Source organism: Manacus candei, unplaced genomic scaffold (assembly GCF_025592945.1).
Source record: "Manacus candei isolate 608988 ecotype Guabito, Panama unplaced genomic scaffold, ASM2559294v1 h1tg000009l, whole genome shotgun sequence".
Lineage (NCBI taxonomy): Eukaryota > Metazoa > Chordata > Aves > Passeriformes > Pipridae > Manacus > Manacus candei.
Genome location: NW_026138057.1, coordinates 1 through 64060, shown reverse-complemented (window position 1 = coordinate 64060; position 64060 = coordinate 1). Strand labels below are relative to the sequence as shown.

Here is a 64060-nt window from a genome sequence, read left to right as displayed (position 1 = left end):
TGGTGAGTTTCTGACCATGTTTTTGGGGAGATTTTGGTGAGTTTCTGTCCATGTTTTTGGCGAGATTTGGGTGAGTTTCTGACCATGTTTTTGGGGAGATTTGGGTGAGTTTCTGGCCATTTTTTGGGGAGATTTTGGTGAGTTTCAGACCATGTTTTTGGGGAGATTTGGGTGACTTTCTGGCCAATTTTGGGGGGAGATTTGGGTGAGTTTCTGGCTATTTTTTTGGGGAGATTTTGGTGAGTTTCTGTCCATGTTTTTGGGGAGATTTGGGTGACTTTCTGGCCATGTTTTTGGGGAGATTTGGGTGAGTTTCTGGCCATGTTTTTGGGGAGATTTGGGTGAGTTTCTGGCCATGTTTTTGGAGAGATTTGGGTGAGTTTCTGGCCATTTTTTGGGCAGATTTGGGTGAGTTTCTGTCCATGTTTTTGGGGAGATTTGGGTGAGTTTCTGGCCATTTTTGGGGGGAGATTTTGGTGAGTTTCTGTCCATGTTTTTGGGGAGATTTGGGTGAGTTTCTGTCCATGTTTTTGGGGAGATTTTGGTGAGATTCTGACTATGTTTTTGGAGAGATTTGGGTGAGTTTCTGGCCATGTTTTTGGGGAGATTTGGATGAGTTTCTGGCCATTTTTTTGGGGAGATTTGGGTGAGATTCTGGCCATTTTTTCGGGAGATTTTTGTGAGTTTCTGGCCATGTTTTTGGGGAGATTTTGGTGAGTTTCTGTCCAGGTTTTTGGGGAGATTTGGGTGAGTTTCTGACCATGTTTTTGGGGAGATTTGGGTGAGTTTCTGGCCATATTTGGGGGGAGATTTGGGTGAGTTTCTGGCCATGTTTTTGGGGAGATTTGGGGGAGTTTCTGACCTTTTTTTGGGGAGATTTTGGTGAGTTTCTGGCCATGTTTTTGGGGAGATTTGGGTGAGTTTCTGGCCATTTTTGGGGGGAGATTTGGGTGAGTTTCTGACCATGTTTTTGGGGAGATTTGGATGAGTTTCTGACCATTTTTTTGGGGAGATTTGGGTGAGTTTCTGGCTATTTTTTTGGGGAGATTTTGGGTGAGTTTCTGGCTATTTTTTGGGGGAGATTTGGGTGAGTTTCTGGCTATATTTTTGGGGGAGATTTGGGTGAGTTTCTGGCTACATTTTTGGGGAGATTTGGGTGAGTTTCTGGCAATTTTTTTGGGGAGATTTGGGTGAGTTTCTGGCCATGTTTTTGGGGAAATTTGGATGAGTTTCTGACTATTATTTTGGGGAGATTTGGGTGAGTTTCTGGCCATGTTTTTGGGGAGATTTGGGTGAGTTTCTGGCCATTTTTTGGGGAGATTTGGGTGAGTTTCTGGCCATGTTTTTGGGGAGATTTGGGTGAGTTTCTGGCCATTTTTGGGGGGAGATTTTGGTGAGTTTCTGGCCATGTTTTTGGGGAGATTTGGGTGAGTTTCTGGCCATGTTTTTGGGGAGATTTTGGTGAGATTCTGACTATGTTTTTGGGGAAATTTGGGTGAGTTTCTGGCCATGTTTTTGGGGAGATTTGGGTGAGTTTCTGACCATTTTTGGGGGGAGATTTGGGTTAGTTTCTGGCCATTTTTTGGGGAGATTTTGGAGAGTTTCTGGCCATGTTTTTGGGGAGATTTGGGTGAGTTTCTGTCCAGGTTTTTGGGGAGATTTTGGTGAGTTTCTGACCATGTTTTTGGGGAGATTTGGGTGAGTTTCTGGCCATATTTGGGGGGAGATTTGGGTGAGTTTCTGACCTTTTTTTGGGGAGATTTGGGTGAGTTTCTGACCATTTTTGGGGGGAGATTTGGGTGAGTTTCTGACCTTTTTTTGGAGATTTGGGTGAGTTTCTGGCTATTTTTTTGGGGAGATTTGGATGAGTTTCTGACCATGTTTTTGGGGAGCTTTGGGTGAGTTTCTCACCATTTTTTTCAGGAGATTTTGGTGAGTTTCTGACCATGTTATTGGGGAGATTTGGGTGAGTTTCTGTCCATGTTTTTGGGGAGATTTGGGTGAGTTTCTGGCAATTTTTTTGGGGAGATTTTGGTGAGTTTCTGGCTATTTTTTGGGGAGATTTGGGTGAGTTTCTGGCTATATTTTTGGGGAGATTTGGGTGAGTTTCTGGCTACATTTTTGGGGAGATTTGGGTGAGTTTCTGGCCATGTTTTTGGGGAAATTTGGGTGAGTTTCTGACCATTTTTGGGGGGAGATTTGGGTGAGTTTCTGGCCATGTTTTTGGGGAGCTTTGGGTGAGTTTCTGACCATTTTTGGGGGGAGATTTGGGTGAGTTTCTGACCATTTTTTTGGGGAGCTTTGGGTGAGTTTCTGGCCATTTTTTTGGATAGATTTGGGTGAGTTTCTGGCCATTTTTTGGGGAGATTTGGGTGAGTTTCTGGCAATTTTTTGGGGAGATTTGGGTGAGTTTCTGACCTTTTTTTGGGGGAGATTTGGGTGAGTTTCTGGCCATGTTTTTGGGGAGATTTGGGTGAGTTTCTGACCATTTTTGGGGGTGATTTGGGTGAGTTTCTGTCCATGTTTTTGGGGAGATTTGGGTGAGATTCTGGCCATTTTTTCGGGAGACTTGGGTGAGTTTCTGTCCATGTTTTTGGGGAGATTTTGGTGAGTTTCTGGCTATTTTTTTGGGGAGATTTTGGTGAGTTTCTGTCCATTTTTTTGGGGAGATTTTGGTGAGATTCTGATTATGTTTTTGGGGAGATTTGGGTGAGTTTCTGGCCATTTTTTTGGGGAGATTTGGGTGAGTTTCTGGCCATGTTTTTGGGGAGATTTTGGTGAGTTTCTGTCCAGGTTTTTGGGGAGATTTTGGTGAGTTTCTGACCATGTTTTTGGGGAGATTTGGGTGAGTTTCTGACCTTTTTTTTGGGGAGATTTGGGTGAGTTTCTGGCTATATTTTTGGGGGAGATTTGGGTGAGTTTCTGACCATTTTTTTGGAGATTTGGGTGAGTTACTTGCTATTTTTTGGGGGAGATTTGGGTGAGTTTCTGTCCATGTTTTTGGGGAGATTTTGGTGAGTTTCTGACCATGTTTTTGGGGAGATTTGGGTGAGTTTCTGACCATTTTTGGGGGGAGATTTGGGTGAGTTTCTGGCTATTTTTTAGGGGAGACTTTGGTGAGTTTCTGTCCATGTTTTTGGGGAGATTTTGGTGAGTTTCTGACCATTTTTGTGGGGAGATTTGGGAGAGTTTCTGGCCATGTTTTTGGGGAGATTTGGATTAGTCTCTGACCATTTTTTTGGGGAGATTTGGGTGAGTTTCTGGCTATTTTTTTGGGGAGATTTGGGTGAGTTTCTGGCCATGTTTTTGGGGAGATTTGGGTGAGTTTCTGACCATTTTTGGGGGGAGATTTGGGTGAGTTTCTGACCATTTTTTTGGGGAGATTTGGGTGACTTTCTGGCTATATTTTTGGGGAGATTTGGGTGAGTTTCTGGCTATTTTTTTAGGGAGATTTGGGTGAGTTTCTGGCTATATTTTTGGGGGAGATTTTGGTGAGTTTCTGTCCATGTTTTTGGGGAGATTTGGGTGAGGTTCTGGCCATGTTTTTGGAGAGATTTGGGTGAGTTTCTGGCCATGTTTTTTGGGAGATTTGGGTGAGTTTCTGGCCATTTTTGGGGGTGATTTGGGTGAGTTTCTGGGGAGATTTGGGAGAATTTCTGGCCAATTTTGGGGCGAGATTTGGGTGAGTTTCTGACCATTTTTGGGGGGAGTTTTGGGTGAGTTTCTGGCTGTTTTTGGGGGAGATTTGGGTGAGTTTCTGGCCATGTTTTTGGTGAGATTTGGGTGAGTTTCTGACCATTTTTGGGGGGAGATTTGGGTGAGTTTCTGACCATGTTTTTGGAGAGATTTGGGTGAGTTTCTGGCCATATTTTTGGGGAGATTTGGGTGAGTTTCTGACTATGTTTTTTGGGAGATTTTGGTGATTTTCTGACCATGTTTTTGGGGAGATTTGGGTGAGTTTCTGGCCATTTTTTGGGGGAGATTTGGGTGAGTTTCTGTCCATGTTTTTGGGGAGATTTGGGTGAGTTTCTGACCATTTTTTTGGGGAGATTTGGGTGAGTTTCAGACCATGTTTTTGGGGAGATTTGGGTGAGTTTCTGACCATTTTTTTGGGGAGATTTGGGTGAGTTTCTGACCATTTTTTTGGGGAGATTTGGGTGAGTTTCTTGCCATGTTTTCTGGGAGATTTGGGAGAGTTTCTGGCTGTTTTTGGGGGAGATTTGGGTGAGTTTCTGACCATTTTTTGGGGAGAGATTTGGGTGAGTTTCTGGCCATGTTTTTGGGGAGATTTGGGTGAGTTTCTGGCTATATTTTTGGGGAGATTTGGGTGAGTTTCTGACCATTTTTGGGGGGAGATTTGGGTGAGTTTCTGGCCATGTTTTTGGGGAGATTTGGGTGATTTTCTGACCATGTTTTTGGGGAGATTTGGGTGAGTTTCTGACCATTTTTGGGGAGAATTTGGTGAGTTTCTGACCATTTTTGGGGGGAGATTTGGGTGAGTTTCTGGCAATTTTTTTTGGGAGATTTTGTTGAGATTCTGGCTATATTTTTGGGGAGATTTGGTTGATTTTCTAACCATTTTTTTGGGGAGATTTGGGTGAGTTTCTGGCCATGTTTTTGGGGAGATTTGGGTGAGTTTCTGGCCATGTTTTGGGGGAGATTTGGGTGAGTTTCTTGCCAATTTTTTAGGGGAGATTTGGGAGAGTTTCTGGCCATTTTTTGGGGGAGATTTGGGTGAGTTTCTGGCTATATTTTTGGGGAGATTTGGGTGAGTTTCTGACCATTTTTGGGGGGAGATTTGGGTGAGTTTCTGACCATTTTTTTGGAGATTTGGGTGAGTTTCTGGCTATTTTTTTGGGGAGATTTGGGTGAGTTTCTGGCCATGTTTTTGGGGAGTTTTTTGTGAGTTTCTCTCCATGTTTTTGGGGAGATTTGGGTGAGTTTCTGACCATTTTTTTGGGGAGATTTTGGTGAGTTTCTGGCCATTTTTGGGGGGAGATTTGGGTGAGTTTCTGACCATGTTTTTGGGGAGATTTGGGTGAGTTTCTGACCATTTTTGGGGGGAGATTTGGGTGAGTTTCTGACCATGTTTTTGGGGAGATTTGGGTGAGTTTCTGGCTATATTTTTGGGGTGATTTGGGTGAGTTTCTGACCATTTTTGGGGGGAGCTTTGGGTGAATTTCTGACCATGTTTTTGGGGAGATTTGGGTGAGTTTCTGGCTATTTTTTTGGGGAGATTTTGGTGAGTTTCTGGCCATGTTTTTGGGGAGACTTGGGTGAGTTTCTGGCCATGTTTTTGGGGAGATTTGGGTGAGTTTCTGGCCATTTTTTGGGGAGATTTGGGTGAGTTTCTGATCATTTTTTGGGGAGATTTGGTTGAGTTTCTGGCAATGTTTTTGGGGAGATTTGGGTGAGTTTCTGGCCATTTTTGGGGGGAGATTTTGGTGAGTTTCTGGCCATGTTTTTGGGGAGATTTGGGTGAGTTTCTGTCCAGGTTTTTGGGGAGATTTGGGTGAGATTCTGACCATGTTTTTGGGGAGATTTGGGTGAGTTTCTGGCCATATTTGGGGGGTGATTTTGGTGAGTTTCTGACCATGTTTTTGGGGAGATTTGGGTGAGTTTCTGTCCATGTTTTTGGGGAGATTTTGGTGAGATTCTGACTATGTTTTTGGGGAGATTTGGGAGAGTTTCTGGCCATGTTTTTGGGGAGATTTGGGTGAGTTTCTGACCATTTTTGGGGGGAGATTTGGGTGAGTTTCTGGCCTTTTTTTTGGGGAGATTTGGGTGATATTCTGGCCGTTTTTTCGGGAGATTTGGGTGAGTTTCTGTCCATGTTTTTGGGGAGATTTTGGTGAGTTTCTGTCCAGGTTTTTGGGGAGATTTGGGTGAGATTCTGACCATGTTTTTGGGGAGATTTGGGTGAGTTTCTGGCCATATTTGGGGGGTGATTTGGGTGAGTTTCTGGCCATGTTTTTGGGGAGATTTGGGTGAGTTTCTGTCCAGGTTTTTGGGGAGATTTGGGTGAGTTTCTGGCCATGATTTTGGGGAGATTTGGGTGAGTTTCAGACCATGTTTTTGGGGAGATTTGGGTGAGTTTCTGGCCATGTTTTTGGGGAGATTTGGGTTAGTTTCTGGCTATTTTTTTGGGGAGATTTTGGTGAGTTTCTGTCCATTTTTTTGGGGAGATTTTGGTGAGATTCTGATTATGTTTTTGGGGAGATTTGGGTGAGTTTCTGACCTTTTTTTGGGGGAGATTTGGGTGAGTTTCTGGCTATATTTTTGGGGGAGATTTGGGTGAGTTTCTGACCATTTTTGGGGGGAGATTTGGGTGAGTTTCTGACCATTTTTTTGTAGATTTGGGTGAGTTACTTGCTATTTTTTGGGGGAGATTTGGGTGAGTTTCTGTCCATGTTTTTGGGGAGATTTTGGTGACTTTCTGACCATGTTTTTGGGGAGATTTGGGTGAGTTTCTGACCATTTTTGGGGGGAGATTTGGGTGAGTTTCTGGCCATGTTTTTGGGGAGATTTGGATTAGTCTCTGACCATTTTTTTGGGGAGATTTGGGTGAGTTTCTGACTATTTTTTTGGGGAGATTTGGGTGAGTTTCTGGCCATGTTTTTGGGGAGATTTGGGTGAGTTTCTGACCATTTTTGGGGGGAGATTTGGGTGAGTTTCTGTCCATTTTTTTGGGGAGATTTGGGTGAGTTTCTGGCTATTTTTTTGGGGAGATTTGGGTGAGTTTCTGGCTATTTTTTTAGGGAGATTTGGGTGAGTTTCTGGCTATATTTTTGGGGGAGATTTTGGTGAGTTTCTGTCCATGTTTTTGGGGAGATTTTGGTGAGATTCTGACTATGTTTTTGGGGAGATTTGGGTGTGGTTCTGACCATGTTTTTGGAGAGATTTGGGTGAGTTTCTGGCCATGTTTTTTGGGAGATTTGGGTGAGTTTCTGGCCATTTTTGGGGGTGATTTGGGTGAGTTTCTGGCCATGTTTTTGGGGAGATTTGGGTGAGTTTCTGGGGAGATTTGGGAGAATTTCTGGCCAATTTTGGGGCGAGATTTGGGTGAGTTTCTGACCATTTTTGGGGGAGTTTTGGGTGAGTTTCTGGCTGTTTTTGGGGGAGATTTGGGTGAGTTTCTGGCCATGTTTTTGGGGAGATTTGGGTGAGTTTCTGACCATTTTTGGGGGGAGATTTGGGTGAGTTTCTGACCATGTTTTTGGGGAGATTTGGGTGAGTTTCTGTCCAGGTTTTTGGGGAGATTTGGGTGATTTTCTGACCATATTTTTGGGGAGATTTGGGTGAGTTTCTGACCATGTTTTTGGGGAGATTTGGGTGAGTTTCTGTCCATGTTTTTGGGGAGATTTGGGTGAGTTTCTGACCATTTTTTTGGGGAGATTTGGGTGAGTTTATGGCCATTTTTTTGGGGAGATTTTTGTGAGTTTCTGACCATTTTTTTGGGGAGATTTGGGTGAGTTTCTGGCCATGTTTTTGGGGAGATTTGGGTGAGTTTCTGACCATTTTTTTGGGGAGATTTGGGTGAGTTTCTTGCCATGTTTTCTGGGAGATTTGGGAGAGTTTCTGGCTGTTTTTGGGGGAGATTTGGGTGAGTTTCTGACCATTTTTTGGGGAGAGATTTGGGTGAGTTTCTGGCCATTTTTTTGGGGAGATTTGGGTGAGTTTCTGGCTATATTTTTGGGGAGATTTGGGTGAGTTTCTGACCATTTTTGGGGGGAGATTTGGGTGAGTTTCTGACCATGTTTTTGGGGAGATTTGGGTGATTTTCTGACCATGTTTTTGGGGAGATTTGGGTGAGTTTCTGACCATTTTTGGGGAGAATTTGGTGAGTTTCTGACCATTTTTGGGGGGAGATTTGGGTGAGTTTCTGGCCATTTTTTTTGGGAGATTTTGTTGAGTTTCTGGCTATATTTTTGGGGAGATTTGGTTGATTTTCTGACCATTTTTTTGGGGAGATTTGGGTGAGTTTCTGGCCATGTTTTTGGGGAGATTTGGGTGAGTTTCTGGCCATTTTTTGGGGGAGATTTGGGTGAGTTTCTGACTATATTTTTGGGGAGATTTGGGTGATATTCTGGCCAGTTTTGGGGGGAGATTTAGGTTAGTTTCTTGCCATTTTTGTGGGGAGATTTGGGTGAGTTTCTGACCATTTTTTTGGGGAGATTTGGGTGAGTTTCTGGCCATTTTTAGGGGGAGATTTGGGTGAGTTTCTGACCATTTTTTTGGGGAGATTTGGGTGAGTTTCTGGCCATTTTTTTGGGGAGATTTGGGTGAGTTTCTGGCCATTTTTGGGGGGAGATTTGGGTGAGTTTCTGGCCATGTTTTTGGGGAGATTTGGGAGAGTTTCTGGCCATTTTTGGCTGATTTTGTATCATTTTTGGGTCAGTTTTGGGGGGGGTTTTTTGCATTTTTAGGTCAGGTTTTGGGCCAATTTGGAGTTAGTTTTTGAGGTGATTTGGGCCAGTTTTGTGTCAGTTCTGGATCAATTTTTGGAGTGAATTGGATCAGTTTCTGGTCAGTTTTTGGGGAGATTTGGGTGAGTTCTGGGTCATTTTTGGTGAGATTTGAATCAGTTTCTGGTAGTTTTTGGGGAGGCTTGGGTGAGTTCTGGGTCTCTCCTGATTGTAATTTTTTCAGGTTCGTCTCCTGTTTTTAATTTTATTAGTCCCCTCTCCTGATTTTAATTTTTTAGGCTCCTCTCCTGATTTTTATTTTGTTAGTCCCCTGTCCTGATTGTAATTTTTTTAGGCTCCTCTCCTGATTTTAATTTTTTCAGGCTCCCCTCCTGATTGTAATTTTTTTAGGCTCCTCTCCTGATTTTAATTTTTTAAGGCTCCTCTCCTGGTTTTTATTGTATTAGTCCCCTGTCCTGATTTTAATTTTTTCAGGCTCCTCTCCTGATTTTAATTTTTTCAGGCTCCTCTTCTGATTGTAATTTTATCAGGCTCCTATCCTGATTTTAATTTTTTTAAGGCTCTTGTCCTGATTTTAATTTTTTTAAGGCTCTTGTCCTGATTTTAATTTTTTGAAGGCTCTTGTCCTGATTTTAATTTTTTGAAGGCTCTTGTTCTGATTTTAATTTTTTGAAGGCTCTTGTCCTGATTGTAATTTTTTGAAGGCTCTTCTCCTGATTTTAATTCTCTTGGTCTCTTGTCCTGATTTTAATTTTTTTAAGGCTCTTCTCCTAAATTTAATTTTTTAAATGCTCTTGTCCTGATTTTAATATTTTGAAGGCTCTTGTCCTGATTTGAATTCTCTTGGGCTCTTCTCCTGATCTAATTTTTTAAAGGCTCTTGTCCTGATTTTAATTCTCTTAGGTTCTTCTCCTGATTTTAATTCTCTTGGGCTCTCCTCCTGATTTTTATATTTTTAGGCTCTTCTCCTGATTTTCATTTTTTTAGGCTCTTCCCCTGATTTTCATTTTTTTTTTAGGCTCTTCTCCTGATTTTAATTCTCTTAGGAGAAGAGCCTAGAGAATTAAAACCAGGAGAAGAGCCTAATTACACAAGTAAATTTTCAAACCACCAGCAATCACAAGCCAATTATCCGATTTCCCAAAAGAACTACACGAACAAATACGGTTATAAAACAAAAAAAAAATGCCATAAGTAAAAAATCGCATAGCAACAGTGCCCCCTGGTGACAGAGAAAAGGAATTGCACATAAATTTGAGATGAAATACTGCCACCTGCTGACGGAAAACAGGAACTGCATTGAAAAAATTTTGAACAGCGCATGCGCAGTCGTTGGCAAAACGCCGGCGATCACGTGGTAAGTAAGGGCAGGCAGGAGAGGGACCGGCGACGCATGCGCAGTGGCTCTCGTGCCGGTGCAGCGCTCCCTGCTCGAGTTAAGGGCCGGTTCCGGCGGCAGGGCGGGACTCGCGGTCTCCCGTCTGTCCCGGGGTGTGCGGGGGGGGAATAACGTGAAGATTTCTTGGGGTGAAAGCGCAGAAATTAGCGAGGAGGGACGCTAATTTGGGTAAACTCGGTCACCAGAAGTAGTGAGCGACCGGAAGTCCTCCAAGGCCCCGGCCCGGAAGTCCGCCAAGCCCATAGTAAAGATGGCGCCGCCAGGACCGGAACGACCACACTAAAGATGGCGGCCCCGGCCCGGAAGTTCGCCAAGCCCACAGTAAAGATGGCGCCGCCAGGACCGGAACGACCACACTAAAGATGGCGGCCCCGGCCCGGAAGTTCGCCAAGCCCACAGTAAAGATGGCGCCGCCAGGACCGGAACGACCACACTAAAGATGGCGGCCCCGGCCCGGAAGTTCGCCAAGCCCACAGTAAAGATGGCGCCGCCAGGACCGGAACGACCACACTAAAGATGGCGGCGAGAGGCTTCCGCCGCGACCCGGACCCCCACCCCGCGCCCGCAGCGCCGTCTCGCCGCGCTGCTTCCCGCTGCGGGGACAGGGCGGGGCGCTCGGCGGCGCCGGGCGCGGGCGGCAGGTTCGTGGGCGGCGGCAGGCACCGGCGCCGGCAGCCCCCGTCTCGGGGCCGCGGCGCGCGAGGACCGCATGGCGCGCACGTCGCGCCGCCCTCTCGCCCCGCTCCGCTCCCGCTCCCGCCCCTGCCCCCGCTTCTGCCCCGCTCGCTCCCGCCGTGCCCTGGAGATGCTATCGGGGCTGCGCCGCCGCCTTCCCCCCCCGGAAGCGACCCACGGCGGCAGATTCGACGGAGATCGACCCCGGGGTAAGCTGGGCGCGTCCAAAGGCGCCGCGGGTCTCGCCAAGGAGGGGAGGGGGGGGGGGGAGGCGCGCGGCTGCAGTACCGCTCCCGGCCGTGTCCGCCAGGCGGCGACTGTGAGGCAGGGCCCGGCGCTCGGCGGCGCTCTTGCAAGCGACGCCCCTGGCAAAGCGGCGCTGCTTGGGCACTGCCGGCCTTCCCCCGGAGTGCCCGGGCTGGCCCAGCACCTGGCCGAACCTCTTAGGGAAGAGGCAAGGAACAACTGCGCTTCTTCTGCCCTTTCTTTAGCCCGGGACTGGAACACAGACAAAATCAAGGGGCTCTTGGACCTGGGCAGGCTCCGAGCAGTTTTCAGCCTTCCTTAGCAGGGCATTCTCACCCTCCGAAAAGCTGAAAGGCTTTAACAGCTGGACACGCGCCTGCAGCTGTGCAGATTAATGTAGTTTCTTTTAGGAAATGAAGGGGAAGTTTTCCTGTTGGGAGCCTAAATACCGAGTCTACTCTGCTTTTTCAATCAGGTGACGAAGCTTAGGGAAGAAAAGACCAAAGGCCTCGAGGTGAGTACATTCTACCGAGTTCTGCTTTTCTGGCATCGGTTTGGGAAAATCACGTGAAATTCTAAAAAGCTTCTCTCCGTGTTTTCTAGTTGTTTTTTCAGCCTTGCTCTAAGTTTCATGTAGAAAAGGGCATAGAATTATTAGAACAGACAAACTAGACTTCCTCGGGAGAGATGGAAGAAAAGTCTGCTGATTCCAGTTCTGCTTTTCTTGTCTTCCCTTCGACTGTCGTTTTCTCTCCCCTGCTGTTCAAATAGGCTGCAGTTAATTGCTCTGCTGAAGAGTTTGCTGTCCTAAGTGTCTGTCAAATTGATGCCTTCAACTCAAGACAGCACCTGCTCCTTAGTTACAAAAAGTTCCTCACAGGAAATTTTCAGGCGTGCCCATAAATCTCCTCGCTGTTTGTTTGGGAGAACAGGCTTTTCTCGTCTGTAACAGAACAGTCGTGTCATCTGCTCTGGAATGCTGGTGGCAATCTAGTCAGAAGAGGACCCCGTGCTTCACTAATTTTCCCTTTTTGTTGTTGGGGGTGACTTCTTCCCAGGCATGTTATTCTTGACCCCCCGGGGCAAACGGAGGTGTCAGCGTCAGGAGCCATCCTAACTGAGGCCCTGGGAGGTCAGTGCTTTTTGTGGGACTGGACGGTGAAGCTGTCTGTGGGAATGACCTGGCTATGGCTCAGTGTAGTCCTAATTAAGGTGTCTTTTACTCCGTGTTCCCAGGCTGCCTCTTTCCCTTCGGTCGCCGTGGGTGTGCCGGACGCCTCTGGCAGGACTAACCCTGTGGCTTTTATGTCCAGCGTGCTGTGCTGTGTGTGCCTGCAGGTAAGAAAAGCTGGGAGTGCAGTCCCTCTGCTTTGGTTGCTGTGTCTCTTTGGGAGTGATTTTGGAGGGGAATCCCAGAGCGATTTGGTTTGAAGGGGACCTTCAAAGGCCAGCCTGTCTTCCGTGGGCAGGGACACCTTCCACTGTCCCCGGTTGCTGCGAGTCCCGTCCAGCCTGGCCTGGAACACTTGCAGGGATCCAGGGGCAGCCTCGGGTTCCCTGTGCAGTGTGCTCTAATAGCTCTCCACTGGCATCGTGAAAAATGTTGTCAGCGTGTTTTGTTGGACGACGGTAAGCAGGACCTGGGTGAAAAGGACATTCTCTGAGGTGCTGGGAGAAGGAGGACTCGTGCGGGCACCTGCAGAGACAGCGGGAACGGGAGCGTGCTGCGGAGGAGGGAAATTCCAGGGGGTGGGTGCCGAGAAATTTGTCCTTCCCTCGCCCTGTGCTCTGCACTTAGCAGTGGGTCAAGTGCAGAAGTTTCCTGGGGACCCTGGGAAATGATGCCGGGTCTGCCAAGAAAAGTGGGGCCAAAGGAGCAGGACCTGGGTCTGCCAGCGTGGGAGAAACAAGGGACGGGTCATCCTCTGCCTCCAGGAGGGAGGGCAGCAGGAAAGGCCACGGACTAAAGCACTGAAGTGCCGTTCCCCAGGGAGCCCCTGCCCAGACCTGAACTTGCTTCTGCACTTGCTGTCCCTTTCCCAGCGGAGCCGAAGCGTCGGGTGCGGCTGCCGGGGGGATGGAGCTGCCAAGGACAAGCTGGGAGGGTGTTTGCCAGGGAAGGGGGTAGAAGGAGCTCTTGATGTGCTTTTTTTACTTCTTCATCCCACAGAATTGCCACGAGAGGAAATACTTCAGAGGGGCTTCCCTCCAGATAAGGCCTGAAGATGCCAGGAGGTTTCAGCCGGGAGGAAAGGAGCTGTGGAAGAAAAGCAGCCTAAAAACAGCCAGTGGGGATCATCAGGTTTTCCAGCCAAGAAGAACAAGGAGAGAGATGAGGGAATCGGGTTCCAATTCCTAATGCTTTGGTGGGTGCAGGAATGATTTCTGTGTGTTTTCCAGTCCCTTTGGATTCCTGAGATGATTTTAAAATGATGGCTTTAGCAATCAACTAAATCGCAGATGTTGTTTTTGAGAGGAAATGATGCCAAAGAAATGCAGAGTTTTGGGTCAGTTTTGGGGATGATTTGGGTCAGTTTTTGGGGTCAGTTTGGGGTCATTGTTTGGGGTGATTTGGGTCAGCTTTTGGGATGATTGGGGTCAGTTTTGGGTCAGCTTTTGGGATGATTGGGGTCAGGTTTTGGGGTCAGTTTTGGGTCAGCTTTTGGGGTGATTTGGGTCGGTTTTGGGTCAATTTTTGGGGAGCACTGGGTGTTACTGGGGTGTACTGGGGAGCACTGGGTGTTACTGAGGGTTGTTGGGGAGCACTGGGTGTTACTGGGGAGCACTGGGAGAGAAAATGAAAAATAAAGAGAATAAAAAATAAACGAAGTAAAGAAGGAAATATAAAAAAGAAAATTTAAAAAAAAGGCAAAAAAACTAAAAAGGAAATAAAATGAAAATGAAATAAAAGAGAGAAAAAAAAAAAAGAAACCCCTTCTTGGGCACCCCGTTTCCTCTCCTCCCCCCCCCCGAACCGTAAATTGCGGGGTCATCACCCCTAAAATGTGAGAAGGGGACCCCGAAATGTGGGTGAGGGAACCCCAGGGAGCCGGAAAAGTGGAGGGGGAGCCGCAGTAAGAAAGCGAAGCCGGGCGGTCGGGCGGCGGGGTGGGGGGGGGGGCGCATGCGCAGTCGTTGGCAAGACGCCGGCGATCACGTGGTAAGTAAGGGCAGGCAGGAGAGGGACCGGCGACGCATGCGCAGTGGCTCTCGTGCCGGTGCAGCGCGCCCTGCTCGAGTTAAGGGCCGGTTCCGGCGGCAGGGCGGGACTCGCGGCCTCCCGTCTGTCCCGGGGTGTGTGTGGGGGAATAACGTGAATTTCTCCTGATTTTAATTCTCTTGGGCTCTTGTCCTCATTTTAATTTTTTTAAGGCTCTTGTCCTGATTTTAATATTTTTAAGGCTCTTCTCCTAAATTTAATTTTTTTAAGGCTCTTGTCCTGATTTTAATATTTTGAAGGCTCTTGTCCTGATTTTAATTCTCTTGGTTCAAACCATTTCCTAATAAGTCAGTTTTAATGAAGTGTTAAAAGGAGAACTTAAATAAGGGTAATTTCTGATGGAGAATAATGGGAAGAAGTGGTTTAAGTTAACTAAACATGTTTTATATCAGTCCATGGTTATTTAATTGAGCATTGTTTGGAATTTTTCTTTTTGCATTGTTCCTGGTGTGCTTTTCTCTATCTAAGGGATGTTTGGAGGTCATTTTGGTTGGTTGAAGGTTTTTAATGTCAGTGCTGGATTGGGGTGGACAGTCATTGTAACATGATTTAGAGTTGGATGCATTTTATTCTGTGTGCCCTCTTTGATGTCTCGTGTTCAGCGAGTGACTGGTCAGAGTTTGGCCCAAGCCTTTGTTTTTCAGGTGAAAAAGCCGAAGGGGGAATTGTAGTTGCAGCTTTGCCCTTGAGCTGCAGCTGGAGCCTGGCCAAAGAACAAGGCAAAGCTCCCTGGGGAAGGAAGGGGGAGCCAGAGAAGAAAAGCAGCTGCAGCCAGAAAGGTGGGTTTGGGCGGGAGAAGAGGGGCTGTGACCCAGCAAGGGGCTCTGGAGGGCTCTGGGGTCCCTGTAATGGCTCTGGGGTCCCTGTAATGGCTCTGGGGTCCCTGTAATGGCTCTGGGGTCTCTATAGGGGCTCTGGGGTCTCTATAGGGGCTCTGGAGGGCTCTGGGGTCCCTATAATGGCTCTGGGGTCTCTGTAGGGACTCTGGGGTTTCTATCGTGGCTCTGGGGTCTCTGTAGGGGCTCTGGGGTCTCTGTAGGGGCTCTGGGGTCCCTATAATGGCTCTGGGGTCCCTGTAATGGCTCTGTGGTCCCTCTCCTGGTTCTGGGGTCCCTCTCCTGGCTCGGGGTCCCTCTCCTGGCTCGGGGTCCCTCTCCCTGCCGGCACAGGAGCTGCTGCCGCCCCAGCAAGAGGCAGAGGAGTCGCTGCCCAGAAGCAAGAACTCACTGAGAGCTGAACTGGGGCCGTGTGGGCAGGGCCAGAGGGGAGCAAAGGAAGGGATTTGTTGCTAAGAAAAGAAATAAAGTTTGGGTCATTTGTTGGGGAGATTTGTGTCAGTTTCTGATCATTTTTGGGGGTGATTGGGCTGACTTGGGTCATTTTTTGGGGATATTTGGGTGAGTCTTGGTGTCAGTGTTTTGGGGTTTTGGGGTCAGTTTCTGGTCATATCTGGGGCTGATTTTGTATCATTTTGGGTCAGTTTTGGGGGGGGGGGTTTGCATTTTTAGGTCAGGTTTTGGGCCAATTTGGAGTTAGTTTTTGAGGTGATTTGGGCCAGTTTTGGGTCAGTTCTGGATCAATTTTTGAGGTGAATTGGATCAGTTTTTGTGTCTTTTTTGGGGAGATTTGAATCAGTTTCTAGTCATTTTTTGGGGAGATTTGGGTGAGTTCTGGGTCATTTTTGGGGAGATTTGAATCAGTTTCTGGTAGTTTTTTGGGGAGACTTGGGTGAGTTCTGGGTCTCTCCTGATTTTAATTTTTTCAGGCTCCCCTCCTGATTTTAATTTTTTCAGGCTCCCCTCCTGATTTTAATTTTTTCAGGCTCCCCTCCTGATTTTAATTTTTTCAGGCTCCCCTCCTGTTTTTAATTTTTTTAAGCTCCTCTCCTGATTTTTATTGTATTAGTCCCCTGTCCTGATTTTAATTTTTTCAGGCTCCTCTTCTGATTTTAATTTTTTCAGGCTCTTTTCCTGTTTTTAATATTTTTAGGCTCCTCTTCTGATTGTAATTCTTTTAGGCTCGTCTCCTGATTTTTAGATTTTTAGTCTCCTCTCCTGATTTTTATTCTCCCACCCACCCTTCCCCGGCCCCAGCAGCGCTGTCAGTTGTTGTCACTGAGGAGTCAAACTATGCTTTAAATAATGAGCCCCTGGCCTGATGGCCCAGTGTCAAGGCAAAAGGTGGAATGCTCTCTGAGTGTTGAGATGTAACAAGGGCTAATCCTTTTTGCAGTGGGATGGAGCCTGGAAAGTGCACAGAGCTGAGCCCAGGGATTGAAAGGGACCAAGCAAGGGAGGTGAAGAAAGAAGGAAGAAGGGAAGTGAGGCAGCAGGCAAGCAGCACCAAGTTGCTGTGTAAGCAGGTGAGTTGTGTTGAGGTTCCTCAGGCAGGCACTGAGGACTTGGAGGGCTCCAGACAGAGCAGACCTGGGAAGGCCCTCGGTGAAGCCCCTCAGAAACCTGAAGCCCCTGGGCCTTTTGGGGAGCCTGAGCTATTGCAGCCCTGGGGATGGCTTTGCTTTCCTTCTCTCCTCAGAGTAAAACTCTGTGGGGGAGTCTGTGATCTCCCTGACTTTTGTGTCATAACTGAAACTTGGAAGGAAGTTGACCTTGTGTAGTTTCCCAACTGACTTGGCCGGGTTGAACCAGCAGTGCCAGATTGTTGTAGTGTGCAGGGTGTTGTTTGTGTCTGAGCAGTTTGGGGTTGATTTGCCAAGGGAGGCCGTGGAATGTTATGGTGTTTTTGTCCCAATATTTGGAGGCAGTGCCCTGGATGAGTTGATTTCTGCCTCACTCCCTGATATCTGAGTTAGGAGATGTACCAAGAACTGGGAGTTTTTGCAGTGGGATGTTCCCTAGAAAGTGCATGGAGCTGAGCCAAGGAACTTAAAGGGACTAAGCAAGCAAAGTCAAGAAAGAATGAAGAGGGGAACTGAGGCAGCAGCCAAGCAGCATCAGGCTCCTCTACAACCAGGTGAGTTGTCTTGAAGTTGATAAGGTGGTCACTGAGAACTTTGGGGGCTGCAGGCACAGGTGACCACCAGAGACCCCCGATGGAGCCCCTCAGAGACCTTATAAGGGTTTGTGTAGATGGGAACAGGTGTTGGGAGTGTCCTGAATGTGCAACAGGAATGCAGGGAAGGAAAATGAGCCCTCCTGTAATGCTGACCCCTCCCATCAGCTGCAGTGGAGACCCCTCCGTGTGCCCTTTGGGAGCGGATTGCCAGGACCCCCGTGGGGCTGGGATCATGGCAGGGTGTTGTAAGCAAGGAATGCCTGGCTTCTAAAAGTCACCAGCTGAGTCTTAAAGGCTCCTTTGAAGAGCTGAGTTCAGGCAGGCAAATTGCCCCCCAGGAGGGACTCTGTGCCTGCTCTCCCGTGGCTCCAAGGGATCTCTGGCCCTTCACGCCGGCACCGAGATTTTCTCGGGAAGGGCCTCAGATCCCCGGACCAGTCTGGGACACAGGCAAGATCCCCCTGCAGTTTAGGACCAAATTGGCCCCCTGGAGGGACAGTGCTGTTGGTGCCCCCCGGGTTGGGGCACTGTAGCAAGGAACTTGCCATACACAGTATGGAAAAAGTCCTGTCAGAGATGGACTGGTGAGGAAAACAGCTCAAACCCTATGGAAACAGAAGCTTTTACTGTAGTTTGAACATGTCTCAACATGTTTGTGTATTTTCTGCAGTGTCACTGTCTCCCTCTTCCCAACACCCCCCTGTGAAGCTATTGTCTTCCACACAAGGTGTCCCATTGGTTCCCTGTTAACCCCTTCCTATTGGCTGTTGACCCCTTACCTGATGGTTTCTTTTGTGTGACCCTGAACTTGTGATTGGTCCCCTTTGACCCTCCTAAAAGCCTTATAAACCCCAACCCCACAATAAACTCTCTCTTTCGTCCGTCCCTCCCAGGTGGTCTGTGTGTGCTCCTTGCGGGGTCACCGGGCCACGTGCAGGGGTGGGAGGAAGGGCATTCACCTCGCAGGTAATGGGGCAAGCAGCATAAGGCCTGGAGGTTTCCCCCAATATCCCCAATCCGCCGTAATTGGTGCACCGTGGTGAGGCCAAGATTGTTTGAACTCTTCTGTGAAGATTATAGCAGTCCTAACGCACAAACGGGAGTAGTTTGTGTAGCAACGGCGGATCCGGAGTCTAAGCAGCAAAAGTACTAGCAGGCTGCATCACCACAAGAGAGCATCCTGTTTTGAGTACTTCAACCTTCCTGACGACATTCAGGTAAGGAGCAGACCCGGCATATTCCCTTATATAAAGAAACAAACAAAAAGAAAAAAAAAAAACAAAAATGGGAGCATCCCTCACTAAGACAGAAAAAGAGAACTATAAGCATTTGAAACATTTATTAAGTTGTAACAAAAAATCCTTAAAAAGCCTTTCCAAAGTTATGGTTAAAACTGACTTTAAACTTCCTTTCTGTCTGACGACTAAAGACTGGGAATTACTAGGCAGACAGATTTGGATAGCTGCAAATTCCAACGATAAAGCAGCAATACATGCCAACATAGCTTGGACTCATATCGTAACTATTCTTGAAATGCAAGAAAAAGATTCTGAGTCCCAACGAGAAAGCAGCACAGCTTCCCTCCGTGGTCTAAGAGAGGGTGGGAGATCGAAATCGCCGCGGGAAGCAGGGGAGGAGGGAAACGGAGATCACGACCGACAGCCCTGGGCAGGCACCCCCTCTTACCCCCCCCCATCGCGGTCAGCACATGGCGGAGCCGCGCCCCCGGTCCCTGATACAGCAGGAGGCTTTGGAACTGGCCAGCCTCAGCCCCCTGCGCAGATGGGACCCGGAGCGGCAACCCCCATCCCGGGCATTAACATCGGGGCGGCCCCTGCCCCGTCCCGGGCTCCTCCGCCGTGGCCGCCGGTGCAGCAAGGGGAGGAGAAGCCGCCCGCGGTTAGCTCCAACGGGATCCCTCCTCGCCCCCCTCCCCCTCTCCCTCCGAGAGCAAGCGAAACCATCCCGCCGCTCCCAAACCCCGACTTCCCTCAGCCGCAACCCCCGACAACTATCACCGCATGGTCAAACAAAGGAGGCGGAGAGTTCCCAACTTTCAACCACGCCGGACCAGCAGCGAGATTTCCTGCCTTCCCTACGGATGCCCAGCAGGACAGGATGACGTCATCGGGACCTCGTCCGTGCCCGGCCCCGGGGACGAGACAACCCCTGCCCTGCAGCTCCAACTCTGCTCCGCTTCTTCCCACATCATGCTGCAACATGCAAAGAAACCCGCAACTAACAGACAGTGTTTCCCCCACTTCTTACAGCGTGAATCCAGCGGTGATAGACTCAGCAACACTGAACTCACAATCCTTAAAAGCATTTAACCAATTTTCTCCCAATAATCCATTTTCAAATATGTCAAATAATTTTAACAATTCTGTTTTCCCTTCTAACCCTTTTGTTTCTTCCACAGGAACCGACCAGACCAATGATTGTAATGATATAGATGATGTTGATACACCTGTTAATGATGTAAATTTATTGCAGGCATATCCAGTGTTCTATAATCCAGGTTCAGCCCCAGTGTGGGACCCCTTATCCATACCCCTTCTCAAGGATGCAAAAAAAGCGGTAACAACTTATGGGTTGAACTCAGCTTATGCAATGGGAATTCTGTCATCTATATTCTCTGGTTTTATACTAACCCCAAATGATTTAAAAGATATCATGAGAGCTTTACTAACTAAAGTACAAGTATCATTGGTTTTAGATGAATGGCAAGCCTTAATTAGAAAATATGCTCATGAAACTAGCTCTACTACACGTAGACCTATAAAAACTACCATACAAATGCTTTTTGGTGAAGGTCCTTATTCTGCAAATACAGATCAGGCCAGAATTCCAAAACAAGACTTAATTGCTACTAAAAATATGGCATTTTTGGCACTGCAATCAGTAGCTGAAGCTTCTGAAACAACTCCACCTTTCAATAATATAGTTCAAAGGCCTGATGAATCTTTTATTGACTTTGCAGAACGGTTAAAAGGATCTATAGAAAAACAAATAAAGGTGAAAGAAGCACAAGATGCTCTGTTCTTGAAGCTAGCTATCTCCAATTCAAATGCACAGTGTCAGCAAATACTTAGAAACCTTCGGGACCCTACCCCCATGGATATGGTAAAGGCTTGCAAAGATATTAGTCCTAATGACAAATTAGCAGATAGCCTGGTCCAAGCTCTGGCATCTGTGTCAAGCCAATTAGTTGAAGCTAATACACAATTGGGCAATCAGATTGCTGAGGCAACTCAGCAGATGGTAGAAAAAATGACCGAAGTTTTAGCAGCTGCCCTAGACCACTCCAAAATAATATGCCATAATTGCAAACGTGCAGGTCATATAAAAGCTAACTGCCCACAAGTTCAAAGCCCCAATTCTCAAAAGAAAACCATTCGTCCAGGCCTTTGCCCCAGATGTAAAAAAGAGGTACATTGGGCTGTACATTGTCGATCTCTATTTGACAAACACGGAAACCCACTATCACCCAGACCTTCTCACAAAACACAGAATTCGGGAAACGGCTTGACGAGCGCTTAGAGCAGCGCGTAGACATAAAAAGCTCTAATCCACCTCCTCCAACAATTCCTAATTGGGTAATGCTCTCTGGCGAAAATGTTTGGCTAAACCTGGCACAATCACTAAATACTGACTCTATCTGTCTCTCTACCTTAGATCCCTCTCACCCTTTTAAGACCTGTCTGGTAGGAATCCCCTGGACACCCAGCGAATGGGGTAATTTTTGAAATCAGTATATCCCCTGGTGTGATGACCACGATCAGTTCAAGAATCCATTCTTGGACTGTCTCACAAGACCAGCAAAAACTTCACATGACAGGCAGACATTTAGCTATCAGTGGCAGAGACCTGAGGAATTAGAAATCTTGGGGAGTATTGTTTCTCCTCTCTGTTTTTACTTCATTCACAACAAATATGTTGCCCCTCCTGAATTAATTAATGTCACCTCTTATGGACCTTATTCCAATTTCAGTTTCTGGTGCAAGGAAGAGGTTCCTTACCAGATACATGCCACCCCTGATTCGGTTATTCTTCCAAAAGGAGTCTTTTTAATTTGTGGACTTAGAGTCTGGAATATGATTCCCAGATTAGCTGCTGGAGGCCCCTGCACATTTGGAAAATTAACACTGTACAATCCAGCTACCCTTATGAAATCTTTACCTGTAAGGCCTCCCAAAAATCGTGCAAAAAGAAACAGTGACCTCCAAAGCACCTCACCCTTCTCACATCATAGAGTGCGCAGGCAATTCCAAGGTTTGCACCCACATCTTAATTTCTATCCACCACAACAAAAATCCCTTTCTCCACCTAAAGCAGTGCAGGTCCCTGTAGCTGCAGCACCCCCACATCCAGCTGAAGAACATCCTTTAGCAAAATTACAGTCCCTGAGTGAATTCACAGCAGAATGCAACTCCAACATGCATTTTTGGTCAGACACTGCAAACATTATCAGTGGTATACTTCCAATTGTCAGCTCCACAAAAGCCTTAACTCTCCTTACCAGAATGGGATGTTGGCTAGCAAAAGAAGCTAATGCTACAAGTGCTGCCCTTGATGATCTCTTACAAGATACCCAAACCAATAAGAAAGCTTTGTTACAAAATCGTGCTGCAATAGATTTTCTCCTTCTAGTAAATGGCCATGGGTGTCAAGAGTTTGAAGGCCTCGGCTGCCTCAACTTCTCTGATCACTCCTAATCTATCCACTCTCAGATTAATCAGCTTAAGTCCTTAGTTCATGAAATCAAGCGAGCTGATCCTCTGACCTTTGATGATTTTTTCAGCTGGTTGCCCTTCAAAGGCCTCTCTTCCACTATTAAGAAAATTATTGTAGTTATCGTACTAGTACTTTCCGTAGTGTTTCTCTTTATGTGTGTCTTTCCATGTTTCCTTAGTTGTGCCAGAACTTCTCAATCATTAAAAGCATATCCAGCTTTAAAAGACAAAAAAGGAGGAGATGTAGCAAGGAACTTGCCATACACAGTATGGAAAAAGTCCTGTCAGAGATGGACTGGTGAGGAAAACAGCTCAAACCCTATGGAAACAGAAGCTTTTACTGTAGTTTGAACATGTCTCAACATGTTTGTGTATTTTCTGCAGTGTCACTGTCTCCCTCTTCCCAACACCCCCCTGTGAAGCTATTGTCTTCCACACAAGGTGTCCCATTGGTTCCCTGTTAACCCCTTCCTATTGGCTGTTGACCCCTTACCTGATGGTTTCTTTTGTGTGACCCTGAACTTGTGATTGGTCCCCTTTGACCCTCCTAAAAGCCTTATAAACCCCAACCCCACAATAAACTCTCTCTTTCGTCCGTCCCTCCCAGGTGGTCTGTGTGTGCTCCTTGCGGGGTCACCGGGCCACGTGCAGGGGTGGGAGGAAGGGCATTCACCTCGCAGGTAATGGGGCAAGCAGCATAAGGCCTGGAGGTTTCCCCCAATATCCCCAATCCGCCGTAGGGCACCCCGAGGACTCCAGCGCGCACCGAAAGGATTATTCGGGGAGATCCTCGGGGTGCCCGGCCCTGGGGAGCTCAAAGCAAGGTCCCTGCCATGGATTCAGGCATTGCTGAGAGTATCCCAGGGGTCCCTGTCCCTGCTAGACAGGGAGCTCTCTAATGGGCTGTAATTGGGTTCTAAAAGCGGTGCTCCAAGTGCCAAACAAGTGTGGGATTGGGATTAAGAAATGAGCAGTGAGGGTGCAATTGGCTGTTTTCTCTGGAATGTGACTGTGAGAGCTGCAGGAGTGCCAGGTGTGTGTTCCAGTCCCCAGCATTTGGTTTGCACATGTCCTGCTCAGACACAGGTCCAACTTGCTCAGTCCTTAACCCAAGAGAGGGAGAATTATGGACTGGCAGTGTTAAGGTGATTGGTGTGACAGGGGTCAAACTGGGAAAACATTGGGGAATTCCTCAGTTGGTCTGTTTGCCAAACTAACCCAAACCTGTGCTAGGAAGAGATGGACTGGGGTCTCTGATCTCCTGGGCAGTTGTTTTGCATGACCCTGGGAGCCTCTGGGATTAGACTGGCCTGGGCAGACAGGGAGCAGTTTGTCCTGTGGAGCTGGGCTGGGTTTGTTGAGGATGCCTTGGGAGGCAGGGCTGGAGAGGCTCCTCTGTTGGCTGTAGTGGTGGAAGGTTGTAGCAGCAGGGCTGGAGCCTTCGCCCTCCTGCTCCCCCCGTGAGCCCCGACGGGCCCGTGCCCTTGGCAATGGAGGGCCCCCCATTGCTGAGTCAGCGGTTCCGGGGGCCAGGAGGGATGGGATCAGGATGCCGAGCTCCGCCCAGGGCCAGGGCTGCCAGTGTTCAACCATGGAGGGAACTGAAAGCACAGTGAGATGGAGGCCAAGCTGCAGCACAGGGATGGGTGAGAAAAGACCCTAGTCCTCAGGTGGAGCTTTGAATTCCCTGGAAAAATGGATCCTGTCAGATGGATCAGGCCCTTGTGGGTGCTGGAGCAGAGGCCTCTCTCATTTTTGGTCACCCTGAAAGGTTGCAAGGACAGCAAGTTCTGACTGCAGGATGAGGTGGCAAACAAAGTGAAGTGGTCCAGAGAAAAGCTGAGGCTAAAATTGGCCCTGTGCCAGAGCAGCCTCGTGCAGTGCTTGTTGCTGTCCCTGAGTGTCCCATTGCAGTGGATATTTCCAAGGGTGCCTTGTGCTGGGGAGCACTGGGGCAGTTCCCTTTCCCTGGGCAGGGCAGGCAGGGCACGTTTCCCCCCTCGAGGGTGGCTCCACAGTCCCCCCCTGTGCCCTGGGAGCGTGGCAGAACACCTGGACCCACTGTCCTTGTCAGAGAGGGCACAAGGGATGGTTGGATGGGGGAGGGAATGGCTCAGGGAGTACAAGCACCATTACAATGAGTAGGGCAGCACCTGGAAAGGAAGAAGGGGAGTTAATCCAGACAAAATCCAAGCACCTGCCCAACCTGTGATATTTTTAGGAACTCAGTGGTGCTGTGGTCCCCAGGAAGTATTGCCCAGGACTAGGCAGGAGACTTCAGGCTCTGTCACCCCCAGAGCAAGTGTCCAGGGGCAGGCAGTGGGGAGGCAGCTCTGTTGTTGAGGATGGGGTTATTTTCTCTGCTTTATTTTGTCTCCAGAGATGTTCTTCCCATTAATCCAAACTGACTCCATCTCCTAACTCTCTGAAGAGGTTTTCTGCTTTTTGTGGGAGGGTAAGGTTTGGGTTCTAACTATAGAAGAGCCAACAAAATAAAGGCTTTGTGGCAAACAAATGGTGTCTCCCAAACTCTTTGTACTTCAAATAGATGCCTTTATTCTTAGTTTTTTCTTATTGGTATTCTCAAGGTACTTAATACCCTGTCTACAGTTATTTATTTTGGCTTCTCTTTTTTATTTGTTACAGAGTTGATGTGACTGACTTCTTTTTGAAATGCAGCAGTGCTCTCAAGGATATTTCCCCCCCACTCCTGGGCTTGTGCAGGGCTGTTGAGTCCGTGTGTGCCACTGTTCTTGTCCCAGGGGGACTGAGTGACATTTGGAACCAAACCTGGGGACTTGAACTCTAGGAATGTTTCTGTGTCTTTGAATTTTAAATTGCACATGAAGCAGAAATATGTTTGTGTTTTCCAGGTTATATTGTCATGAAAATAGAAATGCATCATTGGATCTTACTCCTCTGAGGGCAAACCACCAGACTGATCATTTCTTAGTCCATCAGACCCAGTGCCAGGAACTCAGAGGGGTGTTTGTGTGCAAATGTGCTGAGTGGTGGTGGCCCCCGTGAGACTGTGACCAGCTGGAAATGTGTGTGTGTGTGTGTGCAGAGCTGGGCTGGATCCCTTGGGATTTGGCTCCCAGATCCCCCCCAGCCTTCAGGAAAACCAGAGGCCACCGAACCCTGAGGGAAGGGAGTCCCATTTGCAGAAGGGTTTGTAGATTGGGGAAAAGCTCTCCAGAACAAAGCCTGTGTTCCAAACCCCTTCAGGCCAAAGTCAAGGAGCACAAACCCTGGAGTCATCAAGTTATGAAGTTTGGTTCAAACCATTTCCTAATAAGTCAGTTTTAATGAAGTGTTAAAAGGAGAACTTAAATAAGGGTAATTTCTGATGGAGAATAATGGGAAGAAGTGGTTTAAGTTCCCTAAACATGTTTTATATCAGTCCATGGTTATTTAATTGAGCATTGTTTGGAATTTTTCTTTTTGCATTCGTTCCTGGTGTGCTTTTCTCTATCTAAGGGATGGTTGGAGGTCTTTTTGATTGCTTGAAGGTTTTTAATGTCAGTGCTGGATTGGGGTGGACAGTCATTGTAACATGATTTAGAGTTGGATGCATTTTATTCTGTGTGCCCTCTTTGATGTCTCGTGTTCAGCGAGTGACTGGTCAGAGTTTGGCCCAAGCCTTTGTTTTTCAGGTGAAAAACCCGAAGGGGGAATTGTAGTTGCAGCTTTGCCCTTGAGCTGCAGCTGGAGCCTGGCCAAAGAACAAGGCAAAGCTCCCTGGGGAAGGAAGGGGGAGCCAGAGAAGAAAAGCAGCTGCAGCCAGAAAGGTGGGTTTGGGCGGGAGAAGAGGGGCTGTGACCCAGCAAGGGGCTCTGGAGGGCTCTGGGGTCCCTGTAATGGCTCTGGGGTCTCTATAGGGGCTCTGGGGTCTCTATAGGGGCTCTGGAGGGCTCTGGGGTCCCTATAATGGCTCTGGGGTCTCTGTAGGGACTCTGGGGTTTCTATCGTGGCTCTGGGGTCCCTATAATGGCTCTGGGGTCTCTGTAGGGACTCTGGGGTTTCTATCGTGGCTCTGGGGTCCCTATAATGGCTCTGGGGTCTCTGTAGGGACTCTGGGGTTTCTATCGTGGCTCTGGGGTCCCTATAATGGCTCTGGGGTCTCTGTAGGGGCTCTGGGGTCCCTCTCGTGGCTCGGGGTCCCTCTCCCTGCCGGCACAGGAGCTGCTGCCGCCCCAGCAAGAGGCAGAGGAGTCGCTGCCCAGAAGCAAGAACTCACTGAGAGCTGAACTGGGGCCGTGTGGGCAGGGCCAGAGGGGAGCAAAGGAAGGGATTTGTTGCTAAGAAAAGAAATAAAGTTTGGGTCATTTGTTGGGGAGATTTGTGTCAGTTTCTGATCATTTTTGGGGGTTATTTTTAGTGAGTTTCTGGTCATTTTTGGGGGAGATTTGGGTCAGTTTCTGGTCATTTTTCGGGATGATTTGGGTGAGTTTTGGGTTTATTTTTGTGGTAATTTTGGGTCAGTTTCTGGTCATTTTTTGGGGTGATTGGGCTGACTTTTGGGTCATTTTTTTGGGGAGATTTGGGTGAGTCTTGGTGTCAGTGTTTTGGGGTTTTGGGGTCAGTTTCTGGTCATATCTGGGGCTGATTTTGTATCATTTTGGGTCAGTTTTGGGGGGGGTTTTTTGCATTTTTAGGTCAGGTTTTGGGCCAATTTGGAGTTAGTTTTTGAGGTGATTTGGGCCAGTTTTGGGTCAGTTCTGGATCAATTTTTGGAGTGAATTGGATCAGTTTTTGTGTCACTTTTTGGGGAGATTTGGGTGAGTTCTGGGTCATTTTGGGGGAGATTTGAATCAGTTTCTGGTAGTTTTTTGGGGAGACTTGGGTGAGTTCTGGGTCTCTCCTGATTGTAATTCCTTCAGGCTCCTCTCCTGATTTTAATTTTTTTAGGCTCTTCTCCTCATTTTAATTTTTTAGGCTCCTCTCCTGATTTTAATTTTTTTAGTCCCCTCTCCTGATTTTAATTTTTTTAGTCCCCTCTCCTGATTTTAATTTTTTTAGTCCCCTCTCCTGATTTTAATTTTTTTAGTCCCCTCTCCTGATTTTAATTTTTTCAGGCTCCTCTCCTGATTTTAATTTTTTTAGGCTCCTCTCCTGATTTTTATTGTATTAGTCCCGTGTCCTGATTTTAATTTTTTCAGGCTCCTCTCCTGTTTTTAATTTTTTTAGGCTCTTCTCCTGATTGTAATTTTTTTAGGCTCTTCTCTTGATTTTAATTCTCTTAGGTTCTTCTCCTGATTTTAATTCTCTTGGGCTCTCCTCCTGATTTTTATATTTTTAGACTCTTCTCCTGATTTTCATTTTTTTTAGGCTCTTCCCCTGATTTTCATTTTTTTTTTAGGCTCTTCTCCTGATTTTAATTCTCTTAGGAGAAGAGCCTAGAGAATTAAAACCAGGAGAAGAGCCTAATTACACAAGTAAATTTTCAAACCACCAGCAATCACAAGCCAATTATCCGATTTCCCAAAAGAACTACACGAACAAATACGGTTATAAAACAAAAAAAAAATGCCATAAGTAAAAAATCGCATAGCAACAGTGCCCCCTGGTGACAGAGAAAAAGAATTGCACATATATTTGAGATGAAATACTGCCACCTGCTGACGGAAAACAGGAACTGCATTGAAAAAATTTTGAACAGCGCATGCGCAGTCGTTGGCAAAACGCCGGCGATCACGTGGTAAGTAAGGGCAGGCAGGAGAGGGACCGGCGACGCATGCGCAGTGGCTCTCGTGCCGGTGCAGCGCTCCCTGCTCGAGTTAAGGGCCGGTTCCGGCGGCAGGGCGGGACTCGCGGCCTCCCGTCTGTCCCGGGGTGTGCGGGGGGGGAATAACGTGAAGATTTCTTGGGGTGAAAGCGCAGAAATTAGCGAGGAGGGACGCTAATTTGGGTAAACTCGGTCACCAGAAGTAGTGAGCGACCGGAAGTCCTCCAAGGCCCCGGCCCGGAAGTCCGCCAAGCCCATAGCAAAGATGGCGCCACCAGGACCGGAACGACCACACTAAAGATGGCGGCCCCGGCCCGGAAGTTCGCCAAGCCCACAGTAAAGATGGCGCCGCCAGGACCGGAACGACCACACTAAAGATGGCGGCCCCGGCCCGGAAGTTCGCCAAGCCCACAGTAAAGATGGCGCCGCCAGGACCGGAACGACCACACTAAAGATGGCGGCGAGAGGCTTCCGCCGCGACCCGGACCCCCACCCCGCGCCCGCAGCGCCGTCTCGCCGCGCTGCTTCCCACTGCGGGGACAGGGCGGGGCGCTCGGCGGCGCCGGGCGCGGGCGGCAGGTTCGTGGGCGGCGGCAGGCACCGGCGCCGGCAGCCCCCGTCTCGGGGCCGCGGCGCGCGAGGACCGCATGGCGCGCACGTCGCGCCGCCCTCTCGCCCCGCTCCGCTCCCGCTCCCGCCCCTGCCCCCGCTTCTGCCCCGCTCGCTCCCGCCGTGCCCTGGAGATGCTATCGGGGCTGCGCCGCCGCCTTCCCCCCCCGGAAGCGACCCACGGCGGCAGATTCGACGGAGATCGACCCCGGGGTAAGCTGGGCGCGTCCAAAGGCGCCGCGGGTCTCGCCAAGGAGGGGAGGGGGGGGGGGGAGGCGCGCGGCTGCAGTACCGCTCCCGGCCGTGTCCGCCAGGCGGCGACTGTGAGGCAGGGCCCGGCGCTCGGCGGCGCTCTTGCAAGCGACGCCCCTGGCAAAGCGGCGCTGCTTGGGCACTGCCGGCCTTCCCCCGGAGTGCCCGGGCTGGCCCAGCACCTGGCCGAACCTCTTAGGGAAGAGGCAAGGAACAACTGCGCTTCTTCTGCCCTTTCTTTAGCCCGGGACTGGAACACAGACAAAATCAAGGGGCTCTTGGACCTGGGCAGGCTCCGAGCAGTTTTCAGCCTTCCTTAGCAGGGCATTCTCACCCTCCGAAAAGCTGAAAGGCTTTAACAGCTGGACACGCGCCTGCAGCTGTGCAGATTAATGTAGTTTCTTTTAGGAAATGAAGGGGAAGTTTTCCTGTTGGGAGCCTAAATACCGAGTCTACTCTGCTTTTTCAATCAGGTGACGAAGCTTAGGGAAGAAAAGACCAAAGGCCTCGAGGTGAGTACATTCTACCGAGTTCTGCTTTTCTGGCATCGGTTTGGGAAAATCCCGTGAAATTCTAAAAAGCTTCTCTCCGTGTTTTCTAGTTGTTTTTTCAGCCTTGCTCTAAGTTTCATGTAGAAAAGGGCATAGAATTATTAGAACAGACAAACTAGACTTCCTCGGGAGAGATGGAAGAAAAGTCTGCTGATTCCAGTTCTGCTTTTCTTGTCTTCCCTTCGACTGTCGTTTTCTCTCCCCTGCTGTTCAAATAGGCTGCAGTTAATTGCTCTGCTGAAGAGTTTGCTGTCCTAAGTGTCTGTCAAATTGATGCCTTCAACTCAAGACAGCACCTGCTCCTTAGTTACAAAAAGTTCCTCACAGGAAATGTTCAGGCGTGCCCATAAATCTCCTCGCTGTTTGTTTGGGAGAACAGGCTTTTCTCGTCTGTAACAGAACAGTCGTGTCATCTGCTCTGGAATGCTGGTGGCAATCTAGTCAGAAGAGGACCCCGTGCTTCACTAATTTTCCCTTTTTGTTGTTGGGGGTGACTTCTTCCCAGGCATGTTATTCTTGACCCCCCGGGGCAAACGGAGGTGTCAGCGTCAGGAGCCATCCTAACTGAGGCCCTGGGAGGTCAGTGCTTTTTGTGGGACTGGACGGTGAAGCTGTCTGTGGGAATGACCTGGCTATGGCTCAGTGTAGTCCTAATTAAGGTGTCTTTTACTCCGTGTTCCCAGGCTGCCTCTTTCCCTTCGGTCGCCGTGGGACGCCTCTGGCAGGACTAACCCTGTGGCTTTTATGTCCAACGTGCTGTGCTGTGTGTGCCTGCAGGTAAGAAAAGCTGGGAGTGCAGTCCCTCTGCTTTGGTTGCTGTGTCTCTTTGGGAGTGATTTTGGAGGGGAATCCCAGAGCGATTTGGTTTGAAGGGGACCTTCAAAGGCCAGCCTGTCTTCCGTGGGCAGGGACACCTTCCACTGTCCCCGGTTGCTGCGAGTCCCGTCCAGCCTGGCCTGGAACACTTGCAGGGATGGGGCAGGCTCAGCTTCCCTGTGCAGTGTGCTCTGATATCTCTCCACTGGCATCCTGAAAAATTTTGTCAGCACGTTTTGTGTGACAATGGTAAGCGGGACCTGGGTGAAAATTGGGGTTCTCTGAGGTGCAGAGGGAAAGAATTCTCCTTTGAAGTCCAATGTAATTCAGTTTTGCACGAGTCTTGTCTGACTTATGTTTGAATTGCTTTCTATTCTAGGCAGTTCTTTTAAATTAAACTTTTGTGTCTCCCCCCCAGTATCTTGTACAAGACAAAGCTACCTTTCCTCGTGGGAACGGACTGGCCGGGCTTTGGCAATCTGGCCCCTCGAAAGACTAAGTGACCTCTTCCAACAGGGGAAGACTTTCTGGCAAGCGGTGCCAGGAAGAACTGGAGTTTCTGGAGAATAAAAGCTGGAAGCGTGCCCCTGAAAATCCCCAGCCCTGGGTGGTCAGTGGTCTGACTTGCACGGACCGGTGGCCTTGGCCAGGAGCGGTCCTGCGGGAAGCGCCTTTGCCCAGGCTGTAATTTTAATTTCCCTTGGATGCTTGGCAAAGCCCCTCTGGGTGAGCCCCAGTGCCTGGCAGGAGCAGAGCGGGCTTCCAGGGAGGTATTCACCTGGTCAGCGTCAGGAGCCATCCTACCTGAGGCCTCGGTGAGTGCTTTTTGTGTGACTGGACGGTGAAGCTGTCTGTGGGAATGACCTGGCTATGGCTCAGGGTAGTCCTAATTAAGGTGTCTTTTACTCCGTGTTCCCAGGCTGCCTCTTTCCCTTCGGTCGCCGTGGGTGTGCCGGACGCCTCTGGCAGGACTAACCCTGTGGCTTTTATGTCCAGCGTGCTGTGCTGTGTGTGCCTGCAGGTAAGAAAAGCTGGGAGTGCAGTCCCTCTGCTTTGGTTGCTGTGTCTCTTTGGGAGTGATTTTGGAGGGGAATGCCAGAGCGATTTGGTTTGAAGGGGACCTTCAAAGGCCAGCCTGTCTTCCGTGGGCAGGGACACCTTCCACTGTCCCCGGTTGCTGCGAGTCCCGTCCAGCCTGGCCTGGAACACTTGCAGGGATGGGGCAGGCTCAGCTTCCCTGTGCAGTGTGCTCTAATAGCTCTCCACTGGCATCGTGAAAAATGTTGTCAGCGTGTTTTGTTGGACGACGGTGAGCAGGACCTGGGTGAAAAGGACATTCTCTGAGGTGCTGGGAGAAGGAGGACTCGTGCGGGCACCTCCAGAGACAGCGGGAACGGGAGCGTGCTGCGGAGGAGGGAAATTCCAGGGGGTGGGTGCCGAGAAATTTGGCCTTCCCTCGCCCTGTGCTCTGCACTTAGCAGTGGGTCAAGTGCAGAAGTTTCCTGGGGACCCTGGGAAATGATGCCGGGTCTGCCAAGAAAAGTGGGGCCAAAGGAGCAGGACCTGGGTCTGCCAGCGTGGGAGAAACAAGGGACGGGTCATCCTCTGCCTCCAGGAGGGAGGGCAGCAGGAAAGGCCACGGACTAAAGCACTGAAGTGCCGTTCCCCAGGGAGCCCCTGCCCAGACCTGAACTTGCTTCTGCACTTGCTGTCCCTTTCCCAGCGGAGCCGAAGCGTCGGGTGCCGCTGCCGGGGGGATGGAGCTGCCAAGGACAAGCTGGGAGGGTGTTTGCGAGGGAAGGGGGTAGAAGGAGCTCTTGATGTGCTTTTTTTACTTCTTCATCCCACAGAATTGCCACGAGAGGAAATACTTCAGAGGGGCTTCCCTCCAGATAAGGCCTGAAGATGCCAGGAGGTTTCAGCCGGGAGGAAAGGAGCTGTGGAAGAAAAGCAGCCTAAAAACAGCCAGTGGGGATCATCAGGTTTTCCAGCCAAGAAGAACAAGGAGAGAGATGAGGGAATCGGGTTCCAATTCCTAATGCTTTGGTGGGTGCAGGAATGATTTCTGTGTGTTTTCCAGTCCCTTTGGATTCCTGGGATGATTTTAAAATGATGGCTTTAGCAATCAACTAAATCGCAGATGTTGTTTTTGAGAGGAAATGATGCCAAAGAAATGCAGAGTTTTGGGTCAGTTTTGGGGATGATTTGGGTCAGTTTTTGGGGTCAGTTTGGGGTCATTGTTTGGGGTGATTTGGGTCAGCTTTTGGGATGATTGGGGTCAGTTTTGGGTCAGCTTTTGGGATGATTGGGGTCAGGTTTTGGGGTCAGTTTTGGGTCAGCTTTTGGGGTGATTTGGGTCGGTTTTGGGTCAATTTTTGGGGAGCACTGGGTGTTACTGGGGGTTGTTGAGGAGCACTGGGTGTTACTGGGGTGTACTGGGGAGCACTGGGTGTTACTGAGGGTTGTTGGGGAGCACTGGGTGTTACTGGGGAGCACTGGGAGAGAAAATGAAAAATAAAGAGAATAAAAAATAAACGAAGTAAAGAAGGAAATATAAAAAAGAAAATTTAAAAAAAAAGGCAAAAAAACTAAAAAGGAAATAAAATGAAAATGAAATAAGAGAGAAAAAAAAAAAAAGAAACCCCTTCTTGGGCACCCCGTTTCCTCTCCTCCCCCCCCCCCCCGAACCGTAAATTGCGGGGTCATCACCCCTAAAATGTGAGAAGGGGACCCCGAAATGTGGGTGAGGGAACCCCAGGGAGCCGGAAAAGTGGAGGGGGAGCCGCAGTAAGAAAGCGAAGCCGGGCGGTCGGGCGGCGGGGTGGGGGGGGCGCATGCGCAGTCGTTGGCAAGACGCCGGCGATCACGTGGTAAGTAAGGGCAGGCAGGAGAGGGACCGGCGACGCATGCGCAGTGGCTCTCGTGCCGGTGCAGCGCGCCCTGCTCGAGTTAAGGGCCGGTTCCGGCGGCAGGGCGGGACTCGCGGCCTCCCGTCTGTCCCGGGGTGTGCGGGGGGGGAATAACGTGAATTTCTCCTGATTTTAATTCTCTTGGGCTCTTGTCCTCATTTTAATTTTTTTAAGGCTCTTGTCCTGATTTTAATTTTTTGAAGGCTCTTGTCCTGATTTTAATTTTTTTAAGGCTCTTCTCCTAAATTTAATTTTTTTAAGGCTCTTGTCCTGATTTTAATTCTCTTGGTTCAAACCATTTCCTAATAAGTCAGTTTTAATGAAGTGTTTTCCAGTCCCTTTGGATTCCTGAGATGATTTTAAAATGATGGCTTTAGCAATCAACTAAATCGCAGATGTTGTTTTTGAGAGGAAATGATGCCAAAGAAATGCAGAGAGAGAGCATGGAATCATCCTGGGATCCTGGAGTGGTTTGGGTTGGAAAGGATCTCAGGGATCATCTCCTTCCATCCCCTGCCACAGGCAGGGACACCTTCTAATAGACCTCCAGCCTGGCCTTGGCCACTTGCAGGGATGGGGCAGCCACAACTTCTCTGTGCCAGGCCACCTCCCCACCCTCCCAGGGAAGAATGTCTCCCTTCTGTGCAATCTTTCCCTTTCTTCTCTGCAGGAAGTGGGCTGGGACAAGGGAATTGGCTCCCACGAGGCCGAGGATCAGAGCGGGCTGTGCACAGGGGACAACTTCCACTTCCGAACGGGGAAGGGCCCCTTCGTGCCCACCCCTGGCAAACTGGGACAGAGTAACATCTGCCTGCAGCTGGCTGGAGTTCCCGTTGGCTCTGGGCTTTCAGCCCGCCGGGGCTGCGGCGGGAGCCGCGCGGAGGGAACGGGGGCGGGGCCGCCCCGAGGGGCGGGGCCGGGCTGAGCGGGCGGGGCGGGGCCGCAGGGCCAGGCGGGCTGGGATTGGGCGGAGGCGCTCGAGTGCTGATTGGGCAGCGCTGCCGGCCCGCGGTATAAAGGGCCGGCGGGGCAGGTGGGGGCGGTTGTGTGTGGGGGCTGAGGGTGCGGCCCCGCTGCTGCCCGGGCTGCGGAGGGGAGAGCGCCTTGGCCGCTGGGTTTGTGCACCGGGGCAGCCGGGGGCGTTTAGGGGCGCCTTGTGCTGGGCGGCGGGGCCCGGGTAAGCCCCTTACCTGCCGGGTGCCCCCGGGGAGAGCCGTGGCATGGCTGTGGGTCCTGTGCTCTCTGGGTGTCTGAGGGTTTGCTTTGGGATCCCAAACCCTTTCCCCGTGCAGGGTTATGAGGCAAAGACTGCTTTAACTTGGTTTTTTGGTGCTGCGTTAATGCTTTTTGCTCGTTCTGTGTCCATTTGCAGCCTCGCTCGTGGTTTCCCCTGGTGTGGAGGCGAGTTGTGCTTCCTGCTGGGAGAGAGAACGGCCTTGGGAAGCTGCTCCATGAGCCACAGCTGTGCCGAGCCCGGCAGTCTGTCCAGGTAAGAGCAGGGCTTCTACTGCCCGTGAGGAGCTGGGTTTGCTGTTGGAAGATAGAATGTGCCTATGCCTTTAAATGCAAGGACAGGCAGAAGCTGGGAGGGACCCTGAGCAGGTTTGGTGGCACGACAGCAGTTTGAAAAGACCTTGACTGTGGGAGAAATGTCCAGGAAAACGATTCCTTTTTTGCAGGGAGGCAGTTTGCGAGGACAGGGGGGTTGCTGTGCTCTCTAGCAAAACTACTGACCTTGGGATGTCTAGGGTGGGGAGATGTTGGCCACGTGTGGGCTGGAGCAAAGGTGTGTGGGTGCCTGTGTGTGACAGCCGTGGGTGTGCAGGAAGGGGGGTTCTGGTGCCATTGGAGCTGCCAGGGAGCCAAAAGGGGCACGGTTGTCTGAAAAAGGCAAAAAGTCTCAGTCTCTGTTGACACGTGTACCAAAGGAGATGCAAATTTTCCCTTTCTCGTTGCAGACTTCGCAAAGCTCCCCAGGAAAGGAAGCTTTATATTCCTCCCCAGCTTTATGCTAAAGGTTTCCTTCCTCCTGTCTCAGCACCCTTTCTGCTGTTGGGAGAGCACGAGGTGGATGGAGAGGATCCCCAGGCATCTGCAGGCACAAGGGACTCATACAACTGCGATTTTCCTCCAGCCCTCGTGAAAGGGACTTCCAGGATACTCTTGGGAATGTACCAGCTCTCCTGCTGGAGCTTTTCTATGGAATATTTGAACACAAAGGGTAAAACTAAAGTCAGGTCTGTTCTGGAGTATGTTACACTTGTGCAAAACTCCGTTCTTCTGTTTATTTTCTGTTCTGGAAAGCACAGTCTGGGGTTCCTGGGCACTTCCTATTGAGTGATTCCATGAAAATAATTTTGTACTGAAAGGGGAAAGGAGCTGTCTGTGGGAGGTCAGGTGTCCATGATAAAAGCTTTATGCTTTTCAGTCAGATAAGCCTTAAAATATCTCACAGTGTATAGGAATGCCTGGCTTCTAAAAGTCACCAGCTGAGTCTTAGAGGCTCCTTTGAAGAGCTGTTTTCAGGCAGGCAAATTGCCCCCCAGGAGGGACTCTGTGCCTGCTCTCCCGTGGCTCCAAGGGATCTCTGGCCCTTCACGCCGGCACCGAGATTTTCTCGGGAAGGGCCTCAGATCCCCGGACCAGTCTGGGACACAGGCAAGATCCCCCTGCATTTTGGGACCAAATTGGCCCCCTGGAGGGACAGTGCTGTTGGTGCCCCCCGGGTTGGGGCACCCCGAGGACTCCAGCGCGCACCGAAAGGATTATTCGGGGAGATCCTCGGGGTGCCCGGCCCTGGGGAGCTCAAAGCAAGGTCCCTGCCATGGATTCAGGCATTGCTGAGAGTATCCCAGGGGTCCCTGTCCCTGCTAGACAGGGAGCTCTCTAATGGGCTGTAATTGGGTTCTAAAAGTGGTGCTCCAAGTGCCAAAGAAGTGTGGGATTGGGATTAAGAAATGAGCAGTGAGGGTGCAATTGGCTGTTTTCTCTGGAATGTGACTGTGAGAGCTGCAGGAGTGCCAGGTGTGTGTTCCAGTCCCCAGCATTTGGTTTGCACATGTCCTGCTCAGACACAAGTACAATTTCCTCAGTCCTGAACACAGCAGAATGAGAATTATGGACTGGCAGTGTTAAGGTGATTGGTGTGACAGGGGTCAAACTGGGAAAACATTGGGGAATTCCTCAGTTTGTGTTTTTGCCAAACTCACCCAAACCTCTGCTAGGAAGTGATGGGCTGGAAAAGTTGAGGCAGAAATGGAATTGAAAACTGGGGCTCTTGACGCTGTAATTGCTGAAAGTAAATGTGTCCAAGCAGCAGCTCTTGTTGTGCAGGGAATAACTCCTGTCAGCAGCAAGGCCCTGACTGAAGTGGCAGCTGCAGTTGTTCCTGTGGTGTGGGCCAGTGGAGCTGCAGGAGAGTGGAAGAGGGCAGAACCTGTAGGTATTACCCCTGATGTGGGATCTCTATGGGTAAGGCCAACCCAGTATCCTTTAAAATCAGAATGCCAGACTGGATTGGTTGCAGGAACAGCTAAATTGGCTCCTCCTGGTTTGCTTGTAGGACGTGAATGCAAGAACCTGCCAAGAAAACCAGTGGACAAGATGATTGATTAGTGCAGGACCTGAGAGAAGCACCTTGAATGACAACCTGGAGGAGTTTCCAGTATTGGATTTAAAAGATGGCCTTTGCATCTCCTTGAGCAAGGAAAGCCAAGAAAGCTTTGCTTTTGCAGGAGAAAATGGGGCAAGCAGGCAGGAAGAAGAGAAGCCCCGTGACTCCTCCCTGAGCCCCAGACAGCCCATGAACTGCCTTGCTGGGAATGGTGGGACGGGCTGGACTCTGCATTGCTCCCTCGGGATGTGTGGTAAGACTGTTATGGCGACTTTTTGAATAGATGGTGCAAGGGCAGCCTTTAAGCAGCTGAAGCATTCCCTGAGGAGAGCTCTGGGTCTGCCAGATGTGTCAGAACTGTTGGAAGCATCTTTGGTGGGGAGGGCAAACAAAGGCCAAGGTGTGCAGTGACCCCCCTGAGAAGGGACTTTCAGTTAATGGCATCCCTGATGGTGAACTTTGTGGGCTGTTCCCCCTGTAGGGCAGGTGATAGTCCCAGCTCCAGTTATGGGAAAAATGGTTAAAAGGGAGCCCCAAAAGCTGGAAGTCCTCCTGGAGGCTCCTGGCAAAGAGAGTTTGCTGCGTTCCCCCTGACAGAAGGACAGTGATAGCTTTTGAGTGCTGGTAGATCCTTTTAATAGATAGCCTTGAGTGTGTCCTTGTTGCACCAGTAGGACTTATCAAAGTCCCCATATTCCAGGAGATAGACACATTGAAGTTTAAAATATTCTTCCTAATCCTTTGTTGGCTTGAGGCTCTCCCCTCAGGAACTGCAGGAACTCCTGGTGCCGCCTGGGCCGATGGATTGGACGCCCCAGCCCCTCCGTTCCTGCCCGGCCACTGGGGCCGTGTCCAGTGGTGGCACTGCCAGCCCTGCAGGTGAAGTGGGAAGGGCCTTTGCAGGTCTGGTGGGTCACATTTATAGCAGGTAAAGTTGCAGTAAAAGGACCTGGGGTCTGTTATTCTTGAGTTCAGAAAGCTCCTTTTGATTGGTGAGCAGGACAAAGTGGATCCTTAAGAGTTCCCATCCGTGTTTGTGTCTCAGCCTGTGTTAGGATTCAGGGCTGTAGCTGTTGTTGTCACTGAGGAGTCAAACTGTGCTTTAAATAATGAGACCCTGGCCTGATGGCCCAGTGTCAAGGCAAAAGGTGGAATGCTCTCTGAGTGTTGAGATGTAACAAGGGCTAATCCTTTTTGCAGTGGGATGGAGCCTGGAAAGTGCACCGAGCTGAGCCCAGGGATTGAAAGGGACCAAGCAAGGGAGGTGAAGAAAGAAGGAAGAAGGGAAGTGAGGCAGCAGGCAAGCAGCACCAAGTTGCTGTGTAAGCAGGTGAGTTGTGTTGAGGTTCCTCAGGCAGGCACTGAGGACTTGGAGGGCTCCAGACAGAGCAGACCTGGGAAGGCCCTCGGTGAAGCCCCTCAGAAACCTGAAGCCCCTGGGCCTTTTGGGGAGCCTGAGCTATTGCAGCCCTGGGGATGGCTTTGGTTTCCTTCTCTCCTCAGAGTAAAACTCTGTGGGGGAGTCTGTGATCTCCCTGACTTTTGTGTCATAACTGAAACTTGGAAGGAGGTTGACCTTGTGTAGTTTCCCAACTGACTTGGCCGGGTTGAACCAGCAGTGCCAGATTGTTGTAGTGTGCAGGGTGTTGTTTGTGTCTGAGCAGTTTGGGGTTGATTTGCCAAGGGGAGCCATGGAATGTTATGGTGTTTTTGTCCCAATATTTGGAGGCAGTGCCCTGGATGAGTTGATTTCTGCCTCACTCCCTGATATCTGAGTTAGGAGATGTACCAAGAACTGGTAGTTTTTGCAGTGGGATGTTCCCTAGAAAGTGCATGGAGCTGAGCCAAGGAACTTAAAGGGACTGAGCAAGCAAAGTCAAGAAAGAATGAAGAAGGGAACTGAGGCAGCAGCCAAGCAGCACCAAGCTCCTCTACAACCAGGTGAGTTGTCTTGAAGTTGATAAGGTGGTCACTGAGAACTTTGGGGTCTGCAGGCACAGGTGACCACCAGAGACCCCCAATGGAGCCCCTCAGAGAACTTATAAGGGTTTGTGTAGATGGGAACAGGTGTTGGGAGTGTCCTGAATGTGCAACAGGAATGCAGGGAAGGAAAATGAACCCTCCTGTCATGCTGACCCCTCCCATCAGCTGCAGTGGAGACCCCTCCGTGTGCCCTTTGGGAGCGGATTGCCAGGACCCCCGTGGGGCTGGGATCATGGCAGGGTGTTGTAAGCAAGGAATGCCTGGCTTCTAAAAGTCACCAGCTGAGTCTTAGAGGCTCCTTTGAAGAGCTGAGTTCAGGCAGCAGAATTGCCCCCCAGGAGGGACTCTGTGCCTGCTCTCCCGTGGCTCCGAGGGATCTCTGGCCCTTCACGCCGGCACCGAGATTTTCTCGGGAAGGGCCTCAGATCTCCGGACCAGTCTGGGACACAGGCAAGATCCCCCTGCATTTTGGGACCAAATTGGCCCCTGGTGGGACAGTGCTGTTGGTGCCCCCCGGGTTGGGGCACCCCGAGGACTCCAGCGCGCACCGAAAGGATTATTCGGGGAGATCCTCGGGGTGCCCGGCCCTGGGGAGCTCAAAGCAAGGTCCCTGCCATGGATTCAGGCATTGCTGAGAGTATCCCAGGGGTCCCTGTCCCTGCTAGACAGGGAGCTCTCTAATGGGCTGTAATTGGGTTCTAAAAGCGGTGCTCCAAGTGCCAAACAAGTGTGGGATTGGGATTAAGAAATGAGCAGTGAGGGTGCAATTGGCTGTTTTCTCTGGAATGTGACTGTGAGAGCTGCAGGAGTGCCAGGTGTGTGTTCCAGTCCCCAGCATTTGGTTTGCACATGTCCTGCTCAGACACAGGTCCAACTTGCTCAGTCCTTAACCCAAGAGAGGGAGAATGAAGGACTGGCACTGTTAAGGTGATTGGTGTGACAGGGGTCAAACTGGGAAAACATTGGGGAATTCCTCAGTTGGTCTGTTTGCCAAACTAACCCAAACCTGTGCTAGGAAGAGATGGACTGGGGTCTCTGATCTCCTGGGCAGTTGTTTTGCATGACCCTGGGAGCCTCTGGGATTAGACTGGCCTGGGCAGACAGGGAGCAGTTTGTCCTGTGGAGCTGGGCTGGGTTTGTTGAGGATGCCTTGGGAGGCAGGGCTGGAGAGGCTCCTCTGTTGGCTGTAGTGGTGGAAGGTTGTAGCAGCAGGGCTGGAGCCTTCGCCCTCCTGCTCCCCCCGTGAGCCCCGACGGGCCCGTGCCCTTGGCAATGGAGGGCCCCCCATTGCTGAGTCAGCGGTTCCGGGGGCCAGGAGGGATGGGATCAGGATGCCGAGCTCCGCCCAGGGCCAGGGCTGCCAGTGTTCAACCATGGAGGGAACTGAAAGCACAGTGAGATGGAGGCCAAGCTGCAGCACAGGGATGGGTGAGAAAAGACCCTAGTCCTCAGGTGGAGCTTTGAATTCCCTGGAAAAATGGATCCTGTCAGATGGATCAGGCCCTTGTGGGTGCTGGAGCAGAGGCCTCTCTCATTTTTGGTCACCCTGAAAGGTTGCAAGGACAGCAAGTTCTGACTGCAGGATGAGGTGGCAAACAAAGTGAAGTGGTCCAGAGAAAAGCTGAGGCTAAAATTGGCCCTGTGCCAGAGCAGCCTCGTGCAGTGCTTGTTGCTGTCCCTGAGTGTCCCATTGCAGTGGATATTTCCAAGGGTGCCTTGTGCTGGGGAGCACTGGGGCAGTTCCCTTTCCCTGGGCAGGGCAGGCAGGGCACGTTTCCCCCCTCGAGGGTGGCTCCACAGTCCCCCCCTGTGCCCTGGGAGCGTGGCAGAACACCTGGACCCACTGTCCTTGTCAGAGAGGGCACAAGGGATGGTTGGATGGGGGAGGGAATGGCTCAGGGAGTACAAGCACCATTACAATGAGTAGGGCAGCACCTGGAAAGGAAGGGGGGATTAATCCAGACAAAATCCAAGCACCTGCCCAAGCTGTGATATTTTTAGGAACTCAGTGGTGCTGTGGTCCCCAGGAAGTATTGCCCAGGACTAGGCAGGAGACTTCAGGCTCTGTCACCCCCAGAGCAAGTGTCCAGGGGCAGGCAGTGGGGAGGCAGCTCTGTTGTTGAGGATGGGGTTATTTTCTCTGCTTTATTTTGTCTCCAGAGATGTTCTTCCCATTAATCCAAACTGACTCCATCTCCTAACTCTCTGAAGAGGTTTTCTGCTTTTTGTGGGAGGGTAAGGTTTGGGTTCTAACTATAGAAGAGCCAACAAAATAAAGGCTTTGTGGCAAACAAATGGTGTCTCCCAAACTCTTTGTACTTCAAATAGATGCCTTTATTCTTAGTTTTTTCTTATTGGTATTCTCAAGGTACTTGATACCCTGTCTACAGTTATTTATTTTGGCTTCTCTTTTTTATTTGTTACAGAGTTGATGTGACTGACTTCTTTTTGAAATGCAGCAGTGCTCTCAAGGATATTTCCCCCCCACTCCTGGGCTTGTGCAGGGCTGTTGAGTCCGTGTGTGCCACTGTTCTTGTCCCAGGGGGACCGAGTGACATTTGGAACCAAACCTGGGGACTTGAACTCTAGGAATGTTTCTGTGTCTTTGAATTTTAAATTGCACATGAAGCAGAAATATGTTTGTGTTTTCCAGGTTATATTGTCATGAAAATAGAAATGCATCATTGGATCTTACTCCTCTGAGGGCAAACCACCAGACTGATCATTTCTTAGTCCATCAGACCCAGTGCCAGGAACTCAGAGGGCTGTTTGTGTGCAAATGTGCTGAGTGGTGGTGGCCCCCGTGAGACTGTGACCAGCTGGAAATGTGTGTGTGTGTGTGTGCAGAGCTGGGCTGGATCCCTTGGGATTTGGCTCCCAGATCCCCCCCAGCCTTCAGGAAAACCAGAGGCCACCGAACCCTGAGGGAAGGGAGTCCCATTTGCAGAAGGGTTTGTAGATTGGGGAAAAGCTCTCCAGAACAAAGCCTGTGTTCCAAACCCCTTCAGGCCAAAGTCAAGGAGCACAAACCCTGGAGTCATCAAGTTATGAAGTTTGGTTCAAACCATTTCCTAATAAGTCAGTTTTAATGAAGTGTTAAAAGGAGAACTTAAATAAGGGTAATTTCTGATGGAGAATAATGGGAAGAAGTGGTTTAAGTTAACTAAACATGTTTTATATCAGTCCATGGTTATTTAATTGAGCATTGTTTGGAATTTTTCTTTTTGCATTCGTTCCTGGTGTGCTTTTCTCTATCTAAGGGATGTTTGGAGGCCTTTTTGATTGCTTGAAGGTTTTTAATGTCAGTGCTGGATTGGGGTGGACAGTCATTGTAACATGATTTAGAGTTCGATGCATTTTATTCTGTGTGCCCTGTTTGATGTCTCGTGTTCAGCGAGTGACTGGTCAGAGTTTGGCCCAAGCCTTTGTTTTTCAGGTGAAAAACCCGAAGGGGGAATTGTAGTTGCAGCTTTGCCCTTGAGCTGCAGCTGGAGCCTGGCCAAAGAACAAGGCAAAGCTCCCTGGGGAAGGAAGGGGGAGCCAGAGAAGAAAAGCAGCTGCAGCCAGAAAGGTGGGTTTGGACGGGAGAAGAGGGGCTGTGACCCAGCAAGGGGCTCTGGAGGGCTCTGGGGTCCCTGTAATGGCTCTGGGGTCTCTATAGGGGCTCTGGGGTCTCTATAGGGGCTCTGGAGGGCTCTGGGGTCCCTATAATGGCTCTGGGGTCTCTGTAGGGACTCTGGGGTTTCTATCGTGGCTCTGGGGTCCCTATAATGGCTCTGGGGTCCCTGTAATGGCTCTGGGGTCCCTGTAATGGCTCTGGGGTCCCTGTAATGGCTCTGGGGTCCCTCTCCTGGTTCTGGGGTCCCTCTCCTGGTTCTGGGGTCCCTCTCCTGGCTCGGGGTCCCTCTCCTGGCTCGGGGTCCCTCTCCTGGCTCGGGGTCCCTCTCCCTGCCGGCACAGGAGCTGCTGCCGCCCCAGCAAGAGGCAGAGGAGTCGCTGCCCAGAAGCAAGAACTCACTGAGAGCTGAACTGGGGCCGTGTGGGCAGGGCCAGAGGGGAGCAAAGGAAGGGATTTGTTGCTAAGAAAAGAAATAAAGTTTGGGTCATTTGTTGGGGAGATTTGTGTCAGTTTCTGATCATTTTTGGGGGTTATTTTTAGTGAGTTTCTGGTCATTTTTGGGGGAGATTTGGGTCAGTTTCTGGTCATTTTTCGGGATGATTTGGGTGAGTTTTGGGTTTATTTTTGTGGTAATTTTGGGTCAGTTTCTGGTCATTTTTTGGGGTGATTGGGCTGACTTTTGGGTCATTTTTTTGGGGAGATTTGGGTGAGTCTTGGTATCAGTGTTTTGGGATTTTGGGGTCAGTTTCTGGTCATATTTGGGGCTGATTTTGTATCATTTTGGGTCAGTTTTGGGGGGGGTTTTTTGCATTTTTAGGTCAGGTTTTGGGCCAATTTGGAGTTAGTTTTTGAGGTGATTTGGGCCAGTTTTGTGTCAGTTCTGGATCAATTTTTGGAGTGAATTGGATCAGTTTTTGTGTCACTTTTTGGGGAGATTTGGGTGAGTTCTGGGTCATTTTTGGGGAGATTTGAATCAGTTTCTGGTAGTTTTTTGGGGAGACTTGGGTGAGTTCTGGGTCTCTCCTGATTGTAATTCCTTCAGGCTCCTCTCCTGATTTTAATTTTTTTAGGCTCTTCTCCTCATTTTAATTTTTTAGACTCCTCTCCTGATTTTAATTTTTTTAGTCCCCTATCCTGATTTTAATTTTTTTAGTCCCCTCTCCTGATTGTTATTGTATTAGTCCCCTGTCCTGATTTTAATTTTTTCAGGCTCCTCTTCTGATTTTAATTTTTTTAGGCTCCTCTCCTGATTTTTATTGTATTAGTCCCGTGTCCTGATTTTAATTTTTTCAGGCTCCTCTCCTGTTTTTAATTTTTTTAGGCTCTTCTCCTGATTGTAATTTTTTTAGGCTCTTCTCTTGATTTTAATTCTCTTAGGTTCTTCTCCTGATTTTAATTCTCTTGGGCTCTCCTCCTGATTTTTATATTTTTAGACTCTTCTCCTGATTTTCATTTTTTTTAGGCTCTTCCCCTGATTTTCATTTTTTTTTTAGGCTCTTCTCCTGATTTTAATTCTCTTAGGAGAAGAGCCTAGAGAATTAAAACCAGGAGAAGAGCCTAATTACACAAGTAAATTTTCAAACCACCAGCAATCACAAGCCAATTATCCGATTTCCCAAAAGAACTACACGAACAAATACGGTTATAAAACAACAAAAAAAATGCCATAAGTAAAAAATCGCATAGCAACAGTGCCCCCTGGTGACAGAGAAAAGGAATTGCACATAAATTTGAGATGAAATACTGCCACCTGCTGACGGAAAACAGGAACTGCATTGAAAAAATTTTGAACAGCGCATGCGCAGTCGTTGGCAAAACGCCGGCGATCACGTGGTAAGTAAGGGCAGGCAGGAGAGGGACCGGCGACGCATGCGCAGTGGCTCTCGTGCCGGTGCAGCGCTCCCTGCTCGAGTTAAGGGCCGGTTCCGGCGGCAGGGCGGGACTCGCGGTCTCCCGTCTGTCCCGGGGTGTGCGGGAGGGGAATAACGTGAAGATTTCTTGGGGTGAAAGCGCAGAAATTAGCGAGGAGGGACGCTAATTTGGGTAAACTCGGTCACCGGAAGTAGTGAGCGACCGGAAGTCCTCCAAGGCCCCGGCCCGGAAGTCCGCCAAGCCCATAGCAAAGATGGCGCCACCAGGACCGGAACGACCACACTAAAGATGGCGGCCCCTGCCCGGAAGTTTGCCAAGCCCACAGTAAAGATGGCGCCGCCAGGACCGGAACGACCACACTAAAGATGGCGGCGAGAGGCTTCCGCCGCGACCCGGACCCCCACCCCGCGCCCGCAGCGCCGTCTCGCCGCGCTGCTTCCCGCTGCGGGGACAGGGCGGGCGCGGGCGGCAGGTTCGTGGGCGGCGGCAGGCACCGGCGCCGGCAGCCCCCGTCTCGGGGCCGCGGCGCGCGAGGACCGCATGGCGCGCACGTCGCGCCGCCCTCTCGCCCCGCTCTCTCGCCCCGCTCCGCTCCCGCCCCTGCCCCCGCTTCTGCCCCCGCTTCTGCCCCGCTCGCTCCCGCCGTGCCCTGGAGATGCTATCGGGGCTGCGCCGCCGCCTTCCCCCCCCGGAAGCGACCCACGGCGGCAGATTCGACGGAGATCGACCCCGGGGTAAGCTGGGCGCGTCCAAAGGCGCCGCGGGTCTCGCCAAGGAGGGGAGGGGGGGGGGGGGAGGCGCGCGGCTGCAGTGCCGTTCCCGGCCGTGTCCGCCAGGCGGCGACTGTGAGGCAGGGCCCGGCGCTCGGCGGCGCTCTTGCAAGCGACGCCCCTGGCAAAGCGGCGCTGCTTGGGCACTGCCGGCCTTCCCCCGGAGTGCCCGGGCTGGCCCAGCACCTGGCCGAACCTCTTAGGGAAGAGGCAAGGAACAACTGCGCTTCTTCTGCCCTTTCTTTAGCCCGGGACTGGAACACAGACAAAATCAAGGGGCTCTTGGACCTGTGCAGGCTCCGAGCAGTTTTCAGCCTTCCTTAGCAGAGCATTCTCACCCTCCGAAAAGCTGAAAGGCTTTAACAGCTGGAGACGCGCCTGCAGCTGTGCAGATTAATGTAGTTTCTTTTAGGAAATGAAGGGGAAGTTTTCCTGTTGGGAGCCTAAATACCGAGTCTACTCTGCTTTTTCAATCAGGTGACGAAGCTTATGGAAGAAAAGAACAAAGGCCTCGAGGTGAGTACATTCTACCGAGTTCTGCTTTTCTGGCATCGGTTTGGGAAAATCACGTGAAATTCTAAAAAGCTTCTCTCCGTGTTTTCTAGTTGTTTTTTCAGCCTTGCTCTAAGTTTCATGTAGAAAAGGGCATAGAATTATTAGAACAGACAAACTAGACTTCCTCGGGAGAGATGGAAGAAAAGTCTGCTGATTCCAGTTCTGCTTTTCTTGTCTTCCCTTCGACTGTCGTTTTCTCTCCCCTGCTGTTCAAATAGGCTGCAGTTAATTGCTCTGCTGAAGAGTTTGCTGTCCTAAGTGTCTGTCAAATTGATGCCTTCAACTCAAGACAGCACCTGCTCCTTAGTTACAAAAAGTTCCTCACAGGAAATTTTCAGGCGTGCCCATAAATCTCCTCGCTGTTTGTTTGGGAGAACAGGCTTTTCTCGTCTGTAACAGAACAGTCGTGTCATCTGCTCTGGAATGCTGGTGGCAATCTAGTCAGAAGAGGACCCCGTGCTTCACTAATTTTCCCTTTTTGTTGTTGGGGGTGACTTCTTCCCAGGCATGTTATTCTTGACCCCCCGGGGCAAACGGAGGTGTCAGCGTCAGGAGCCATCCTAACTGAGGCCCTGGGAGGTCAGTGCTTTTTGTGTGACTGGACGGTGAAGCTGTCTGTGGGAATGACCTGGCTATGGCTCAGTGTAGTCCTAATTAAGGTGTCTTTTACTCCGTGTTCCCAGGCTGCCTCTTTCCCTTCGGTCGCCGTGGGTGTGCCGGACGCCTCTGGCAGGACTAACCCTGTGGCTTTTATGTCCAGCGTGCTGTGCTGTGTGTGCCTGCAGGTAAGAAAAGCTGGGAGTGCAGTCCCTCTGCTTTGGTTGCTGTGTCTCTTTGGGAGTGATTTTGGAGGGGAATGCCAGAGCGATTTGGTTTGAAGGGGACCTTCAAAGGCCAGCCTGTCTTCCGTGGGCAGGGACACCTTCCACTGTCCCCGGTTGCTGCGAGTCCCGTCCAGCCTGGCCTGGAACACTTGCAGGGATGGGGCAGGCTCAGCTTCCCTGTGCAGTGTGCTCTGATATCTCTCCACTGGCATCCTGAAAAATTTTGTCAGCACGTTTTGTGTGACAATGGTAAGCGGGACCTGGGTGAAAATTGGGGTTCTCTGAGGTGCAGAGGGAAAGAATTCTCCTTTGAAGTCCAATGTAATTCAGTTTTGCACGAGTCTTGTCTGACTTATGTTTGAATTGCTTTCTATTCTAGGCAGTTCTTTTAAATTAAACTTTTGTGTCTCCCCCCCAGTATCTTGTACAAGACAAAGCTACCTTTCCTCGTGGGAACGGACTGGCCGGGCTTTGGCAATCTGGCCCCTCGAAAGACTAAGTGACCTCTTCCAACAGGGGAAGACTTTCTGGCAAGCGGTGCCAGGAAGAACTGGAGTTTCTGGAGAATAAAAGCTGGAAGCGTGCCCCTGAAAATCCCCAGCCCTGGGTGGTCAGTGGTCTGACTTGCACGGACCGGTGGCCTTGGCCAGGAGCGGTCCTGCGGGAAGCGCCTTTGCCCAGGCTGTAATTTTAATTTCCCTTGGATGCTTGGCAAAGCCCCTCTGGGTGAGCCCCAGTGCCTGGCAGGAGCAGAGCGGGCTTCCAGGGAGGTATTCACCTGGTCAGCGTCAGGAACCATCCTACCTGAGGCCTCGGTGAGTGCTTTTTGGACGACTGGACGGTGAAGCTGTCTGTGGGAATGACCTGGCTATGGCTCAGTGTAGTCCTAATTAAGGTGTCTTTTACTCCGTGTTCCCAGGCTGCCTCTTTCCCTTCGGTCGCCGTGGGTGTGCCGGACGCCTCTGGCAGGACTAACCCTGTGGCTTTTATGTCCAGCGTGCTGTGCTGTGTGTGCCTGCAGGTAAGAAAAGCTGGGAGTGCAGTCCCTCTGCTTTGGTTGCTGTGTCTCTTTGGGAGTGATTTTGGAGGGGAATGCCAGAGCGATTTGGTTTGAAGGGGACCTTCAAAGGCCAGCCTGTCTTCCGTGGGCAGGGACACCTTCCACTGTCCCCGGTTGCTGCGAGTCCCGTCCAGCCTGGCCTGGAACACTTGCAGGGATGGGGCAGGCTCAGCTTCCCTGTGCAGTGTGCTCTGATATCTCTCCACTGGCATCCTGAAAAATTTTGTCAGCACGTTTTGTGTGACAATGGTAAGCGGGACCTGGGTGAAAATTGGGGTTCTCTGAGGTGCAGAGGGAAAGAATTCTCCTTTGAAGTCCAATGTAATTCAGTTTTGCACGAGTCTTGTCTGACTTATGTTTGAATTGCTTTCTATTCTAGGCAGTTCTTTTAAATTAAACTTTTGTGTCTCCCCCCCAGTATCTTGTACAAGACAAAGCTACCTTTCCTCGTGGGAACGGACTGGCCGGGCTTTGGCAATCTGGCCCCTCGAAAGACTAAGTGACCTCTTCCAACAGGGGAAGACTTTCTGGCAAGCGGTGCCAGGAAGAACTGGAGTTTCTGGAGAATAAAAGCTGGAAGCGTGCCCCTGAAAATCCCCAGCCCTGGGTGGTCAGTGGTCTGACTTGCACGGACCGGTGGCCTTGGCCAGGAGCGGTCCTGGGGAAGCGCCTTTGCCCAGGCTGTAATTTTAATTTCCCTTGGATGCTTGGCAAAGCCCCTCTGGGTGAGCCCCAGTGCCTGGCAGGAGCAGAGCGGGCTTCCAGGGAGGTATTCACCTGGTCAGCGTCAGGAACCATCCTACCTGAGGCCTCGGTGAGTGCTTTTTGGACGACTGGACGGTGAAGCTGTCTGTGGGAATGACCTGGCTATGGCTCAGTGTAGTCCTAATTAAGGTGTCTTTTACTCCGTGTTCCCAGGCTGCCTCTTTCCCTTCGGTCGCCGTGGGTGTGCCGGACGCCTCTGGCAGGACTAACCCTGTGGCTTTTATGTCCAGCGTGCTGTGCTGTGTGTGCCTGCAGGTAAGAAAAGCTGGGAGTGCAGTCCCTCTGCTTTGGTTGCTGTGTCTCTTTGGGAGTGATTTTGGAGGGGAATGCCAGAGCGATTTGGTTTGAAGGGGACCTTCAAAGGCCAGCCTGTCTTGCGTGGGCAGGGACACCTTCCACTGTCCCCGGTTGCTGCGAGTCCCGTCCAGCCTGGCCTGGAACACTTGCAGGGATGGGGCAGGCTCAGCTTCCCTGTGCAGTGTGCTCTGATAGCTCTCCACTGGCATCGTGAAAAATGTTGTCAGCGTGTTTTGTTGGACGACGGTAAGCAGGACCTGGGTGAAAAGGACATTCTCTGAGGTGCTGGGAGAAGGAGGACTCGTGCGGGCACCTCCAGAGACAGCGGGAACGGGAGCGTGCTGCGGAGGAGGGAAATTCCAGGGGGTGGGTGCCGAGAAATTTGTCCTTCCCTCGCCCTGTGCTCTGCACTTAGCAGTGGGTCAAGTGCAGAAGTTTCCTGGGGACCCTGGGAAATGATGCCGGGTCTGCCAAGAAAAGTGGGGCCAAAGGAGCAGGACCTGGGTCTGCCAGCGTGGGAGAAACAAGGGACGGGTCATCCTCTGCCTCCAGGAGGGAGGGCAGCAGGAAAGGCCACGGACTAAAGCACTGAAGTGCCGTTCCCCAGGGAGCCCCTGCCCAGACCTGAACTTGCTTCTGCACTTGCTGTCCCTTTCCCAGCGGAGCCGAAGCGTCGGGTGCGGCTGCCGGGGGGATGGAGCTGCCAAGGACAAGCTGGGAGGGTGTTTGCGAGGGAAGGGGGTAGAAGGAGCTCTTGATGTGCTTTGTTTACTTCTTCATCCCACAGAATTGCCACGAGAGGAAATACTTCAGAGGGGCTTCCCTCCAGATAAGGCCTGAAGATGCCAGGAGGTTTCAGCCGGGAGGAAAGGAGCTGTGGAAGAAAAGCAGCCTAAAAACAGCCAGTGGGGATCATCAGGTTTTCCAGCCAAGAAGAACAAGGAGAGAGATGAGGGAATCGGGTTCCAATTCCTAATGCTTTGGTGGGTGCAGGAATGATTTCTGTGTGTTTTCCAGTCCCTTTGGATTCCTGGGATGATTTTAAAATGATGGCTTTAGCAATCAACTAAATCGCAGATGTTGTTTTTGAGAGGAAATGATGCCAAAGAAATGCAGAGTTTTGGGTCAGTTTTGGGGATGATTTGGGTCAGTTTTTGGGGTCAGTTTGGGGTCATTGTTTGGGGTGATTTGGGTCAGCTTTTGGGATGATTGGGGTCAGTTTTGGGTCAGCTTTTGGGATGATTGGGGTCAGGTTTTGGGGTCAGTTTTGGGTCAGCTTTTGGGGTGATTTGGGTCGGTTTTGGGTCAATTTTTGGGGAGCACTGGGTGTTACTGGGGGTTGTTGAGGAGCACTGGGTGTTACTGGGGTGTACTGGGGAGCACTGGGTGTTACTGAGGGTTGTTGGGGAGCACTGGGTGTTACTGGGGAGCACTGGGAGAGAAAATGAAAAATAAAGAGAATAAAAAATAAACGAAGTAAAGAAGGAAATATAAAAAAGAAAATTTAAAAAAAAAGGCAAAAAAACTAAAAAGGAAATAAAATGAAAATGAAATAAGAGAGAAAAAAAAAAAAAAGAAACCCCTTCTTGGGCACCCCGTTTCCTCTCCTCCCCCCCCCCCCCCGAACCGTAAATTGCGGGGTCATCACCCCTAAAATGTGAGAAGGGGACCCCGAAATGTGGGTGAGGGAACCCCAGGGAGCCGGAAAAGTGGAGGGGGAGCCGCAGTAAGAAAGCGAAGCCGGGCGGTCGGGCGGCGGGGTGGGGGGGTGGGGTGGGGGGGGCGCATGCGCAGTCGTTGGCAAGACGCCGGCGATCACGTGGTAAGTAAGGGCAGGCAGGAGAGGGACCGGCGACGCATGCGCAGTGGCTCTCGTGCCGGTGCAGCGCGCCCTGCTCGAGTTAAGGGCCGGTTCCGGCGGCAGGGCGGGACTCGCGGCCTCCCGTCTGTCCCGGGGTGTGCGGGGGGGGAATAACGTGAATTTCTCCTGATTTTAATTCTCTTGGGCTCTTGTCCTCATTTTAATTTTTTTAAGGCTCTTGTCCTGATTTTAATTCTCTTGGTTCAAACCATTTCCTAATAAGTCAGTTTTAATGAAGTGTTTTCCAGTCCCTTTGGATTCCTGAGATGATTTTAAAATGATGGCTTTAGCAATCAACTAAATCGCAGATGTTGTTTTTGAGAGGAAATGATGCCAAAGAAATGCAGAGAGAGAGCATGGAATCATCCTGGGATCCTGGAGTGGTTTGGGTTGGAAAGGATCTCAGGGATCATCTCCTTCCACCCCCTGCCACAGGCAGGGACACCTTCTAATAGACCTCCAGCCTGGCCTTGGCCACTTGCAGGGATGGGGCAGCCACAACTTCTCTGTGCCAGGCCACCTCCCCACCCTCCCAGGGAAGAATGTCTCCCTTCTGTGCAATCTTTCCCTTTCTTCTCTGCAGGAAGTGGGCTGGGACAAGGGAATTGGCTCCCACGAGGCCGAGGATCAGAGCGGGCTGTGCACAGGGGACAACTTCCACTTCCGAACGGGGAAGGGCCCCTTCGTGCCCACCCCTGGCAAACTGGGACAGAGTAACATCTGCCTGCAGCTGGCTGGAGTTCCCGTTGGCTCTGGGCTTTCAGCCCGCCGGGGCTGCGGCGGGAGCCGCGCGGAGGGAACGGGGGGCGGGGCCGCGCCGAGGGCCGGGGCCGGGCTGAGCGGGCGGGGCGGGGCCGCAGGGCCAGGCGGGCTGGGATTGGGCGGAGGCGCTCGAGTGCTGATTGGGCAGCGCTGCCGGCCCGCGGTATAAAGGGCCGGCGGGGCAGGTGGGGGCGGTTGTGTGTGGGGGCTGAGGGTGCGGCCCCGCTGCTGCCCGGGCTGCGGAGGGGAGAGCGCCTTGGCCGCTGGGTTTGTGCACCGGGGCAGCCGGGGGCGTTTAGGGGCGCCTTGTGCTGGGCGGCGGGGCCCGGGTAAGCCCCTTACCTGCCGGGTGCCCCCGGGGGGAGCCGTGGCATGGCTGTGGGTCCTGTGCTCTCTGGGTGTCTGAGGGTTTGCTTTGGGATCCCAAACCCTTTCCCCGTGCAGGGTTATGAGGCAAAGACTGCTTTAACTTGGTTTTTTGGTGCTGCGTTAATGCTTTTTGCTCGTTCTGTGTCCATTTGCAGCCTCGCTCGTGGTTTCCCCTGGTGTGGAGGCGAGTTGTGCTTCCTGCTGGGAGAGAGAACGGCCTTGGGAAGCTGCTCCATGAGCCACAGCTGTGCCGAGCCCGGCAGTCTGTCCAGGTAAGAGCAGGGCTTCTACTGCCCGTGAGGAGCTGGGTTTGCTGTTGGAAGATAGAATGTGCCTATGCCTTTAAATGCAAGGACAGGCAGAAGCCGGGAGGGACCCTGAGCAGGTTTGGTGGCACGACAGCAGTTTGAAAAGACCTTGACTGTGGGAGAAATGTCCAGGAAAACGATTCCTTTTTTGCAGGGAGGCAGTTTGCGAGGACAGGGGGGTTGCTGTGCTCTCTAGCAAAACTACTGACCTTGGGATGTCTAGGGTGGGAAGATGTTGGCCACGTGTGGGCTGGTGCAAAAGTGTGTGGGTGCCTGTGTGTGACAGCCGTGGGTGTGCAGGAAGGGGGGTTCTGGTGCCATTGGAGCTGCCAGGGAGCCAAAAGGGGCACGGTTGTCTGAAAAAGGCAAAAAGTCTCAGTCTCTGTTGACACGTGTACCAAAGGAGATGCAAATTTTCCCTTTCTCGTTGCAGACTTCGCAAAGCTCCCCAGGAAAGGAAGCTTTATATTCCTCCCCAGCTTTATGCTAAAGGTTTCCTTCCTCCTGTCTCAGCACCCTTTCTGCTGTTGGGAGAGCACGAGGTGGATGGAGAGGATCCCCAGGCATCTGCAGGCACAAGGGACTCATACAACTGCGATTTTCCTCCAGCCCTCGTGAAAGGGACTTCCAGGATACTCTTGGGAATGTACCAGCTCTCCTGCTGGAGCTTTTCTATGGAATATTTGAACACAAAGGGTAAAACTAAAGTCAGGTCTGTTCTGGAGTATGTTACACTTGTGCAAAACTCCGTTCTTCTGTTTATTTTCTGTTCTGGAAAGCACAGTCTGGGGTTCCTGGGCACTTCCTATTGAGTGATTCCATGAAAATAATTTTGTACTGAAAGGGGAAAGGAGCTGTCTGTGGGAGGTCAGGTGTCCATGATAAAAGCTTTATGCTTTTCAGTCAGATAAGCCTTAAAATATCTCACAGTGTATAGGAATGCCTGGCTTCTAAAAGTCACCAGCTGAGTCTTAGAGGCTCCTTTGAAGAGCTGTTTTCAGGCAGGCAAATTGCCCCCCAGGAGGGACTCTGTGCCTGCTCTCCCGTGGCTCCAAGGGATCTCTGGCCCTTCACGCCGGCACCGAGATTTTCTCGGGAAGGGCCTCAGATCCCCGGACCAGTCTGGGACACAGGCAAGATCCCCCTGCATTTTGGGACCAAATTGGCCCCCTGGAGGGACAGTGCTGTTGGTGCCCCCCGGGTTGGGGCACCCCGAGGACTCCAGCGCGCACCGAAAGGATTATTCGGGGAGATCCTCGGGGTGCCCGGCCCTGGGGAGCTCAAAGCAAGGTCCCTGCCATGGATTCAGGCATTGCTGAGAGTATCCCAGGGGTCCCTGTCCCTGCTAGACAGGGAGCTCTCTAATGGGCTGTAATTGGGTTCTAAAAGTGGTGCTCCAAGTGCCAAAGAAGTGTGGGATTGGGATTAAGAAATGAGCAGTGAGGGTGCAATTGGCTGTTTTCTCTGGAATGTGACTGTGAGAGCTGCAGGAGTGCCAGGTGTGTGTTCCAGTCCCCAGCATTTGGTTTGCACGTGTCCTGCTCAGACACAAGTACAATTTCCTCAGTCCTGAACACAGCAGAATGAGAATTATGGACTGGCAGTGTTAAGGTGATTGGTGTGACAGGGGTCAAACTGGGAAAACATTGGGGAATTCCTCAGTTTGTGTTTTTGCCAAACTCACCCAAACCTCTGCTAGGAAGTGATGGGCTGGAAAAGTTGAGGCAGAAATGGAATTGAAAACTGGGGCTCTTGACGCTGTAATTGCTGAAAGTAAATGTGTCCAAGCAGCAGCTCTTGTTGTGCAGGGAATAACTCCTGTCAGCAGCAAGGCCCTGACTGAAGTGGCAGCTGCAGTTGTTCCTGTGGTGTGGGCCAGTGGAGCTGCAGGAGAGTGGAAGAGGGCAGAACCTGTAGGTATTACCCCTGATGTGGGATCTCTATGGGTAAGGCCAACCCAGTATCCTTTAAAATCAGAATGCCAGACTGGATTGGTTGCAGGAACAGCTAAATTGGCTCCTCCTGGTTTGCTTGTAGGACGTGAATGCAAGAACCTGCCAAGAAAACCAGTGGACAAGATGATTGATTAGTGCAGGACCTGAGAGAAGCACCTTGAATGACAACCTGGAGGAGTTTCCAGTATTGGATTTAAAAGATGGCCTTTGCATCTCCTTGAGCAAGGAAAGCCAAGAAAGCTTTGCTTTTGCAGGAGAAAATGGGGCAAGCAGGCAGGAAGAAGAGAAGCCCCGTGACTCCTCCCTGAGCCCCAGACAGCCCATGAACTGCCTTGCTGGGAATGGTGGGACGGGCTGGACTCTGCATTGCTCCCTCGGGATGTGTGGTAAGACTGTTATGGCGACTTTTTGAATAGATGGTGCAAGGGCAGCCTTTAAGCAGCTGAAGCATTCCCTGAGGAGAGCTCTGGGTCTGCCAGATGTGTCAGAACTGTTGGAAGCATCTTTGGTGGGGAGGGCAAACAAAGGCCAAGGTGTGCAGTGACCCCCCTGAGAAGGGACTTTCAGTTAATGGCATCCCTGATGGTGAACTTTGTGGGCTGTTCCCCCTGTAGGGCAGGTGATAGTCCCAGCTCCAGTTATGGGAAAAATGGTTAAAAGGGAGCCCCAAAAGCTGGAAGTCCTCCTGGAGGCTCCTGGCAAAGAGAGTTTGCTGCGTTCCCCCTGACAGAAGGACAGTGATAGCTTTTGAGTGCTGGTAGATCCTTTTAATAGATAGCCTTGAGTGTGTCCTTGTTGCACCAGTAGGACTTATCAAAGTCCCCATATTCCAGGAGATAGACACATTGAAGTTTAAAATATTCTTCCTAATCCTTTGTTGGCTTGAGGCTCTCCCCTCAGGAACTGCAGGAACTCCTGGTGCCGCCTGGGCCGATGGATTGGACGCCCCAGCCCCTCCGTTCCTGCCCGGCCACTGGGGCCGTGTCCAGTGGTGGCACTGCCAGCCCTGCAGGTGAAGTGGGAAGGGCCTTTGCAGGTCTGGTGGGTCACATTTATAGCAGGTAAAGTTGCAGTAAAAGGACCTGGGGTCTGTTATTCTTGAGTTCAGAAAGCTCCTTTTGATTGGTGAGCAGGACAAAGTGGATCCTTAAGAGTTCCCATCCGTGTTTGTGTCTCAGCCTGTGTTAGGATTCAGGGCTGTAGCTGTTGTTGTCACTGAGGAGTCAAACTGTGCTTTAAATAATGAGACCCTGGCCTGATGGCCCAGTGTCAAGGCAAAAGGTGGAATGCTCTCTGAGTGTTGAGATGTAACAAGGGCTAATCCTTTTTGCAGTGGGATGGAGCCTGGAAAGTGCACCGAGCTGAGCCCAGGGATTGAAAGGGACCAAGCAAGGGAGGTGAAGAAAGAAGGAAGAAGGGAAGTGAGGCAGCAGGCAAGCAGCACCAAGTTGCTGTGTAAGCAGGTGAGTTGTGTTGAGGTTCCTCAGGCAGGCACTGAGGACTTGGAGGGCTCCAGACAGAGCAGACCTGGGAAGGCCCTCGGTGAAGCCCCTCAGAAACCTGAAGCCCCTGGGCCTTTTGGGGAGCCTGAGCTATTGCAGCCCTGGGGATGGCTTTGGTTTCCTTCTCTCCTCAGAGTAAAACTCTGTGGGGGAGTCTGTGATCTCCCTGACTTTTGTGTCATAACTGAAACTTGGAAGGAGGTTGACCTTGTGTAGTTTCCCAACTGACTTGGCCGGGTTGAACCAGCAGTGCCAGATTGTTGTAGTGTGCAGGGTGTTGTTTGTGTCTGAGCAGTTTGGGGTTGATTTGCCAAGGGGAGCCATGGAATGTTATGGTGTTTTTGTCCCAATATTTGGAGGCAGTGCCCTGGATGAGTTGATTTCTGCCTCACTCCCTGATATCTGAGTTAGGAGATGTACCAAGAACTGGTAGTTTTTGCAGTGGGATGTTCCCTAGAAAGTGCATGGAGCTGAGCCAAGGAACTTAAAGGGACTGAGCAAGCAAAGTCAAGAAAGAATGAAGAAGGGAACTGAGGCAGCAGCCAAGCAGCACCAAGCTCCTCTACAACCAGGTGAGTTGTCTTGAAGTTGATAAGGTGGTCACTGAGAACTTTGGGGTCTGCAGGCACAGGTGACCACCAGAGACCCCCAATGGAGCCCCTCAGAGAACTTATAAGGGTTTGTGTAGATGGGAACAGGTGTTGGGAGTGTCCTGAATGTGCAACAGGAATGCAGGGAAGGAAAATGAACCCTCCTGTCATGCTGACCCCTCCCATCAGCTGCAGTGGAGACCCCTCCGTGTGCCCTTTGGGAGCGGATTGCCAGGACCCCCGTGGGGCTGGGATCATGGCAGGGTGTTGTAAGCAAGGAATGCCTGGCTTCTAAAAGTCACCAGCTGAGTCTTAGAGGCTCCTTTGAAGAGCTGAGTTCAGGCAGCAGAATTGCCCCCCAGGAGGGACTCTGTGCCTGCTCTCCCGTGGCTCCGAGGGATCTCTGGCCCTTCACGCCGGCACCGAGATTTTCTCGGGAAGGGCCTCAGATCTCCGGACCAGTCTGGGACACAGGCAAGATCCCCCTGCATTTTGGGACCAAATTGGCCCCTGGTGGGACAGTGCTGTTGGTGCCCCCCGGGTTGGGGCACCCCGAGGACTCCAGCGCGCACCGAAAGGATTATTCGGGGAGATCCTCGGGGTGCCCGGCCCTGGGGAGCTCAAAGCAAGGTCCCTGCCATGGATTCAGGCATTGCTGAGAGTATCCCAGGGGTCCCTGTCCCTGCTAGACAGGGAGCTCTCTAATGGGCTGTAATTGGGTTCTAAAAGCGGTGCTCCAAGTGCCAAACAAGTGTGGGATTGGGATTAAGAAATGAGCAGTGAGGGTGCAATTGGCTGTTTTCTCTGGAATGTGACTGTGAGAGCTGCAGGAGTGCCAGGTGTGTGTTCCAGTCCCCAGCATTTGGTTTGCACATGTCCTGCTCAGACACAGGTCCAACTTGCTCAGTCCTTAACCCAAGAGAGGGAGAATGAAGGACTGGCACTGTTAAGGTGATTGGTGTGACAGGGGTCAAACTGGGAAAACATTGGGGAATTCCTCAGTTGGTCTGTTTGCCAAACTAACCCAAACCTGTGCTAGGAAGAGATGGACTGGGGTCTCTGATCTCCTGGGCAGTTGTTTTGCATGACCCTGGGAGCCTCTGGGATTAGACTGGCCTGGGCAGACAGGGAGCAGTTTGTCCTGTGGAGCTGGGCTGGGTTTGTTGAGGATGCCTTGGGAGGCAGGGCTGGAGAGGCTCCTCTGTTGGCTGTAGTGGTGGAAGGTTGTAGCAGCAGGGCTGGAGCCTTCGCCCTCCTGCTCCCCCCGTGAGCCCCGACGGGCCCGTGCCCTTGGCAATGGAGGGCCCCCCATTGCTGAGTCAGCGGTTCCGGGGGCCAGGAGGGATGGGATCAGGATGCCGAGCTCCGCCCAGGGCCAGGGCTGCCAGTGTTCAACCATGGAGGGAACTGAAAGCACAGTGAGATGGAGGCCAAGCTGCAGCACAGGGATGGGTGAGAAAAGACCCTAGTCCTCAGGTGGAGCTTTGAATTCCCTGGAAAAATGGATCCTGTCAGATGGATCAGGCCCTTGTGGGTGCTGGAGCAGAGGCCTCTCTCATTTTTGGTCACCCTGAAAGGTTGCAAGGACAGCAAGTTCTGACTGCAGGATGAGGTGGCAAACAAAGTGAAGTGGTCCAGAGAAAAGCTGAGGCTAAAATTGGCCCTGTGCCAGAGCAGCCTCGTGCAGTGCTTGTTGCTGTCCCTGAGTGTCCCATTGCAGTGGATATTTCCAAGGGTGCCTTGTGCTGGGGAGCACTGGGGCAGTTCCCTTTCCCTGGGCAGGGCAGGCAGGGCACGTTTCCCCCCTCGAGGGTGGCTCCACAGTCCCCCCCTGTGCCCTGGGAGCGTGGCAGAACACCTGGACCCACTGTCCTTGTCAGAGAGGGCACAAGGGATGGTTGGATGGGGGAGGGAATGGCTCAGGGAGTACAAGCACCATTACAATGAGTAGGGCAGCACCTGGAAAGGAAGGGGGGATTAATCCAGACAAAATCCAAGCACCTGCCCAAGCTGTGATATTTTTAGGAACTCAGTGGTGCTGTGGTCCCCAGGAAGTATTGCCCAGGACTAGGCAGGAGACTTCAGGCTCTGTCACCCCCAGAGCAAGTGTCCAGGGGCAGGCAGTGGGGAGGCAGCTCTGTTGTTGAGGATGGGGTTATTTTCTCTGCTTTATTTTGTCTCCAGAGATGTTCTTCCCATTAATCCAAACTGACTCCATCTCCTAACTCTCTGAAGAGGTTTTCTGCTTTTTGTGGGAGGGTAAGGTTTGGGTTCTAACTATAGAAGAGCCAACAAAATAAAGGCTTTGTGGCAAACAAATGGTGTCTCCCAAACTCTTTGTACTTCAAATAGATGCCTTTATTCTTAGTTTTTTCTTATTGGTATTCTCAAGGTACTTGATACCCTGTCTACAGTTATTTATTTTGGCTTCTCTTTTTTATTTGTTACAGAGTTGATGTGACTGACTTCTTTTTGAAATGCAGCAGTGCTCTCAAGGATATTTCCCCCCCACTCCTGGGCTTGTGCAGGGCTGTTGAGTCCGTGTGTGCCACTGTTCTTGTCCCAGGGGGACCGAGTGACATTTGGAACCAAACCTGGGGACTTGAACTCTAGGAATGTTTCTGTGTCTTTGAATTTTAAATTGCACATGAAGCAGAAATATGTTTGTGTTTTCCAGGTTATATTGTCATGAAAATAGAAATGCATCATTGGATCTTACTCCTCTGAGGGCAAACCACCAGACTGATCATTTCTTAGTCCATCAGACCCAGTGCCAGGAACTCAGAGGGCTGTTTGTGTGCAAATGTGCTGAGTGGTGGTGGCCCCCGTGAGACTGTGACCAGCTGGAAATGTGTGTGTGTGTGTGTGCAGAGCTGGGCTGGATCCCTTGGGATTTGGCTCCCAGATCCCCCCCAGCCTTCAGGAAAACCAGAGGCCACCGAACCCTGAGGGAAGGGAGTCCCATTTGCAGAAGGGTTTGTAGATTGGGGAAAAGCTCTCCAGAACAAAGCCTGTGTTCCAAACCCCTTCAGGCCAAAGTCAAGGAGCACAAACCCTGGAGTCATCAAGTTATGAAGTTTGGTTCAAACCATTTCCTAATAAGTCAGTTTTAATGAAGTGTTAAAAGGAGAACTTAAATAAGGGTAATTTCTGATGGAGAATAATGGGAAGAAGTGGTTTAAGTTAACTAAACATGTTTTATATCAGTCCATGGTTATTTAATTGAGCATTGTTTGGAATTTTTCTTTTTGCATTCGTTCCTGGTGTGCTTTTCTCTATCTAAGGGATGTTTGGAGGCCTTTTTGATTGCTTGAAGGTTTTTAATGTCAGTGCTGGATTGGGGTGGACAGTCATTGTAACATGATTTAGAGTTCGATGCATTTTATTCTGTGTGCCCTGTTTGATGTCTCGTGTTCAGCGAGTGACTGGTCAGAGTTTGGCCCAAGCCTTTGTTTTTCAGGTGAAAAACCCGAAGGGGGAATTGTAGTTGCAGCTTTGCCCTTGAGCTGCAGCTGGAGCCTGGCCAAAGAACAAGGCAAAGCTCCCTGGGGAAGGAAGGGGGAGCCAGAGAAGAAAAGCAGCTGCAGCCAGAAAGGTGGGTTTGGACGGGAGAAGAGGGGCTGTGACCCAGCAAGGGGCTCTGGAGGGCTCTGGGGTCCCTGTAATGGCTCTGGGGTCTCTATAGGGGCTCTGGGGTCTCTATAGGGGCTCTGGAGGGCTCTGGGGTCCCTATAATGGCTCTGGGGTCTCTGTAGGGACTCTGGGGTTTCTATCGTGGCTCTGGGGTCCCTATAATGGCTCTGGGGTCCCTGTAATGGCTCTGGGGTCCCTGTAATGGCTCTGGGGTCCCTCTCCTGGTTCTGGGGTCCCTCTCCTGGTTCTGGGGTCCCTCTCCTGGCTCGGGGTCCCTCTCCTGGCTCGGGGTCCCTCTCCTGGCTCGGGGTCCCTCTCCCTGCCGGCACAGGAGCTGCTGCCGCCCCAGCAAGAGGCAGAGGAGTCGCTGCCCAGAAGCAAGAACTCACTGAGAGCTGAACTGGGGCCGTGTGGGCAGGGCCAGAGGGGAGCAAAGGAAGGGATTTGTTGCTAAGAAAAGAAATAAAGTTTGGGTCATTTGTTGGGGAGATTTGTGTCAGTTTCTGATCATTTTTGGGGGTTATTTTTAGTGAGTTTCTGGTCATTTTTGGGGGAGATTTGGGTCAGTTTCTGGTCATTTTTCGGGATGATTTGGGTGAGTTTTGGGTTTATTTTTGTGGTAATTTTGGGTCAGTTTCTGGTCATTTTTTGGGGTGATTGGGCTGACTTTTGGGTCATTTTTTTGGGGAGATTTGGGTGAGTCTTGGTATCAGTGTTTTGGGATTTTGGGGTCAGTTTCTGGTCATATTTGGGGCTGATTTTGTATCATTTTGGGTCAGTTTTGGGGGGGGTTTTTTGCATTTTTAGGTCAGGTTTTGGGCCAATTTGGAGTTAGTTTTTGAGGTGATTTGGGCCAGTTTTGTGTCAGTTCTGGATCAATTTTTGGAGTGAATTGGATCAGTTTTTGTGTCACTTTTTGGGGAGATTTGGGTGAGTTCTGGGTCATTTTTGGGGAGATTTGAATCAGTTTCTGGTAGTTTTTTGGGGAGACTTGGGTGAGTTCTGGGTCTCTCCTGATTGTAATTCCTTCAGGCTCCTCTCCTGATTTTAATTTTTTTAGGCTCTTCTCCTCATTTTAATTTTTTAGACTCCTCTCCTGATTTTAATTTTTTTAGTCCCCTATCCTGATTTTAATTTTTTTAGTCCCCTCTCCTGATTGTTATTGTATTAGTCCCCTGTCCTGATTTTAATTTTTTCAGGCTCCTCTTCTGATTTTAATTTTTTTAGGCTCCTCTCCTGATTTTTATTGTATTAGTCCCGTGTCCTGATTTTAATTTTTTCAGGCTCCTCTCCTGTTTTTAATTTTTTTAGGCTCTTCTCCTGATTGTAATTTTTTTAGGCTCTTCTCTTGATTTTAATTCTCTTAGGTTCTTCTCCTGATTTTAATTCTCTTGGGCTCTCCTCCTGATTTTTATATTTTTAGACTCTTCTCCTGATTTTCATTTTTTTTAGGCTCTTCCCCTGATTTTCATTTTTTTTTTAGGCTCTTCTCCTGATTTTAATTCTCTTAGGAGAAGAGCCTAGAGAATTAAAACCAGGAGAAGAGCCTAATTACACAAGTAAATTTTCAAACCACCAGCAATCACAAGCCAATTATCCGATTTCCCAAAAGAACTACACGAACAAATACGGTTATAAAACAACAAAAAAAATGCCATAAGTAAAAAATCGCATAGCAACAGTGCCCCCTGGTGACAGAGAAAAGGAATTGCACATAAATTTGAGATGAAATACTGCCACCTGCTGACGGAAAACAGGAACTGCATTGAAAAAATTTTGAACAGCGCATGCGCAGTCGTTGGCAAAACGCCGGCGATCACGTGGTAAGTAAGGGCAGGCAGGAGAGGGACCGGCGACGCATGCGCAGTGGCTCTCGTGCCGGTGCAGCGCTCCCTGCTCGAGTTAAGGGCCGGTTCCGGCGGCAGGGCGGGACTCGCGGTCTCCCGTCTGTCCCGGGGTGTGCGGGAGGGGAATAACGTGAAGATTTCTTGGGGTGAAAGCGCAGAAATTAGCGAGGAGGGACGCTAATTTGGGTAAACTCGGTCACCGGAAGTAGTGAGCGACCGGAAGTCCTCCAAGGCCCCGGCCCGGAAGTCCGCCAAGCCCATAGCAAAGATGGCGCCACCAGGACCGGAACGACCACACTAAAGATGGCGGCCCCTGCCCGGAAGTTTGCCAAGCCCACAGTAAAGATGGCGCCGCCAGGACCGGAACGACCACACTAAAGATGGCGGCGAGAGGCTTCCGCCGCGACCCGGACCCCCACCCCGCGCCCGCAGCGCCGTCTCGCCGCGCTGCTTCCCGCTGCGGGGACAGGGCGGGCGCGGGCGGCAGGTTCGTGGGCGGCGGCAGGCACCGGCGCCGGCAGCCCCCGTCTCGGGGCCGCGGCGCGCGAGGACCGCATGGCGCGCACGTCGCGCCGCCCTCTCGCCCCGCTCTCTCGCCCCGCTCCGCTCCCGCCCCTGCCCCCGCTTCTGCCCCCGCTTCTGCCCCGCTCGCTCCCGCCGTGCCCTGGAGATGCTATCGGGGCTGCGCCGCCGCCTTCCCCCCCCGGAAGCGACCCACGGCGGCAGATTCGACGGAGATCGACCCCGGGGTAAGCTGGGCGCGTCCAAAGGCGCCGCGGGTCTCGCCAAGGAGGGGAGGGGGGGGGGGGGAGGCGCGCGGCTGCAGTGCCGTTCCCGGCCGTGTCCGCCAGGCGGCGACTGTGAGGCAGGGCCCGGCGCTCGGCGGCGCTCTTGCAAGCGACGCCCCTGGCAAAGCGGCGCTGCTTGGGCACTGCCGGCCTTCCCCCGGAGTGCCCGGGCTGGCCCAGCACCTGGCCGAACCTCTTAGGGAAGAGGCAAGGAACAACTGCGCTTCTTCTGCCCTTTCTTTAGCCCGGGACTGGAACACAGACAAAATCAAGGGGCTCTTGGACCTGTGCAGGCTCCGAGCAGTTTTCAGCCTTCCTTAGCAGAGCATTCTCACCCTCCGAAAAGCTGAAAGGCTTTAACAGCTGGAGACGCGCCTGCAGCTGTGCAGATTAATGTAGTTTCTTTTAGGAAATGAAGGGGAAGTTTTCCTGTTGGGAGCCTAAATACCGAGTCTACTCTGCTTTTTCAATCAGGTGACGAAGCTTATGGAAGAAAAGAACAAAGGCCTCGAGGTGAGTACATTCTACCGAGTTCTGCTTTTCTGGCATCGGTTTGGGAAAATCACGTGAAATTCTAAAAAGCTTCTCTCCGTGTTTTCTAGTTGTTTTTTCAGCCTTGCTCTAAGTTTCATGTAGAAAAGGGCATAGAATTATTAGAACAGACAAACTAGACTTCCTCGGGAGAGATGGAAGAAAAGTCTGCTGATTCCAGTTCTGCTTTTCTTGTCTTCCCTTCGACTGTCGTTTTCTCTCCCCTGCTGTTCAAATAGGCTGCAGTTAATTGCTCTGCTGAAGAGTTTGCTGTCCTAAGTGTCTGTCAAATTGATGCCTTCAACTCAAGACAGCACCTGCTCCTTAGTTACAAAAAGTTCCTCACAGGAAATTTTCAGGCGTGCCCATAAATCTCCTCGCTGTTTGTTTGGGAGAACAGGCTTTTCTCGTCTGTAACAGAACAGTCGTGTCATCTGCTCTGGAATGCTGGTGGCAATCTAGTCAGAAGAGGACCCCGTGCTTCACTAATTTTCCCTTTTTGTTGTTGGGGGTGACTTCTTCCCAGGCATGTTATTCTTGACCCCCCGGGGCAAACGGAGGTGTCAGCGTCAGGAGCCATCCTAACTGAGGCCCTGGGAGGTCAGTGCTTTTTGTGTGACTGGACGGTGAAGCTGTCTGTGGGAATGACCTGGCTATGGCTCAGTGTAGTCCTAATTAAGGTGTCTTTTACTCCGTGTTCCCAGGCTGCCTCTTTCCCTTCGGTCGCCGTGGGTGTGCCGGACGCCTCTGGCAGGACTAACCCTGTGGCTTTTATGTCCAGCGTGCTGTGCTGTGTGTGCCTGCAGGTAAGAAAAGCTGGGAGTGCAGTCCCTCTGCTTTGGTTGCTGTGTCTCTTTGGGAGTGATTTTGGAGGGGAATGCCAGAGCGATTTGGTTTGAAGGGGACCTTCAAAGGCCAGCCTGTCTTCCGTGGGCAGGGACACCTTCCACTGTCCCCGGTTGCTGCGAGTCCCGTCCAGCCTGGCCTGGAACACTTGCAGGGATGGGGCAGGCTCAGCTTCCCTGTGCAGTGTGCTCTGATATCTCTCCACTGGCATCCTGAAAAATTTTGTCAGCACGTTTTGTGTGACAATGGTAAGCGGGACCTGGGTGAAAATTGGGGTTCTCTGAGGTGCAGAGGGAAAGAATTCTCCTTTGAAGTCCAATGTAATTCAGTTTTGCACGAGTCTTGTCTGACTTATGTTTGAATTGCTTTCTATTCTAGGCAGTTCTTTTAAATTAAACTTTTGTGTCTCCCCCCCAGTATCTTGTACAAGACAAAGCTACCTTTCCTCGTGGGAACGGACTGGCCGGGCTTTGGCAATCTGGCCCCTCGAAAGACTAAGTGACCTCTTCCAACAGGGGAAGACTTTCTGGCAAGCGGTGCCAGGAAGAACTGGAGTTTCTGGAGAATAAAAGCTGGAAGCGTGCCCCTGAAAATCCCCAGCCCTGGGTGGTCAGTGGTCTGACTTGCACGGACCGGTGGCCTTGGCCAGGAGCGGTCCTGCGGGAAGCGCCTTTGCCCAGGCTGTAATTTTAATTTCCCTTGGATGCTTGGCAAAGCCCCTCTGGGTGAGCCCCAGTGCCTGGCAGGAGCAGAGCGGGCTTCCAGGGAGGTATTCACCTGGTCAGCGTCAGGAACCATCCTACCTGAGGCCTCGGTGAGTGCTTTTTGGACGACTGGACGGTGAAGCTGTCTGTGGGAATGACCTGGCTATGGCTCAGTGTAGTCCTAATTAAGGTGTCTTTTACTCCGTGTTCCCAGGCTGCCTCTTTCCCTTCGGTCGCCGTGGGTGTGCCGGACGCCTCTGGCAGGACTAACCCTGTGGCTTTTATGTCCAGCGTGCTGTGCTGTGTGTGCCTGCAGGTAAGAAAAGCTGGGAGTGCAGTCCCTCTGCTTTGGTTGCTGTGTCTCTTTGGGAGTGATTTTGGAGGGGAATGCCAGAGCGATTTGGTTTGAAGGGGACCTTCAAAGGCC

At 50.9% G+C, this 64060-nt stretch overlaps 1 protein-coding gene across 37 annotated transcripts; it reads left to right on the top strand.

Moving 5' to 3' along the window:
* Positions 1 to 9942: 9942 nt before the first annotated feature.
* LOC127466482 (uncharacterized) lies at positions 9943 to 63950 on the top strand. 37 transcript variants are annotated; one of them, XR_007902722.1, is made up of 12 exons: positions 27960 to 28264; positions 28777 to 28815; positions 29360 to 29433; positions 29538 to 29631; positions 30187 to 30485; positions 30590 to 30691; positions 46234 to 46630; positions 46735 to 46836; positions 47294 to 47689; positions 62788 to 62889; positions 63347 to 63743; positions 63848 to 63950. XR_007902722.1 is itself a non-coding variant. In XM_051777283.1 (10 exons), exons 1-10 carry the CDS (start codon positions 34337 to 34339, stop codon positions 55149 to 55151), a joined length of 1179 nt encoding a protein of 392 aa, XP_051633243.1. In that variant the 5' UTR covers positions 34086 to 34336; the 3' UTR covers positions 55152 to 57726. The 37 variants fall into 37 exon arrangements, 1 of the variants encoding a protein (XP_051633243.1); XR_007902743.1 differs by lacking the exons at positions 27960 to 28264; positions 28777 to 28815; positions 29360 to 29433 and adding exons at positions 9943 to 10709; positions 11222 to 11260 and having other exon boundaries at positions 30089 to 30485; XR_007902742.1 differs by lacking the exon at positions 29360 to 29433 and having other exon boundaries at positions 27959 to 28264; positions 30089 to 30485.
* The last annotated feature ends 110 nt before the right edge of the window (positions 63951 to 64060 follow it).

Bases quoted from the DNA above. Each gene is read 5' to 3' on its own strand.
- LOC127466482 (XM_051777283.1), top strand. From the start codon at position 34,337: ATGTTGGCCACGTGTGGGCTGGAGCAAAG. The intron at 53,579-54,092 runs GTAAGACTGTTA...CTCTCCCCTCAG, and splicing joins TTGCTCCCTCGGGATGTGTG to GAACTGCAGGAACTCCTGGT. The intron at 54,205-54,525 runs GTGAAGTGGGAA...TCCTTTTTGCAG, and splicing joins TGGCACTGCCAGCCCTGCAG to TGGGATGGAGCCTGGAAAGT.